The sequence below is a fragment of the Notamacropus eugenii genome, chromosome 2 (genome assembly GCF_028372415.1).
Source record: "Notamacropus eugenii isolate mMacEug1 chromosome 2, mMacEug1.pri_v2, whole genome shotgun sequence".
Classification (NCBI taxonomy): Eukaryota; Metazoa; Chordata; class Mammalia; order Diprotodontia; family Macropodidae; genus Notamacropus; species Notamacropus eugenii.
The window spans coordinates 88,907,224-88,979,312 of record NC_092873.1 but is presented as its reverse complement, the minus strand read 5'-3'; the positions used below and the strand labels follow the sequence as shown (position 1 = coordinate 88,979,312).

The 72,089-nt window shown below is 38.5% G+C and overlaps 2 protein-coding genes across 4 annotated transcripts; both read left to right on the top strand.

Annotated features, from left to right (window-relative positions):
* Nucleotides 1-39,185: 39,185 nt before the first annotated feature.
* Nucleotides 39,186-42,837, top strand: LOC140525923 (HLA class II histocompatibility antigen, DM alpha chain). 2 transcript variants are annotated; one of them, XM_072641711.1, is made up of 5 exons: nucleotides 39,186-39,387; nucleotides 40,039-40,323; nucleotides 41,082-41,360; nucleotides 41,581-41,715; nucleotides 42,600-42,837. In XM_072641711.1, the coding sequence occupies exons 1-5, from the start codon at nucleotides 39,297-39,299 to the stop codon at nucleotides 42,602-42,604; spliced, it is 795 nt and encodes a 264-aa protein (XP_072497812.1). In that variant the 5' UTR covers nucleotides 39,186-39,296; the 3' UTR covers nucleotides 42,605-42,837. The 2 variants fall into 2 exon arrangements, with proteins under 2 accessions (XP_072497812.1, XP_072497811.1); XM_072641710.1 differs by having other exon boundaries at nucleotides 39,205-39,387; nucleotides 40,036-40,323.
* A 16,307-nt stretch (nucleotides 42,838-59,144) lies between these two features.
* LOC140525922 (HLA class II histocompatibility antigen, DM beta chain) lies at nucleotides 59,145-63,719 on the top strand. 2 transcript variants are annotated; one of them, XM_072641709.1, is made up of 6 exons: nucleotides 59,145-59,326; nucleotides 59,651-59,932; nucleotides 61,098-61,379; nucleotides 62,313-62,429; nucleotides 62,553-62,588; nucleotides 63,479-63,719. In XM_072641709.1, exons 1-6 carry the CDS (start codon nucleotides 59,272-59,274, stop codon nucleotides 63,493-63,495), a joined length of 789 nt encoding a protein of 262 aa, XP_072497810.1. In that variant the 5' UTR covers nucleotides 59,145-59,271; the 3' UTR covers nucleotides 63,496-63,719. The 2 variants fall into 2 exon arrangements, with proteins under 2 accessions (XP_072497810.1, XP_072497809.1); XM_072641708.1 differs by having other exon boundaries at nucleotides 59,648-59,932.
* Nucleotides 63,720-72,089: the final 8,370 nt, after the last annotated feature.

The following is a 72,089-nucleotide window of genomic DNA, read 5'->3' as shown; positions in this document are numbered from 1 at the left end:
GGAGTAAGGGAGATGACTAAAATTAACTCTTGCCTAAATAAGTTTGTTTCCTTCTCTCTGGGAGTGATTGATAATCCATCCTAATGAAAAACTGCCTTCTCTTATTTTCAGATTGGCTAGATTTCAGAACTGATACTGATCACTGGAAAGTGACCTTTTCTCATTCCAGAGTGGTGTCAAGGAAGAAATTGAGCTGTTTTGGAATGCTAACCCCAAACTGTATTTTAACATTTTTTAAAAACCTTTTCCTTGTTCAAGATTACTATGAATTTATAAAAATAAGAGTCATTCCCTGATTTTAATAAAAGCTCAAAGAATATGAACAGGCAGTTTTCAGAAGAAGAAATCAAAACTATCAATAGTCACATGAAAAAAATACTCTAAATCACTCCTGGTTAGAGAAATGCAAATTAAAACAACTGTGAGGTATCACCTCACACCAATCACACTGGCTAACGTGACAGAAAAGAAAAATGACAAATGCTGGAGAGGATGTGGAAAAACTGGGATATTAATGCACTATTGGTGGAGTCTTGTGAGCTACTCCAACCACTTTGGAGAACAATTTGGAACTATGCTCAAAGGGCTACTAGATCTGAATCCCAAAAAGATCAAAGAAAAGAGGAAAGGACCTATTTGTACAAAAATATTTATGGCAGCTCTTTTTGTGCTGGCAAAGAATTGGAAATCAAGGGGATTCCCATCAACTGGGGAATGACTGAACAAGTTGAAGTATATGATTGTGATGGAATACTATTGTGTTACTAGAAATGATGAGCAGGATGGTTTTAGAAAAACCTGGTAAGAAATATGCAAAGTGAAGTGAGCAGAATCAGGAGAGCATTTTATGCAGTAACAGCAATATTGTAAGGATGATCAACTGTGAAAGACTACTCTGATCAAGACAATGATTCAAGACAATTCCAAAGGAATTGATGAAAAATGCTGTCTACCTCAAGAGAGAGAATGGATGAATTATAAGTGCAGATTAAAGCATACTTTTAAAAACTTTATTATTATTTTGTTTGTTTTTCTTTGCAGCAAGGTTAATATGGAAAGATATTTTGCATGACCTCACATGTACTAGTCAAAAATCAAATTGCTTGCCTTCTCAAGAAGTGGTAAGACACAGGAGGAAGGGAGAAAATCTGGAATTCAACATTTTAAAAAAATATTAATTAATTTTAAGATTTCAACATCCATTTCCTCAAAATTTTGAGTTCCAAATTTTCTCCCCATCTCTCCCCCCGCAAAATGCCATGCATTCTGATTACCCCTTCCACCAATGTGCCCTCCCTTCCAATACCCCTCCCTTCCCTTATCCCCATCTTCTCTCTTTTCTTGTAGGGCAAGATAAATTTCTGTACCCCATTACCTGTATTTCTTATTTCCCAGTTGTATGCAAAAACGATTGTCAACATTTGTTCCTAAAACTTTGAGTTCCAACTTCTCTTCCTTCCTCCCTCCCCACCCATCCCCACTGAGAAGGCAAGCACTTCAATATAGGCTATATGTGTGCAGTTTTGCAAATGACTTCCATAACAGTCATGTTGTATAAGACTAACTATATTTCCCTCCATCCTATCCTGCCCCCCATTTCTTCTATTCTCTTTTTTGACCTTGTCCCTCCCCAAGAGTATTTACTTCTAATTGTTCCCTCCTTCCATTTGCCCTCCCTTCCAGCATCCCCCCCACCCTGCTTATCCCTTTCTCCCCTACTTTCCTGGAGTGTAGGATAGATTTATGTACCAAATTGAGTGTGCATGTTATTCCCTTCCTTGAGCCAAATGTGATGAGAGTAAACTTCACTTTTTCCTTCTCACCTCTCACCTTTTCCCCTCCATTGGAAAAGCTTTTTCTTGCCTCTTCTATGAGAGAGAATTTGCCCCATTCCACTTCTCCCTTTCACCTCCCAATATATTCCTCTCTTACCCCTTAATTTTAATTTTTTAGATATGATCCCTTCCTATTCAACTTATACTGTGCTCTCTGTTTCCCTCTCTTTCCCTTTGTCTCTCTATAGATATGTGTGTGTGTATGTGTGTGTAACACCTCCAACTACCTAGATAGAAAAGTTTCAAGAGTTACAAATATTATCTTTCCATGTAGGAATGTAAACAGTTCAACTTTAGTAAATCCCTTGTGATTTCTCTTTCCTTTTTACATTTTCATGCTTTTCTTGATTCTTGTGTTTAAAAGTCAAATTTTCTTTTCAGCTCTGGTCTTTTCATCAAGAATGCTCGAAAGTCTTCTATTTCATTGAATAGCCATTTTTTCCCCTGAAGTATTATATTCAGTTTTGCTGGGTAGGTGATTCTTGGTTTTAATCCTAGTTCCTTTGACTTCTGGAATATCATATTCCAAGCCCTTTGATGTAGAATGCTTAGTGTAGAAGCTTCTAGATCTTGTGTTATCCTGATTGTATTTCCACAATATTAGAATTGTTTCTTTCTAGTTGCTTACTCCTTGACTTGGAAATTCTGGAATTTGGCTACAATATTCCTAGGAGTTTCTCTTTTGGGATCTCTTTCAGGAGGTGATTGGTGGATTCTTTCAATATTTATTTTGCCCTCTGGTTCTACAATATCAGGGCAATTTTCCTTGATAATTTCATGAAAGATGATGTCTAGGCTCTTTTTTGATCATGACTTTCAGGTAGTCCCATAATTTTTAAATTGTCTCTTCTGGATCTATTTTCCAGGTCAGTTGTTTTTCCAATGAGATATTTCACATTATCTTCCACTTTTTCATTCTTTTGCTTTTGTTTTGTAATTTCTTGGTTTCTCATAAAGTCATTAACTTCCATCTGTTCCATTCTAACTTTTAAAGAACTATTTTCTTCAGTGTGTTTTTGAACCTCCTTTTTCATTTGGCTAATTCTACTTTTTAAAGCATTCTCCTCATTGGCTTTTTGGACCTCTTTTTCCAATTGAGTTAGCCTACTTTTAAAGGTGTTATTGTCTTTAGCATTTTTTTGGGTCTCCTTTAGGAAGCTGTTGACTTATTTTTCATGCCTTTCTTGCATCGCTCTCTTCCCAATTTTTCCTCTACCTCTCTTACTTGATTTTGAAAATCCTTTTTGAGCTCTTCCGTGGCCAGGGACCATTGCACATTTATTTTATAGCTTTTAGATGCAGAAGCCTTGACTTTTATGTCTTCCCCTGATGGTAAACATTGTTCTTCCTCATCCAAAAGGATGGGAAGAATACCTGTTCACCAAGAAAGTAACCTTCTGTAGGCTTATTTTTTTCCCTTTTTTGAGCATTTTCCCAATCAGTTACTTGACTTTTGGGTCCCTTGTCAAGAGTAGGGTATACTCTGGGGACTTGTAAGATCTCAGTTCCTCCAAGGTGACACAATCAAGGGAGAGGAATTTACTCCCTGGCTGGGCTGGAGGCTGAGATTTAGATTAGTGGTTCAGTTCCCCCAGGGCTTTATACTAAGCACTCCAACAATGGAACAATGGAAGCCGCCTGCTGCCTGCTGTGGCCACTGGCACTCCAGCCACCTTCTGCCCACTGCTGCTGCCACCACTACTGCCTGGGAGTGGGGCTAGGGGAGAGCCCTGCTCCCTTCTCCTCTGGTTGAAAAAGCCGTCTCACTGACCATTGGTGCCTGTGGGTTGAGGGATCTGCGAGGGGACTGGGGATTCTGTTCCAGAAGCCTGCTCCAGTCCTGCTCCTCCTGGTGCCATGTGGCCCAGGCTGGCCTAGCCTTCGCTCTGCATCCAGTGCAACAGACCTTTCTCCTTGGCCTTCCAGGTCACCGTGGGCTGGAAATCTCCTCCACTCCTTCATTCTGTGGCTTCTGCTGCTCTAGAATTTGTTAAGAGTCTTTCTTTACAGGTATTTTATGGGCTATGGGGGAAAAGGTAGAGTATGTGCGTCTTTCTACTCTGCCATTTTGGCTCTGCTCCCAGAATTCAACATTTTAAAAAGTGATTGTTAAATTGATCTTTTGCATGTAATTTGGAAATATTTAATGAAATAAAAACAATTTAAGAAATTTCTATAAATGTTAACACATTGTCTTGGAGACATGTTGGGGCATTGGAGAACTATGTCAGTTTGGACATCTATCTGTAGGATAGAAGAATTAATATTAAAATAAAATTGTTTCTAGGAAATTTGTGCCTAAAACAATATTAACATTTTAAATTAATTAAGCAGTATTGATTTTTCTTTGACAAAAACAAATTTTAAAACTATGTAACAAAAATTTATAGTTCCACATGCAATTTCCTTTACTTGCTATTCTTTTTTTAAAAATTTTTAATTTTATTTTAAACTTAAGTACAAAATAAGAAAAAGCCCATTGCCATGTTTACAACAGAACATGAGAAAATTCAACATAAAGCAATAGATATCCATTTCTTGAAAACCTCTATAAACATTGTTTTAAAAACTGTCCAACTTGTCTTTGCTTCCTTGTAGGTTTTCTTTTGTTCTCTGATGTGCACTTTTAATTTTCTTTTTCCCACCTCCATCCTCTCCTTCCTAAAAGAGGCTACAAGTAAGCTCTGATAAACATGCAAACATGTACACATACATATATACACATGCACATATATCTATAAACATAGACATGTATTCACACATGGACTTATACACATATGTGTAAGACTATATGATTATTTCCAATTGTCATCTATTTCTCTGAAGGTGGATACCATCTTTCATAAGTCCAAGTCTTTTCATGTTTTTCTAAATAAACCAGTTCATCATACTATATCACAGCAACGTTCCAACCCAATCACAGTTTTTTTCTGAGAGATTATCTATGAAAAATTTCCCCCAATTTTCAATATTCTTTCTATTCCTGACTGCATGGGTTTTATTTATACAAGAAAATTTTAATTTGTTTTTTATTTTTTAATATGATAGGTTTATTTTTAGTTTTCAACATTTATTTCCATAAGATTTTGAGTTTTGAATTTTTTCCCCCACCTTCTTCTCCACCATCCCCCAGAAGGTATGCAATCTGATATAGTCTCTACTTATACATTCATATTAAACATATTTTCACATTAGTCATGATGTAAAGAAGAATCAGAACCAATGGGAAGAGCCATGAGAAAGAAGAAACAAAAGAAAAAGAAGGGAAATAGTCTGCTTCCATCTGCATTCAGACTTCATAATTCTTTCTCTGGATGTGGATAGCTTTTTCCATCAAGAGTCTTTTGGAGTTGTCTTAGATCCTTACATTTCTAAGAAGAACTAAGTCTATCAAGATCAGTCCTCATACAATGTGGCTGTTACTGTGTACAGTGTTCTCTTGGTTCTGCTCATTTCACTTAGCATCAATTCATATAAGTCTTTCCAGGTTTTTCTGAATTCTGCCTGCTGATCATTTCTTATATGGCACAACAGTATTTCATTGCATTCATATACCACAACTTGTTCAGTCATTCCCCAATTGATGGACATCCCCTCAATTTCTAATTCTTTGCCACCACAGAAAGAGCTGCTATAGATATTTTTGTACATGTGAGTCCTTTTCCTGTTTTTATGATCTCTTTTGGATACAAATCTAGAAGTGGTATTGCTTGGTCAAAGGGTATGTACAATTTTATCTGTGGTACCTTTTAGCAGGATATAGTTTCCTAAATTATCTCTTTTAATTAGATCTATTTTTGCTTTTGCTTTGTTGGAGATCAGGATTGTTACACTTGCTTTTTAAAATTTCAGCCAAGACATAATATATTCTGTTCTAGCCTTTTACCTTTACTCTGTGTGTATCCCTTTGCTTCAAATGTGTTTCTTGTAAACAATATATTATAGAATTATGGTTCTTAATCCATTCTATTATCTGCTTCTGTTTTATGGGAGAGTTTAACCCATTCACATTCACGGTTATGATTACCATCTGTGTTTTTCTCTTCATCCTATTTTCCCTTATGTTATGATTTTCTCTCTCCTTTCTCCCTTTCCCTCCTCACTAACGTTTTGCTTTTAGCCATCACCTTTCTCAGTCTGCCCTCCCTTCTATCCACCCCCTCCCTTTTCTTTCCCCTTTCCCTTCCTGCTTCCTATAGGGTAAGTCAGATTTCTATCTTACACTACAGGAAAGTAGGGGAGAAGGGGACAAGTAGGGTGAGGAGGATGATAGAAGGGAGGGCAAATGGTACAAGGGAGTAATCAGAAGTAAACACTTTTGGGGAGGGACAAGGTCAAAAGAGAGAATAGAATAAATGGGGGACAGGATAGGATGGAGGGAAATATAGTTAGTCTTACACAATATGACTATTATGAAAGTATTTTGCAAGACTACACATATGTAGCCTATATTGAATTGCTTGCCTTCTCAGTGGGGATGGGTGGGGAGGGAGGAAGGGAGAGAAGTAGGAATCCAAAGTATTAGGAATGAATATTGAGAATTGTTTTTGCATACAACTGGGAAATAAGAAATACAGGTAATGAGGTATAGAAATCTATCTTGCCCTACAAGAAAAGAGAGAAGAAGGGGATAAGGGAAGGGAGGGGTGTGATAGAAGGGAGGGCATATTGATGGAAGGGGTAATCAGAATGCAGAGTATTATAGGATGGGAGAAAGGGAGAGATGGGGAGAAAATTTGGAACTCAAAATTTTGTGGAAATGAATCTTGAATACTAAAAATAAATAAATAAGATTTATAATAACAATACAATTCTCAAGAGTTACAAGTATCATCTTCCCTTGTAAGCATTTAAACAGTTTGCCCTTATTAATAACATGTTGTTTTTTCTTCCCTATCTACCTTTTTATTCCTCTCTTGAGTCTTGTATTTGAAGATCAAACTTTCTCTTGAGGTCTTGTCTTTTCATCAGGGAAATTTGGAAGTCTCCTTTGGATTTGTTAAATATCTATCTCTTCCCCTGAAAGATTATGCTCAGTTTCTCTGGGTAGTGGATCCTTGGTTGTAATCCAAGCTCCATTGTCTTATAGAATATAGTATTCCATGCTCTCAGATCTTTTAAGATAGAAACTGCGAAGTCCTGCATAATACTGACTGTGGTTCCATATTTAAATTATTTCTTTCTGGCTGCTTGCAGTGTTTCTCTTTGACCTAGTAATTTTGGAATTTGTCTATAATATTCCTTGGTGTTTTCAATTTGAGATCTCTATCAGGAGGTGATTGGTGGATTCTTTAGATGACTGTTTTATCTTCTGGTTCTAGGACCTCAGGGCAGTTTTCCTTGATGATCTCCTGAAAGATGCTGTCCAGCTTCTTCTTTTCATCACGGTTTTCAGGTGGACCAATACTTTTAAAATTTTCTTTCCTGGACCTATTTTCCAGATCAGTTGTTTTAGCAATGAGATATTTTTACATTTTCTTCTATTTTTTTCATTCTTTTGCTATATTTGGATGATTCTTGATATCTCATACAGTCATTAGCTTCTACTTGCCCAATTCTAATTTTTAACAAATTATTTCCTTCTATTAGATTTTGTACCTTCTTTTGCATCGGGGCCATTTTACTTTTTAATTCTCTTCAGTGAGTTTTTGTGCCTCTCTTTCCATTTGGCCAATTCTACTTTTTAAGAACGTGTTTTCCATAATCAATTTTTTATCCTTCCTTTTCCAAGCTATTAACACTGTCTTGTATGCCTCTCATTTCTTTTCCCATTTTTTTTTCTGTCTCTCTTGCTCGACTTTTAAAATTCTTCTTGAGCTCTTCCAAGAAAGCTTTTTGGGCTGGAGACCAGTTGATATTTCTTTTTGAGGTTTTGAATGTGGGTATATTGACAATGTTGTTCTCTTCTGAATTTATGCCTTGATCTTCCCTGCCCCATAATAAGAATCTATGGTTATTGTCTGTTTCTGCTTTTTGCTCATGGTGTTTGCCTAATTCCTGGCTTTTAGAGTTGAGCTTTCCTACTGGAGCTCAGAGAGCAATGATGCAAGCTTCTTGTGCTAGGTGTCTAGGACCTGGTCACTGGCTTTATGTGCTGGGGCCTCAGGTACTGGCAGCTGGAGATTGTAAAGGGTCTGGCAGCTTACCTGCTGCTGAGCTGGCATCAGCAACACTGGAACTCTTGGGGTGGGGGTGGGGAGTCTGGCTCCTAGAGGATGCCTGCTTGCTGAGTCTTGTAGTTGAATGTTTGATTCTTGCTCACCTGGGCCTTACACTTGAATGTTTGGCTGCTGGAGGATGTCTGCCAGCCTGAAGCTATGCTTTCTGAAGTTGTGCTTCTTGAAGTTTGACTGAATATCAGGAGATTTGGCTGCTGGCCAATACCAGCTCATGTGGTGGTTTTCTGAGGCAGTATCTACAGTTTCCCCTGCCTGTGCTGAGGCACTGGGAGGTACTGGTGTTGGCACTTGCCAGTCCAGGGCTCAGGATCTCCCCCTGGTTTGCTGAGGTGGGGCTTGCCACTGGCTTGCTGGGATACCTCCCATCCTGTACTGTTTCCCATTAATCCCCAAGCTTCCTGTGCTATAAGATTGCTGCACCCTATTTTTCTGCTGGCTCAGCTATTCTAGGGTCTCTTTCTGGGGTGATAGTTTCTGGGCTTTCATAGGTGAACAAGGGAGGGTGAGAGTGACTTATTTTTTACTCTGTCATCTTGGATCCTGGGAGTAGAACTGAAAATTTTAATTTAAAATAATCAAAATGATCAGTTTTACACTTCAACAATGCTCTCACCTTATAATATGGTTTAAAGTCCACTACTTCTGTTATTGCACCAGGCTGGGAGCAGAGCTCAGTTCAGCATTGGCCATGGCAGCATGGACTCAGCAGGAGCAGGCCTTGGTGGACTGAATCCCTGGAAGCGGCTGTGGATTCTAGACTTCTCAAACCACAAATGCTAAAGACAGCTTCAAAGGTCAATGGAAAGGATCTGTCACCTAGCTGAGAGGGGAGTATGGTCAAGTCCTAGACTCAGCCTCAGGGTTTCTGTAACCACTGCTAAAGCACAGGCCATTTCTAGAGTCCTCCACTTAACAAAGCTCAGAAGTCAAGTAATTGTCTGGGAAAATAAGCAAATGGGAAAAGAAATAGACTGTAGATTCTTACTTTCTTCTTGAAGAGGTATTTTCTTACATCATTGGTGTCCAGGAAGATCAAAATATACAGCCAGAAGAAGACAAAAAAGCCCAAACTCCTGCATCTAAAGTCTCTAAGAAAAATATGAATTGTTCTTAGGCCATGCAAGATTTCAAAAAGGATTTTGAAAATAAAGTAAGAGAAGTCGAGGAAAAATTGGGAAGAGAAATGAGAGTAATGCTAGAAAATCATGAAAAACAAGTCAATGACTTGCTAAAGGAAATTGAAAAAAATGCTGAAGAAAATGTCTACTACTTCTGAATCTGTTTCTTTTATATCTCTCCCCCCAGTTCCTAACATTTTACTGTGCTAAATGAACATTGTTATTATTTTTTCTAACTCAGTGATATTATTTTTTTAAATAATTTAATTGGGAAGGCATTATACAAATCAATTAGTTAAAATTGTCATTTTTGTTATATTGTCTTTACCTATCCATGAACAATAAATATTACTTCAATTATTTAAATCTTACTTTTTTGTATAAAAAGTGTTTTATGTTTATATTAATATAGTTTGTGTGTCTGTTTTGGCAGGTATATTTTCAGGTATTTTATAGAGTCTAGTTATTTTAAGTGGTCTAAAACAATATTGAATAATATGACTGACAAATACTGTGGTTTCCTTATTTTTCTTTTGATTAAATCTATTTTAGTTATAACTATCTGAAATCATGATTACTATCCCAATTTTTTACAAAGTAAATTCTATTCTTGACCTTGATTTTATGTTTGTGTGTATCTCTGATTTTTATGTGTGTGTTTGTCCTGCGTTGCTTAAGAAGACCATGCCATCAGAGAAATAATGACATGACTTGCACTTGACTTTGTTTTTGAGTGAGGCAGGGCTGTGCAGGTCAACAGCCTCACTTCTCCTCCAGAGTCATCTGAATCCCATGACCAGATATTCATCAGGATGACTGAAGATGACCAAGGATGAGGCAACTGTAGTTAAGTGACTTGTCCAAGGTCACACAGCTAGTGAGTGTCAAGTGTCTGAGGTGAGGTTTAAACTCAGGTCCTCCTGACTCCTGCACTGGTGCTCTATCCACTGCACCACCTCGCTGCCCCTGATTTTTATAGCATTTCTTTGAAAGCATCATATTCTTGAATTCAAATTTTTAATCTATCAGTTTCAATTTTATGGGTGAGTTCATCCCATTTACATTCTAAGCTAAGTATATAATAAAATATACTTATTGTATATTTTCCTCCTTCCAATTTTTCCTCACCATGTGTCTCACCCTGTTCCTATCTCCCCTCATTTCTTTACTTTACTTCTACCTGGTACCTTGCCCTCCTATTCCTTAACCTACCTACCCCTCCAAGAATCCCTCCCTTATTTTCTCCCTTCACCTTATCCCTTTGCTCTCTTATTTCTTTCTGAATTTAGAAGACTTTTCTTTTGTTATTCTTTGCTTATTGAAATGTTCACGTGTTAATGTTTATTTAGTTCATAACTACATTTTTAAAAAAGAAACAATGATACTATGCCTTAAAGAGGGAGGTCTTGTAGGCCAGGTCTGATTAAGGCCGATTTAGGGGTTTAGATTTGGGAGTGAAACAAATTGAGATGCCAGAAACCATCCCAATCCTTGGGCTCTTAACCTTTTCTTTTGTGTGCATGGACCTTTGGACAGTCTGGTGAAGCCTGTGGACCCCTTCTCAGATTAATATCTTTAAATGCATAAAATACATTACATATGATTACAAAGAAAACTAATTATAGACAAATCATTGTAAAAATAATTTTTCAAAGATCAGGTTCATGGACCCCAGGTTAAGAACCTCTGATCTAACAGTGAACAAAAGGAAGTTTACTGAGCTGTAATATAGGGAGGATACACACAGCTATAACATTCCACGAGGATACAACACAAGATTAAGTAGATTTATCCTCTCCTTATCTCCGTTTGCCGATATATCTGCTAAGGAGGATGTATTGGGTCAGATCTATGTGGTGACTTCCATGGCAGTTGTTTGTCCTTCATTTTCCAAAGAGGACCAGTGACATCACAGGATGATGTCTTGACTTCAGCAACCACTATTCATGGCAGTGAGATATCCATCAAGTCTGAATGACAAAAAAGCCCAGAAAACAAAAACAACTTTATGGGCTGGTTGGTTTACTGCCTTTTGTAAACCACTTTAGTGGCTTATGTCTCGGTCCCTGGACCAGTCAAACCCTTGTCTTTTAGGTTCTAAACTAGCCTAGTCAACACTTTGAAAACCCTAGTAGATATTGTTCTGATTAGACCCCTTTCTTTGGTGGCAAGGACCTAAAAGCCTTCTAAAGGGCCTTCTACTGCTTAAATGGCCTTAGGGCTGTTGTACAATCTCTGGCCTCTGCGATACAACAAGTACTTACTTGCCTAGACTAGAAAAACACTAGAAGAAGAGATTAGTGCAGATAAAAGAAAAGCAAAAACAAAAAAACCAGGAAACAAATAAATAAAACAAGAAATGTGTTGGTCTCCTGAAGGAATACAGTAACCAAACATGGACAAGACATTCCCCATCTTGAAAGGACTGAGTCCTGGATCTGTCATGAAATGGATGATTTTGGGGACTAGTTCACAGTTCCAGTGTAACAGTTCACATATAAAAGGATGATAATGAGTAGGTTGTTTGGTCCAACCACTCTTGGGTACTTGCCAAATGCTTCACTCAACTTAACCCTTATGGATGGTGACTTCCAAAAATAATGACTCCATGGGATCATAAAGGACCAGAGAGAATTTATGGCTGGACCATTTTAGGTTTTCCAAGGCTATAGCTTGAACTAGGCCCTATTTAGAAGAGGCAGATTTGTATATGGCTGGATAAATGGGGGCAGGGGTGGGGATGGGAGATAGCTAGGTGGTGCAGTGAATAGAGTGCCAGGCCTGGAGTCAGGAAGATTCATCTTCCTTCGTTCAAATTTGGTCTCAGATTCTTACTAGCTGTGTGACCCTGGGCAAGTCACTTAACCCTATTTGCCTCAGTTTCCTCATTTGTAAGATGAGTTGGAAAAGCAAATGGCAAATCACTTTGATATCTTTGCCAAAAAACCCCAAATTAGGTCATGAAGAGCTGGACACAACTAAAAAATGACTGAATAACAAGGGCAAATGGGAGCCATCAGCATATACAGATTGTAAATGGATTTTCTAAAATTCAGAGTCCAATAAGTCTTTAGACTTCCTTTTCAGACTGTGGGGACGAAAGTGCCGGTAGTTTGTTTTGAACGGTGTCCAGAATCCTCTGGGTTTTTTCCCATCCAATGTATTTCCCAAAACTTGGTTGGGCTGTCTGCACTCTGGATTTCCTAGGGGTTGGTCCCTCACTCCTTGTTTCTTATCTGGGCCACCATTTGATCTAGAGCATCTACTGTCATGTCCTCATCTGTCCCATCAGTATACTAGTGGACATCAGTGCCCTTAGGAAGTGTAGCCTCTTTCAACTATGTGCCCACCAGACTGTGCCAGTACCAGAGAAAGTTGTTTCTGGGCAACTTCTAGCGTCAAGAAGTGTGGGGGGCTTATAGCTGCTTGATAGATGTTATACCTGCTATGTAAGTGTCACAGCAGATAGAGCATTAGACTCGAGTGTCTGGGGGAACTGAATTTGAATCCTACTATGTAATATTTCAAATGAGTCACTTAATGACTTTTGCAAGTCACGTAATTGCTCTGTGCCTCAGATTTCTCATCTGCAAATTCAGGTAATAATAGTACCTCATAGAGTTGTTGTGAAGATCAAATATGACAATGTATGTAAAGCAATTTGCAAACCTTAAAGTGCTATATAGGGGCTAGCTAATTGTTATGTGTTGCTTATTTGCTCAGCAATCCTACACTGAGTAAAAACAATTATCTGGGGTTTTCTGAGACCCTATTTTGTTATGACAAAGTCACATGACTTGGGCTTGCCGAAATATAAGCAAGATCAAGAAGGAGGCAGGGTTTGGCCAACAGATGGGGCTTAAGAGCTAATTTCTGATTCAGTCCACATAACCCCTGGACAACCAGGCTACAATGGGCCAAGTGTGTGTATATTCATCCTTCATTGCCAAAGAAGACCATGCCATCAGAGAAATGATGACGTGACTTTCATTTGACTTTGTTTTGAGTGAGGGAGGGCTGTGCAGGTCACCAGACTCGCTTCTCCTCCAGAGCCATCTGAATCCAGTGACCAGATATTCATCAGGATGACTGGAGATGACCCAGGATGAGGCAATTGGGGTTAAGTGACTTGCCCAAGGTCACACAGCTAGTCAAATGTCTGAGGTGAGATTTGAACTCAGGTCCTCCTGACTCCTGCACTGGTGCTCTATTCACTGCACCATCTAGCTCCCCAGTGGACCAAGTACCCCACAAAGAGAGGCAGAAGTGAGCACTTAGTACTCAGTACTTGTACCCAACACTATAGTCACTAACCACCAGGGTGATGGTGGGATTCCTCAAGACCCAGATGCTGGAACTGATATGGGTAAGAAAGATTACTGTGGTAGCTAGCTGGGTGAAGGATGGAGTAGAAATGGGAAGCTTTGTTAGCAGGTACCATGGATAGAGGGCAGGACTTGGAGGTAGGAAGATCTGAGTTCAGATCCAGCCTCAGATACTTCCTAGATGTGTGTTATTCATTTTTTCAGTTGTATCTGATTCTTCATTACCCCATTTGGGATTTTCTTGGCAAAGATACTGGAGTGGTCTTGCCATTTCCTTCTCCAACTCATTTTACAGATGAGGAAACTGAGACAAACAGGGTTAAGTGACTTGCCCAGGATCACATAGCTAGTAAGTGTCTGAGGTCAGATTTGAACTCTAGAAGACGTTAGTCTGACACTGGTCCTGGCAGTCGATCCACTGCACCATTTAGCTGTGTAGCCTTATGCATATGATTTAACCTCCCTGAGTCCAGTGTTCTCATTTGTAAAATGTGGATGATAATAGCACCTGCCTTCCAGGGCTATTATGAGGATCACACGAGAAAATATTCATCAAGCATTATGTAAACTCTGAAGTTCTCTATATTAAGGTTTTGTTGTTCTTTTTGTTATATCATTGCAATGGTCTAGTGTTTGGTAAGAGGGCTTAAATTAGAATGGTGGGAGTGGAAATATATTTTGAATGACTTCATAGGTATAATAGATATCATATTTCTTGCTTTCTTAATGGGTCAGGGAGGGAGTAGAGGGAGAGAGATTTGAAACTGAAAATAAAAATAAAATTTAAAAAATAAATATGCCATGTATTTCCTCATTCTTTTTGTTGATTATAAATTGTAATTTTTGCTTTAATATGCAGATGGTTTGATAACTCCTATATCAATAATAAATCTTTTCTTGTCTGCTAAAAAAAAAGAAAGGCTAATTGCAGTGGAAACCAAGAGGAGAGGAAAGATATGAATGATGTTGCTAAGGTTGGATTTGGCAGTTTTTTGAATATGAGGAAAGAGAAGAATCCAAACTGTGGTATATGAAAGACTGAACAAATTGTTCTGCCACTGGTAGAAATGCTGAAATTAGAAAGAGGAGCGCATTTTGGGAGAAAGAGAATAAATGATATGTTGAGTTTGAAGCTCTGAAAAGCCACCTCACTGGAGATATCCTAAGAGATAACTAAAATATGAATCTGGAGCTTGAGAGAAAAACCAGGGGTAGAGATAAAGATCTAGGAATCATCTGGGTAGAAGTGATAATCAGAGCCAGAGGAGTTAATGTAGAGAGAAACATGGGGTTAATAAAAGATTGATAGGAATCATCAAGATAAGTTGTTACTAAGTTTGGAGTAAATTTTAAAATAAAAGTTTTAAAATTGACTGTAGAGAAATATGGAATGAGAAGTGGATGGTATAGGGAAGGTTGTGAAGAAATAATTTTTCCACAGAACCAGGAAAAAAATTTATATAATGCCTTAACAACTTTGAAGGACTTAAGAATGCTTTTGGATGCAATCTACTAGTCCAAAAGATGAAGGAAGGAAGTATGTCTTCCACCTTTGGTAGAGGAGTGGTCAAGGGTTCTTAATCTTTTCAGAACCTTTTGGAAGTCTAATGACACACATGGACCTCTCCTCACAATATTTTAAAGTCATTAAAAATTTTTTTAAGTGTATATCATTAAATGCATAGGATTGCAAAGGAAACCAGTTATATAGAAATAGTTATCTGTAGATGTGGAATATATATATATATGTTTATGTATATGTGTGTATATATACATACACACATGTTTGTGGACCTCAGATTAAGAACCCCTGGATTAGGGATGAAGAATGAGGCATACATTGCCTGTATTTATTGGTTGCGCGGGAGGGCTTCAGTTTGAGGGAAGGAGTCTGGGAAGAAGAGTTATTGGGTACTGTTAGTAATGCAAAAAATATATTTTTAAAGAGCATCAATGAAATATTTTTAAAATACAAGAAGTAGGAGCTGGGGGTACGTACAGATTTGTAATCCTTGCTATCAGGGAGGGTGAGGCTGATGGATTACTTAGACTCTGGAGTTCTTAGCAGCAGTAAACTAACTCAGTCTCGTGTCTGAAACAAATCTGGCACCAATATGATGAACTCCCAGGGGTGGAGGGGGCTACCAAGATGCCTACCTGGGGAAAAACTGACAGGCTCAAACAAAGAAACTTAAAGCTCCCATGTAGGTTTTTTTCCATTTGTTTTATTTCTTTGTTCACAACATGATTAATGTGGAAATATGTTTAACATGATTGCACACGTATAACCTATATCAGATTGCTTGCCGTCTTGGGGAGGGGGGAGGAAAAAGGAGAGAAGAACTTCAAAATCTTACAAAAAATGAATGTTGAAAACTATCTTTACATGTAATTGGAAAAAAAATACAATTTACAAAAAAAAAGAGAGGAAAAAAAGTTCCCACATAGATCAGTATTGCGATATGACCCTTTAGTGGCCTCTGTACTTCCAACTTGTTCAAGACAGGGAGACTTGGAGTCCAAAAAAAAAATGCGAGAAGAGAGAAGAAAGATGTTCAGAAGGAGACACAGCCAAGCAGGATAGTTTTGTTATTGTTGTGCTAAACGTAAGATGCCTTAAGAAGACCAAATGGTACAAAATAGAATCTCACAGTTTCATATACAACTCTTTTTCTTTAATTGAAATTCTATTTGTTGATGTTTATCAAATTCATGATAAGAAATGTAAATAAAAATGGCTCTTCCCTTTTGATTGGTTTGGTAGGAGTCAATTGGATTTAGAACTAGTGGAATTGACAAGCCGATTAATCATTTAATATCAACTGGGAAAGAAGCCTAAAATGGGAGATTTATAAATCCAGGGATTTATATCCGGCCCTGTTGCTTTTTATCATTTTTAAAATCATTTTTGTCAGTGATTTGGATAAAGGGAGTGAGAGGGCCTTTCATATTTGCAGATTACACAAAACTGAAGGGGATGGCTAATACATGAACACAGCATTCATGATGAATTTTTTATTTTCAATCTGGAATTTTAATTTTATTACTATTGAGATCTCCCCACATCTGAAAATTGTCAACACTTTTGTGGATTGGGTAATGATTTGTAATTTAGAGCCTTAGAGAGTTGCCTGGGTCAACTGAAAGGTGTCCCAGGTGATCTATCCACATTACACAGCTAGTATTTGCCAGAGGCAAATAGGTCTTCCTAACTTGAAGACTGACCCTCTATCCAGCATGCTACACCATCTTTCAAGAGGAAATTTATCAGGATACATGAGAAATCTTACATTTGAATTTTAAAACATCAATCTTTAAGGACAAAACGGGAAATAGTGTGGCCAAAAGCAGTTTGGCTGAAAGAGACCTTGTGGGGTTTAGAGGATTAAAAGGTCTTGGTGCTAATAATAATAATGGTAATAACAACAGTTAGTATTTATGTAGCCTCTGTTACAGGTCAGTGCTTTAAAAATGTTATCTCGTTTGATCCTTCCAACCCTGGGTAGTGGGTGCTATTATCCCCATTTTACAGTTGAGGAAATTGAGCTTCAATGACTTCCCAGGGTCACATAGCTAATCCTACGTCCATTGTGCCACCAAGTTGCCTCCAGCAGAAGAAAAGATTTAGGGGCCATGATGTTCAATTATTTAGTTGTGTTTGACTCTTGTGACCTCATGGATTATAGCCCTTCTATCCTCCACTATCTCCTGAAATATGTCCCATATTCATTGCTTCCATGACACTCTCTTTCCATCTTATCCTCTGCCATCCTCTCTTGCTTTTGCCTTCAATTTTCCCAACAACGAATTTCATCTTCTCATTCTGTGGCCAGGGTATTTAAGATCAAGCTTAAATTTCATTTGACTTTCCAGTGAATAATCTGAATTAATTTCTGTAAGTATTGAGTAATTTGACTTCTTTGCTGTCCAAGGGACTTTCAAAAGTCTTCTCCAGCACCAAAATTTGAAAGCATCAATTTTGCGATACTCAACTTTCCTTATAGTCCAACCCTCACAGTCATACATTGTTGCTGGAGAAACCATACTTTGACCATACAGACCTTTGTCAGCAAGGTGATGTCTCTGCTTTTCACTATCCAATCCCGATTTGCCATAACTTTCTTTTCGAGGAGAAAGTGTCTTTTGATTTCATGGCTGCAGTTGCCTTCTGTGGCGATCTTTGAACCCAAGAATATAAAATCTGACACTGTTTCCATTTCTTCTCCCTCTGCTTACCAGGAAGTGATAGGACCTGTTGCTAAGATCTTAGTTTCCTTGGTGTTAAGCTTCAAGTCATCTTTTACACTCTCCTCTTCCGCTTTTATCAAGAGGCTTCTAAATTCTTCATTTTTTTCCCCATTAGAGTGGTATTGTTTACATAGCTGAAGCTATTGATACTTTTCCTGGTAAGCTTAATTACAGCTTTTGATTCATCCAGCCTGACCTTTCATATGATGTATTCTGCATATAAGTTAAATAAATTGTTGTTAATGTGAAAATATGTTTAATATGAATGCATAAATAGAATCTATATCAGATTGTATGCCATTTTGGGGAAGGGGGACAGGACAGAAGAGGAGAAAATCTGAAACTCAAAATCTTAAATGTTGAAAACTAAAAACTAATTAATTAAAAAAGTTAATTGTTGTTCAGTTATTTTCAGTCTTAACTGACTCTTCACGATCCCATTTGGAGTTTTTTTCCAAGATGCTGTAGTGTTTTGCCATTTCCTTCTTCAGCACACTTTACAGATGAGGAAACTGAGGCAAAGAGGGTTAAGTGACTTGCCCAGAGTCACACAGCTAGTAAATGTCTTAGGCCAGATTTGAACTCAGGAAGATGAGTCTTCCTGACTCCAGGTCTGGCACTCTCTCTACGATACCTAATTACCCTTAAAGTTAAATAAATAAGGTGACATTATACAGTCTTGTCACTTTTCTGAGCTTAAACCAATCAGTTGTCCCATGTTCTGTTCTGTTAATTCTTGGCCCACATACAGATTCCTCAGGAGACAAGTAAGATGATCTGGTATTCCCATCTTTTTGAGGACTTGCCACAATTTGTTGTGATCTATACAGTAAAAGGCTTTAGTGTAGTCAATGAAACAGAAATAGATTTTTTTTTCTGGCATTCCCATGCTTTCTCTTTAGCATTCGAATCTTCTATGAGAAATATAATATCCTTTTTTTTGGGGGGGTGTTGTTTCTAGAAGATTTTGTAGGTCTTAATAGAACTGATCAACTTTGGCTTTTTCAACATCAGTGACTAGAACGTAGACTTGTATTACTATGATATTGAATGGTTTTCTTTGGATTTGAACATTTTGTCATTTTTGAAATTATATCCCAGTATAGCTTTTCTCACCCTTTTATTGACTATGAGGGCTGCTCTATTTCTTTTCAGGGATTACTCACCTGAATTAATTTACCCATTCCCATCCATTTAAGTTCACTGATACCCATGATTTGGTGTTTAGTCTTTCCATCTCCTTTTGGGTCATATCCAGTTTACCTTGGTTCATAGAACTTACATTCTAAGTTCCTATGTGATACTGACCTTTACAGCCTTATACCTTCCTTTTGTCAGCAGATACATCACAACTGAGCTTCCTTTCAGCTTTGGCCCAGCCTACTGAGTTACTTGTATGTTCTCAGCTGTTCTTAGCTGTTCCTTAGTAGTGTATTAGACGCCTGACCTGAGGGACTCATCTTCCACTGTCATCTCTTTTACCATTTTAGTATTGTCCGTGGGATTTCCTTGGCAAAGACACTGGAGTGGTTTGCCATTTCACTCTCCAGGGGATCGATCACCTTTTGTCAGAATTCTTCACTATAGCTTGTATGTCTTGGGTAACTCTGCACTTCATAGTGTGTAGTTCCTTTGACTTGATAGCTTTATTCTTGTATCTGACGGGTTATCATGCTGAAATGAATTTAAATTTGTTCTGTTTGACTCTGGTGAGCAGAACAAGGAGCAAATAGGAACAGGAACTGTAGAGATGCCCTAACAATTAGAGTTGCCCAAAATGGGCTGACTTGAAAGGCACAGGGCCAGGACAGATCCTTGTGGCACTCCACTACAGACCTCTTTGACAATGTCTGTGGTTTGAGTTCAACCATTCAATTAATTCTATCTCCAGCTGAATTGTTGGCATACAATAGAGAGCAGAAAAACTTTCACAAGGGAATAGACGCAAGCAGGACAGTTTCATTAATATTGTGCTAAATTTAACATAAACTTGAAAAAACCAAAACTATATGTAATAGAAATTCACAGCCTCATACACAATCCTCTTTTCTTTTCTTTGTTTATTGCAATGTCCATGTTTATTGATGTACATCAAGATAGTTGGTTGAAATATGGCAGGGTTCCTACCCAGAAAAATTAATGCCTCCAAACAGAGTGCCAGGCCTGAGTCAGAAAGACTCCTCTTCCTGAGTTCAAATCCAGCCTCAGACCTTTAGTAGATGCAGCTCCTCATCTGTAAAATGAGCTGGAGAAGGAACTCAAAGTTTTAAAAACATGTAACTGGGGAAAAATAAAATACTTAAAATAAACTTTAAAGATGAAAAAAGAAAGAGGGTAAGATTACAAAACAAACTTCAAGAGAATTATGAAATCTTAGAGTCACTGGACACAGAATTCTTATAAGGCTGAATAACATAGCACTTGACACATAATACTTAAAAAGAGTTTTTTCATTCATGCATTTATTTACTCATCTACTCATTCTAAGGAACCCTTAGGCTGGATTTAGTGGTAAACATGGAACTAAAGGAAAATTATATTTCTTGAATAAAATTGTTCCCTGAACCCATGTCTGGCTTTAACTCCATGTTATTGAGTCATTTTTCAGTCATGTCCGATTCTTTGTGACTTCATTTGTGGTTTTCTTGGCAAAGATACTAGAATTGTTTACCATTTTCTTCTCCTTCTGTAGCCTCAGTTCCCAGTTTTCACAGAGCCCTGTGCTTTTAGCCCATTCTCTCACCAGGGAGGAATAAGGCAAATCCTCCCATTCCGGGATATCTATTTCTTTAAAGCCTTTCTGCCTCCAAATAGAGGTCTGATATTTCATGATCCCATCCTCATTGCCATTTGTAGAGCCAATGCAATATTCACAGTGCCTATGGCAGCCATAGACAGAACTAAACACTTATTCAGACACCAGAAAGCTGAATCCCAACACCAGAAAGCCGAATCCCAACACCAGAAAGCCAAATCCATCATAATAACAAAGAAATCTATACACAATAACAACGCAGAGGGCAATATTATTTCCAAGCCTTCCCCCTGTTAGGGCCTTCTCATAAACTAGCTCCCTTAAACAAAATCACAAACAAGCTCTTCCACTCATGCTAGTTGCTGCCTTTCCCAGTTCTGATTGTTCTCTAACTTCTCTCAGCTCTCTTCTAGTCCCACCTCTTCCTATTCCACCCTTCCTGCTCTTCCCCTTCCTGTTCCATGTGACTTGACTTATGTGACTCAGGCTTCCATGTGACTTAAGCAGGTCACATGGACCTATTAATTGAAAGGCAAGATCTTCCCATTAAGAAGCAAAATTACATTAATAATAAGTAAAAATGCATTATCAATACATCTGTTTAATCCTCTGGACTGCACTGATCAGAATTCTAAATTCTTTCAAAGTTGTTTTTCTCTGTGATATAGTTGTCATTGTACAAACTATTTTTCAAGTTCTGTTCACTTCTCTCTGCATCAGTTCATAAAGGTCTTTCTTTGAAGTTTTCTCTGGATTTTCCTCTAAAACTGTTTGTGTCATCGTTTCCTATGGAATAATACTATTCTATTACATTCATATACCATAATTTCTTTAGCCATTTCTCAATACTAGGCCACCTTCTTAGTTTACAGTTTGAAATTATTACAAAAAAAGCTGCTTATAAATATTTTTGTATACATAGATCCTTTTCCTGTTTCTCTGATCTCTTTGAAATATAGACCTGGTAGAGGTAAAGCTGGATCAAAGGACATGCACAGTAAGTTTTGGGGCACCATTCCAAATGCTTTCCAGAATGATTGGACCACTACACAGCTCCTCCAACAGTGCACTTATTTTCCTTTAGTTCCTCTAATGTAATTTTCCCTTTATGTCATCTTTGCCAATCTGACGGGATGTGGTGGAACCTCAGGGTTGCTTTAATTTTCATTTCTCTAATTATTTGGTTATTTAGCGTATTTTTCCATGTAGTTGTTGATTGCTTAGATTGCTTCCTTTAAAAACTGCCTGTTCATATCCTTTGGTAATTTACATATTTGGGGGTGGCTCTTGTTCTTACAAATTTGAATCAGTTCCTTGTATATCCTAAATTTGCTGCAAATATTTTCCTCATTTATCTGTTTCCTTTCTTATGTTAACTTCATTAAATTTGTTTAGGCAAAAACTTAACTTTGTACAATAAAAATTGTTCATTTTTCTATGTTTACCTCTTTTGCTTGTTTAATCATGAATTGTTCCCCTATTCATAGGGGAAAGATGTTCTTCTAATTTACTTTTAATATCAACTTTTATATCTAAATCATCTATTTAGAGTTTATCTTGATATAGTGTGAGATATTGGTTTATACTTAATTTTGGCTAAATTGCTTTCTACTCTTTCTAGTAGTTTTTCTCAAATAGTGAGCCCTTACCCCAGTAATGGGGCTCTTTGAGTTTATTGAACAGAATGCTGCTGAGTTTGTTAGCCTCTGTGTGTTATATTTTTTATCTGATTCACTAGGCAACTGCTCTATTTTCAAACCAGTGCCAAATATTTTTAATTGTGATTACTTTGTAATAGAGTTTGATTTCTAGTGCTGATAAATCCCTGTTCCCGTTCCTTCCTTTCCACTTTTTGTCATTATTACCTTTGAGATTCTCAACTTTTTTCATCTTCCATATAAATTTCATTGTCATTTTTTCTAGCTCTATGAAATAATCCTTTGGTAGTTTGATTAGTATGGCACTGAACAAGTAAACTAATTTGGGTAGTATTGTAATTTTTATTATATCGACATGACCTACCTATGAGCTGTTAATATATCTGCAACTATTTAGGTCTAGATTTATTTCTGCAAAGAGTATTTCATAGTTGGATTCATATGGTTCCTGAGTGCATTTTAGCAGATACCCTCCAAAATAATTTACATATGTTATATTTATTTGAAATGAAATTCTTTCTGGCTCTTTTTGTTAGATTTTGTTGGTAACATATAAGAATGTTGATGATTTATTAGCATTTGTTTTATATCTTGCAATTTTGCTGAATTTATTATGTTTCAGTTAAGTTTTGACTTGTATTTTTAGACTTTCCCTAAGGAAATCATAATATTATCTGCAAAAACCTGATAATTTTGTCCTCTTTGCATCTGCTAATTACCTTGATTTCTCTTTCTTATCATACTGCTTTGGCTAGCATTTTTAAGACTATGCTAAATGGTAGTGCTAATAATGTGCATTCTTGCTTTACCCTTGATCTTATTGGTATGGCTTCTAACTTTTGTCCAATACGTATAGTGTTTGCTCTTTTTCTTTTAGGTAGATTTTATTTACTATAGTAAGGAAAAGTCCATTTATTAATTTTCTTTCTTGAGTTTTTTTTTGTGGGGCAGGGTTGGGGAGAAGGTGAACAAGGTTAAGTGGTTAAGCCCAGATTACTTGGGCTAGTATATATCTGAAGCTAAATTTGGACTCAGGTCCTTCTGACTCCAGGGCCAGTGCTTTACACTGCATCATCTACCCACTCCTCTTTCTAGAGTATTTAATGGAAATGTTAGGTTTTATTCAAAAGCTTTTTAAACATGATATAATCATGGTTTTTATTACTTGTATTATTAACATGATTTATTACATTCACAGTCTTTCTTATGTTGAATCAACCCAGCATTCTGGTATATATATATATATATATATATATATATACATAAAATAAAGCAGCCTAGTCATAGTGTACAAGCCTTCTAATATATTGTGCTCTTTTTGCTAATTTCTTATATAAAATTTTTGCAACAGTGTTTATTAGTGATATTCGCCTACACAGTTTCACTTCTCTGCTTTATCTCTTCTTGGTTTAGACATCAAGATTGTGTTGCCTATTATTGCCAACAGTATATATATGTGTGTATATATATATATATATATATATATATATATATATATGTATATTACTAGAGTTAATTAATTTTTTTTTATAGAATTCACTTGTAAATCCATCTGGTCCTGGCGTTTTTTCTTTGGGAGTTCATTTATGTTTTATTTTATTTCTTTTCTTTTTTTTGATATTGGGTTACTTAAAGAATTTGTTCCTTCTTTAGCTAATCTGGGTATTTATATTTTTGTAATTAATCTACATTCTTTAAGTTATCAGTTTTGTTAGGATGTAGTTGGACAAACTAGTTTGTGATAATTTCCTTCATTTCCTCTTAAGTTGTGAATTCTCTTTCACTTTTGTTATGAACAAGGTATTCCTTTCTCTTTTTAAAAATTAGCTAACTCTTTATCCATTTTATTAGGTTTTCCAAAACCCAGCTTCTTTATCATTTCAATGACCTTTTTTTTGCTTCCAATTTTATTAATCTCTTCTTTAAATTTCAGTTGCTTAATTTGAATTTTTAAATTATTTTAAATTTTTTTAGTTACATGATGATAATTTTTCATTTCCTTTTATTAATTTTTATTATGCCATTCCTTCTGATATATTTTGGTCAATTGAAGTCCATTTTTGTTGATATTAACCTCACCTGCCTAAAATTTGGCTCATGGAATAATAATATTAAGGAAAGACTTTTTGACATTCCTCAGAAAAGAACCCAAAGGGGAGTCTGCACTTCCACATATGATTTAAGTATTTGTGGAAGGATTCCCCTGATGCCGACTCTGTAGGGAAATCTCCTTTCCATCAATTTACAACGAACCCTCTAAGTATAGTTTGAACTATAAGCTGACTTAGTTTACCTATAGAGTTTGTTTAAGTCTGTTTTCTTAGGGGATATATGAGATTATGGTTCTATTTAAATTTGTTCAACTTTTATGACCCGAAAGAATGTACAAATTTGCTGTATGTCAAAAATTATTTCTCTGTCTCTGACATAATTTTTGCCTATAAAAAGATTTATTAGAATCCTAACCTTTATTCAGGCTTATTTTTCTACCTCCTGAAACTGGGTTTAGCATAAGAAAACCTAAATTTTTACCTCTATGATTTCTGTGCTATGAAAAGTTTATTTGGAAACAGTAACTTATCACGTGAACTCAAAAAGGAGATATTTTTCCCATAGCAAATATAATCATTACAAAAGAACAAACAATAAGGTTGGAAAGATTAAATCTTCCACTTCAAAAACTGTCCTTTACTCACAAGATCATTTTTACCTTTGAGGCTTTGAAGGGGAAAACCCAGTTGAGCCATAAATACTACTGTACTGGCATAAAATTTGCAGATGAGATAAGTCTGTCTCCTGTGTGGGTTCTGGGTTGTTCTTTTTTGGTCTTTTTTTTTTTTTTTGGTCTCTTTTATTTGAATAATCAGTCTATTGAAACTTTGGGGGAACTTAGTTTTGTAGCTTCCCAGACATTCTGATGAACATAACCCTGGGATTCAGGTGTCTAAAGTAAGAGATAGACTGAGAAACTCAGAGTTTTAACTGGCAGGACAGGCATCTTTTTTTTCAAACTTTGTGTCCTGTTTGCATCAATATCTTACGCTCTCATTTTTCTGTAGACACACGGACAAAAGACTTGTCTGTTATAATTGTAACCATTATCTCTGAGTCCTGGGTATTGGACCCTGGGAGGGTCTTGGTCTAGTTTGGCACCCCTAGTTTCTGACTGTTGGTTCATTGGTCCTGTTTCAGTGGTTGTGTTCTGGTATAAACACTGTAGTGGTTTAATCAGAGATCCTCATTTTGTTCTGGTTCTGGTTCTTATTTTGATTGCTTGTTAGGTGATCCTGAAAAGAATACACATCTGTCATATACCTGAGTGTCATATTGACCATAGGTCAGAAATCACTGGGGAATTTCATTCTTCTTAGCTACTTTCTCAATAATCTATTTTATAGTGTTGTTGCCACCACTACCAATAAAACTTTTATGAGAACTGACATAATTTATTTTGAGGGGCTCAGTGATTTGTTTTCTGTGATTCTGATTTGGTAGAAAAGTTTGGTTCCACACTCATCCTTTTCAGTACCTCAGATTCTGGTTCAAATGTTCCTAGTAAAAAGTTTTTACTAGGTAAAGTATGAGATATAGTCAGTTTGTTTATTCTAAAGAGACCATTATGGGTCATCTGCTGGCTAGTTTGGAAAACATTCCCTCCAAGGAATCCAAATTATCTAAGGTTCAGTTTAAAAAATCTTTGTGAAAATGTTTGGACAGGATTAACTTCAGGGGACAAATATCCTTGGCTCAGAGAAAAATCCTTTAACACATTGTGTAGAATTAGATTGGTTATAGACAATCCATACTTTTACCAAATTGTTTATTGGCACATTTGAGCAGACCTTTGGAATAAAAAATTCTGTCCTAAAATTTAAAAACTGGCCACCCATTAATCAGCTTCAATCTCTATCTCTAGAGATATGTTTATGGACTTGGATAATCAGAAAGCCGCTCTAAAAAGTCTTGAGACTATATACAGGGATTAAGGATCGAATAGAATCTGTGGTGATCAAAAACTATGTCTGCATTGTAAGCAGAGAGGACATTGGAAACATGACTGTCCCCTAACATCTACTGACATTGTTTCAAATCCTTAGAGGGAACTGATACCTGAAATGACTTTACTCTAGGACAAATATGAAAATGAGATAATTCAATACTATTTCTTAAGTTAATTAATGAAATTTCATACCTGAAACAGCTCTCCTTGCTAACTGATATACTATAATTCTGATGCTAAAGTCTCTTTCCCAGTAAGCAGGGAATTACTTCCACTGACCCCTTGATCAGACTTTCAGTGGGATAGAAAGTTTTAGAATAGTCAGGAAAAACTGCCTAGCATTCCTAAGTTTTCAAAAAGATAGTCTCCTCTCTGGCCAGGTTGAGGTTGCAGAGATAAAGATAGACAAGAAATCTTTTTCCTTGTTTGAAGAAAGTTTTTGGCATTGTAAACTAATTAGAAATTAAATTTGTAACTGACATGCATTGTTGTAAATTTCTATATTATGGTCTCAATGTCTTTGTAAATGCTGAATTATCTTAGTGGATTTTTGGGGGGAGATTGCAGCCCCCTATGATCAAGATTACATGCAAGTAGCACCTTTTAAAAAAAAAAAATCACTCTTTCCCCTGGAGGGTGAAAGATCCTTTGTTTTAGAAGAGGGTAAATTAACTGTCTACAGAATATTAATAAATCTTTAAAGAAAGGAGAAAAAATGTTTGTGGTCTGCAGCCTTTGAGCCTTATTAGGTGAAAATTTTATCTTACCTTACTACTGTAAATAAATTAGAAACAAAGTCAACTAAAAGAAATGAAATAGACTATGCAATTCAAAATGTAAAAGTTTTGCAGTTAATAGGTACAATAAAAGAAAAATTTTATGGAAGAGATTCAGTGGTGTATTAGATTAAGATATGATTAGGAACTAGAAATGAGATGAGCAAAGGTAAGTTAAGGTTCGGGGTCAGATGGTAAAAAGAGAGATGGAGTTTTGAGTTTGTAGAGCTTTAATCAAAGTTTACAGGAAGAGAAAAGAGAGGTTTTTAAAAATTATTTTATTTGTTTTCAGTGTTCTACAGTCACTTCCATATAACTTAGATTTTTTTCCCCTCCCTCTCCTTCTTACCCCCTCTCCCTCTCCTCTCCCTCCCTGAGATGGCATGCAATTTTATATAGGTTCTACACATACATTCTTATTAAATACATTTTCACCTTAGTCATGTTACATAGAAGAATTAAAATGAATGGGAGAAATCATAAAACAAACCAAAACATAATACAAAAGAAAATGATCTACTACATTCTGCAATGGAATTGCATTATTTTTTCTCTGGATATGGAAGGCATTTTGCTGTAAGAGACCACTGGGAATTTTTTAAGTCCTTGTATTGCAATGAAGTTCTAAGTCTACCAGAAAAAATCCTCACACACTGTGGTTGCTGCTGTGTACAAAGTTCTCCTGGTTCTGCTCCTTTCGCTAAGCATCAGTTCATATAAGTCTTTCCAGGCCTCTCTGAAACCTTCCTGTTCATCATTTCTTATAGCACAATAGTATTCCATGACATTCGTATACCACAATTGATTCAGCCATTCCCCAATTGATGGGCATCCCCTTGATTTCCAGTTTTTGGCCATCACAAAGAGAGCTGCTATAAATAATTTTGTACATGTGGGACCCTTTCCCATTTTTATGATCTCTTGGGGATACAGTCCTAGAAGTGATATTGGTGGGTCAAAGGGTATGCACATTTTAGTAGCCCTTTGGGCATAGTTCCAAATTACTCTCCAGGATGATTGGAGCAGCTCACAGCTCCACCAACAATGAACTAGTATTCCAACTCTTCCACATCCTCTCCAACATCTATCATCCTCCTGTCCTGTCATGCCAGCCAACCTGATAAGTGCGATGTGGTGTCTCAGAGTTGTTTTGATTTGCATCTAAGAGAGAAGGTTTAAGCAAGTAGAAATGAGGAAAATGGGTGAAAAGTTAGAGAAAGTTGGACAATTTGACTATGGCATGCTAAAATTCTGTCCTTGAATGATCTTTAGAAGGGTATACTGAGGCAGCTAGGTGGTGCAGTAAATAGAGGACAGGCCCTGGAGTCAGGAGGACCTGAGTTCAAATTTGACCTCAGGCACTTGACACTTACTAGTTGTGTAACCTTGGGCAAGTCACTTAACCCCAATTGCCCTGACTTCCCCCCTTCAAAAAAAAAAAAGAAGGATATTTTACAGTCTTTATGGTCTCAATGTCTTTGTAAATTGAATTATGTTAGTGGATTTTTTTTGCAAACCAGGATACATATTCATAACATTATTATGTTTGCAATTACCATATTTCTATAGATTGTCATAGTCCCCCAAAGAGGAAGGTGAGAATACAAGACTGCCATTGTAAATTTTTGGAGGTAAGCTAACTGAAAATAGTGGACCCTGTAATTTGAGGTGTTGGCAGTTAGTGGCCCATGGGGAAAATTAAGATTTTGTATGCCATTAATAATTCTAAATCTGGATTTGAATTGATTGAGTTTGTACTAAACTAATTTGTAATATGGCTTCATTTAAAATGAAATATGTTCTCTTGTTATGATGAATGTAATGTTTGAACTTCTAAAAGTAAATCAGACCTTAATATGAAATACACTTAATATTTGGCAATAAGTTTGGAAACTGCATGAATAATAATTAGAAGTGTAATTGCTTCAAAATTACTCTATATTGGTATCTAAATGCAATTAGTATAAAATGTCAAATTGATAGATGACTTAAGTAATTTTCTAATTCAGAACAATATATTTTCTGATAATTCAGAAATGCATTCAACTATTTGTCTGACAATAAATTTTATTTATGTTTTAAAATTCATAATATTTTATGTTGTTGTTAGGCTTCTAATTTTTCTTGTATTGTGATTTTTGAGAAATCATTCTATAAGAAATGCTATTAATTTGAAAAATCATACCTAGAGGATGATGTAATTAATTTTTCTTTTAATCTAAATGCAGTTAGATTATCAATTGAACTGTTAGAGAATGTGGTCACAATGTTTAAAAATTGTTAAGTGTTTTAACTAGTTTAAGTGTTTAACTGTTTTGTTTTAAAAGGAATAATAATAATAAATTACAGTTTGGGAGAAATATAATAGACCTTGTAAATTCTCCTTACCTGTGAAATTCTTGGGGGACTTATCAGGTTCTTTGTTGTTCAGTCATTTCAGTCATGTCTGACTCTTCATGACCCCATTTGGGGTTTTCTTGGCAAAAGATACTGGATGTTTGCCATTTCCTTTTTCCACTCATTTTTACAGATGAGGAAACTAAGGCAAACAGATTAAGTGATTTGCCCAGAGTCACGCAACTAGTAAGTATCTCAGGCTAGATTTGAACTAAGGAAGATGAGTCTTCCTAACCTATTAGGTGCTCTATCCATTTTGCCACCTAGCTGCCCATCAGATTCTTTGGGACCTTCTATTATTTGTGCAAGTTCACAAAATCTTAGTCTCGCTGACAAGCACATTGTGAAATTCTAAGGTAATGAAGTGGTTTAATAAGAAACTAGGACCTCTCCAAACTGAGGGGTGGGGACTTGCAAGAAATAGTTTTTGTCTGATAGATTGTTTAGCCACTGGTTATAGAAATTGTAGAACTGCTCCTGGAATAGTATGTTTGGATATACTGTTAAGCCAACTTAGCCTCTGCAAACCCCAATTTTAAAGATTTTATTTAAAAAAAAAAGATTTTTTTTTTAGGAGTTAATATACAATACCTTAAGATATGGATATCTGTCAACCTGGAGGCTTAAAAATTGTCTAGAGTTTTTCTGGATTTTGAGTGAACAATCATATATTCATTGAATATATATAATTATAGCAGAACTGCTGGAAGTCTGCACTTGGGAAGGTTGAGAAAAGTTCTTACAAAAGTAGTGGCAGGATACTTTTGACCCTTTCCCTATTTTGCTGTTTCCATTCTGAACAGGAAATTTTCTCATCTGGCTAATCTTAAACCTACCTATGATATCCTGTGTATAATGTAGACCTTTGCTCCTGAATTAGCTATTTTAAAAAGTTAACTATGACTCTTTCCTGGAATCAAATACAGCCTAGGAAGCTTTATCCTGTTACACTTATGTCAGTTTGTGCTTTCAAGGGGACAGTCTTGGAATTTTTATAACCATGCCCCTTCTTTTTTCATAGGAAATTCATATAACTAAGGCAGGTAAACTATAAGGGTATATGTACACACACACACACACACACACACACACACACACACACACGTGCGCGCGCGCGTGTGCACACAATCTTATTGTTTCAATACCCAAACATCTCTGGGTACAGGGGGATACGAATAAAAAGGAATTTTGGTGGACTTCCTAACCTAAGCAACTAGATATATGAATTCTTAGGCTTGCCATACAGCCCCTTGTTAATGATTAAAAAAACCCAATGATATTTAGTGTCCAAGTGCTGATGTATAATATCAGATCTTCATAGTGCCATCTCTTTTCTAGATGATGTAATGATATATACATACATATATGTGTGCATGTGTATTTTATATATACATACACATATATACATGTGCATACACATGTGTATATAAATTATGTGTATATATACATATATTGTCCTTAAAAGGAGGAATAAAACAAAAGGATGAGACAGATATATAAGTTTTAAGTTTTATGCAAAAGTTTTACATTTTAATGGAGTAGTAAACTGCTTAAAAAAAAGCAATTTCATTTTGAGAAAAGCAACAAAATTAGAATGTTTTCGCTGAGAATTAGGCTTATACATATATGTGTGTGTATGATTAGCTTCCAAATATTTCTTTTAAGAACAATGACAAAAGGACAAATAAACATGATATTCCTGGATGATAACTGTAAACACATTTTTCTTTTGATCCTGAAGGTAATTAAGAACAAGACTGGAAAAATAGAGTGAAGTACCGAACATCCTTCAGGTTCAATTGAATATACACAGACAATTTTTTTTATCAAATTTTTTTCTCCTCTTTTTGCCTTGGATATTCAGACTGTGATTATGATTTAGTAATTGTCTATAAGTTCTCAAAATTGAATTAAGGATTTTACATGTAAAATGACATGAACAATTATAAAGAAATTAATTTTTTTCTTGCTTTAAAGTATGTATCTGATAATATTAAGAGAAAAAAGGGCACATTTTAATAGTTAGACCCTCATGAATTCATTTTAGATTCTTCCTTCAGCCTGTAGATCACATCAGCTGTATTAGGTACAAAATTTGAGTTAAGATAGAAAGAACAAGTAAGGGATATGTAGAAACTGAAATTCTTTGAACTTTCAGGTGAATTAAGCATTCCTTATTTAATATATTTTAGCTCTGTTGTTTTATAGGTTACTCCATCAGCATCTGAACTGTTTTTCACCACAAGAACTAGTTACTGAAGACCAAATTTAAGAGTTTGTTTTAGGCCTTACTAAATTGTACTGACTTATTACCGACAAGTTTTAGCAGCATTACTCAGGGAACTTTTGCAAATGACTTGGTACCAGAAAGGTGGATTTACTGGGAGGAACACCTTTCCAGAACTGCCCTGGGAATGAGATCTATTCCAGAATTTCTAAGAGAAAATGTTTCCCAGAATTAGATAACTAAATGGGGCAACTAAGAGTCATGATGAAATATATTGATTAAATGGACATCTGGAGTGGATTACCAGGAACAAGTCGTGTTAGTTAATGTTGATGATCACTATTATATTAATCTTGCTTTAATGTTTTCTGGTGGGTAGCTAGGTGGCGCAGTGGATAGAGCACCAGTACAGGAGTCAGGAGGACCTGAGTTCAAATCTCACCTCAGATACTTGACACTCACTAGCTGTGTGACCTTGGGCAAGTCACTTAACCCCAATCGCCCCATTCTGGGTCATCTCCAGTCATCCTGATGAATATCTGGTCACTGGATTCAGATGGCTCTGGAGGAGAAGTGAGGCTGGTGACCTGCACAGCCCTCCCTCACTCAAAAAACAAAGTCAAGTGCAAATCATGTCATCATTTCTCTGATGGCATGGTCTTCTTCAGCAACGAAGGACGAACACAATGTTTTCTGGTGCTTGCAGAGGTGTATGCTCAAATTCTAACATGGACACACCAGTTTAAAAGTATGTAACCAAAGACAGGCATTACAAAGCTCTCTAAGACAAAATGGGGGATTTTGATGATAATTTTTCATTTTTTATTTTCTTTCGTTATTTTTTCATTATACCATTCTTCCTGAAACATTTGTGCTAACCAAAATCTGTTTTCTGTTAATGTTAGCTTCTCCTGACTTAAACCTGAATCATGCAATAGTGGTGTTGAGGAAAGACTTTTTAATATTCTTCAGATAAGACGCTAAAGGGGAATTTGAGCTTCCTGAAGTAATTTAGCTATTTGTGGAAGGATTCTCTGGACACCGACTTTATAGGCATGCAAATTTTCCCTCTCAATTTCCCTCTCACTGTGAATTTTCTAAATATATTTTAATCTGTAATCTGACTTAGTTTACCTATAGAATCTATTTAACTAGTTCTACTTCCTTAGGGGATGTATGAGACTATAATTTTGTTTAATTATGTTTGTTCAACATTGATGGCCTAAGAAGATGTACAAAATTGCTGTATGTTAAAAATTATTTCTTTATCTGTCTGACATAATTTTTGTGTATAAAAACTTCATTAGAATCCTAATATTTGTTCAGGGTTATTTTTCTACTTCCTGACATTGTGCTTAAACATAATAAAACCAAGGTTTTTGCATTGTGATAGGTTTATTAGGTAACAGTAACTTACCACATGAACTCAAAAAGGAGATATTTCTCCCACAACAGTTGCTTCCCTCATTTGATGATTTGTTCCTTGATGGAGGAAACATTATGCAAGTTTGAGGGAAACATTCAACAGGGACTAGTAGAAGGCAAATCTAATAAATACACCCCTTGTTAAATCTGCATGGGTACCCACTTTCAAACCTACCATCTGTGTAAGTTATTTTGGCTAAAAAAAAAAAATTATCACCTGGTGTCCAGTCTTCTAGTATTAAGCCTCTTTGCATTTATCTTGGTGGATCTTGGATGACAGACACCCAGTCCAGTCCATACTCAAAGTCTTTGCAGCTTGCTAAGACGAAGCAGAATGTGTGCTCTACTGGGATAACTTTTGAGATCCTGGGTCACACAAGGGTGTGTTAACCCTGATTCCATAAGGAGATATTAGAGGGAAATTTTAGTAGCGATGACTCCGCACCCACTTCAAAGTCAAATGGGACCCCTAAGTGGGTATGTGTCTTCTACCATTGCTTTCATTTTGAAATTTTTCTAAATTTCCTTGGTGAAGTCCTTAGACTAAAATCAGGCATCTCTATAAATCATATCAATGAATATTTATTAGTTATCTGCTAGATACAAAGTTATTATAAAATCTCAGAATTTAAGAGAAATAAAGGCAGCAATAATATCTAAGGCATGATTTCTATAGCTAAGACTCTATGCACATGTGTGTGTGTGTGTGTCTGTGTGTGTGTGTGTTGGTGGGGCAGGGAGAGAATCTTTGAGACAAAATGTGGCTTAACTCTGCCCTGGGGGAATAGGGTTCACCAAACTGGATTAGGACAGGGAAATATGAAATACTTCCCTGGAACCTGGAACATGAAATACCCTGAAAACCATAGTACTCTACCATGTGGGACAGCTTAAGTTTTAGATTCAGAAAAGATAAATTCAGGGAGTAGAAATGAGAGTTCTATTTGTGTCTCCATGTTGAGTTCATGTCTGTTGGAGTGTATGATGTGTATGTATGTGTAGTCCTGAACTACAAGGATGAATTTCTCTTTCATATTCCTGTGCTTTCTTCATGGACCTGAGTATACTTAAAGAACAAAAGCTGGGGACAAAGGGAAAGTATCCTGAACTGAAAAGCCTCCCAAACACTAAGCTAGCTCTGGCAAGGTGTGCATCAATGCTTATCATCTATGTGTACTGGTATGGAAAATATACTGCCACAGTAAGCAAACTATCCACAGCATTCAAAATTTCTCCATTTGCTGTAACCAAGTGGTTCCACATATGGATGGTCTGACACTGCCTGGTAGAGAAACCTGTGTTTTCTTGGTGCTAATTGTTAAGCCAAAATTAACACAAGCAGCAGAAAATCGAACCATACTCTGTTGCATCTCAGCTTTCGAGGCTACATTGAGTGTATAATCATTTGTGAACAAAAGGTCATCTACCAACTCTCTTTCTACTTTAGTTTTGGCTTATAGCCTTTTCAAGTTAAGTAACTTGCTGTCAATGTGGTAACTGACTTAGATGCTACTTTTTGTCGTCATTGAAGGCGTCCAACAACATTGCAAAAGCATCATGGTACAAAGCATGGGAGCAAGCATATAGTCTTGCTTCACTCCAGTGGTGAGTAGGGAAGCACTATCATTCATTATCTAGAAATTGTGCAAACATGCCATCATGACAGCTGATGTACAATACTAACAAACTTCTCTGGGCAACCAAATTTCGTCATGACCTTTCACAAGCTCTCATGACTGACAGTGTCAAAGGTCTTGGTGAGACCAACAAACTCTGTTCTCTTGGAATTTCTCTTGGAGTTGCTGAGCAGCAAACACCTTATCAACCATTCTTTGGCTCTATCTGAAAGCCATACTGGCTCTCAGGTAGGTGACCATCTTCCAGTTGAAGGATCAGCCTAATGAGGAGAACTTTGGAAAGAATCTTGAGAGCAATCATTAAGAGAGACACCCCCTGTGATTATCACAGGACAATATATTTCCTTTACCTTCATGGAAAGGGACAATGCAAGCATCCTTGAATTTGTAGGGGATAACCTCCTCTTGCCATATAATCAGGAAAATTTCAGTCAGCTTATGTATGAACAGTGAATCCCTCTGCCTTGTGAATTTCAGCTGGAATAGAATCTGCTTCAGGTGTTTTGCCACACAAGAAGAGCCTAATGGCACTCAAAACCTCTTCTTTAGCTGGAAATTTGGCCAGAGAGGGATTGACTTCTGTCTGAAGTATGAGGTCAGTGGCTTCAACATTGAGTAATGATGATCTGTTGAGAACACTATGGAACTGTTCAGCCCATCTCTGCAGGATCCTGTCCTTGTCACTAATTAATGTGGCTCCATCAACACTGAGTAGTTGAGATGCACTATAGGTCTTTGGCCATAAACAGGACATCATAACAGCACTTTGGATTGTTAGTATAAGCATAAAACTGAATTTCATCTGTATTTTTATTGAGCCAAGAATCTTGCATCTCTTTAAGCTTTATCTGCACTTCACTTTGGATGGAGTTAAACACTGCCTTCTTAGAGATGGATGAACTATCTTGTTGGTAAACTCTGTGGTGCTCATTTGTAATTTAGCAGCTTCTGAGTTTCCCCATCATTTTCATTAAGCCAGTCTTGATGTTTGTAAGTGTTCTGGCCCAGATGAGTAAATGAGCAAAATGGCCCAAATGAATAAACTCCAAATCTCTGAAAGCTATTCATTCCTCTTCTGCTCCACTGTTGCCAGTCATGTTGGCTCAGCTTTCCCTCCAAGTTATACAACAAACTGTTCTCCCATGGATAATCCAAAATCACTCTGATCTGTTGATCTTAAGTCTTCTGGTAGTTGTTTTACCTTGGGGCTACTGCTTTTGTTGAATGTGAATGCTTAGCTTGAAAAGGATAAGTCAATGATCAAGTCAGCTCTCTGAACCACACATTGCCTTCATTACTCTCACGTTCTGTCTGTCTCTTCTCCTTACAATGACATAGTCTATTAAATGCCAGTATTTGCTGGAGTTTTATTGCATTTAGATTAATGGCAGACAGTGTTAGTGATGAGAAGGTCATGAGATGCACAAGTCTTCAGTAGCAAGTGACCATTGCTGCTGTTACTTCTGACTGTTCCTCTCAAGAACTCTCTACCATGTCTGATAGTCTATGCCTACTCTGGTCGTAAAGTCACCCAGAATTATAAGCTTGTCCTCTTTTGGCACATTGATAATGAGGGTCTCCAGGTCTTCATAAAATTTTTCTTCAACCTCATAAGGGTTTGTCATGGTGGGACCATAGGCACCAATGATGGTAGTGTGGTACTTTCCTGCAAAGAGCAATTGCATTGTCATGAGTCTGTCATTCACTCCTTTTGGAAGGTATACACGCTTATTTACTAGATAAGTTTTGACTGCAAGACCTATGCCAGCTTCACAGTACTCCCCATCACTGTGGTCACTTAAAAAAAACTTCTATCCAGCACCTACTTTGGTAAGCTGGTCTTCATTTGCCAGCCTTGTTTCTCTCAGGGCTGCTATTTGTATGTAGTACCTCCTCTCATAACATGAGCCGTTCATCTTTCAGATCTACTGGATTTCATGTTGTCCATAAGCATGGGAACATTCCGTATGATGGTGAGTGGAATCATCTTCACAAAAGTTTTTGTATCCTTTTTTGTGTTTCAACCACCAGGTAGGATCCCAGCCTGCTGTAATAAGAAGGCCAGAGTTGGGTGAAGCAGACAATTTTTAGGGCACCATTTCTAGTCCTTTCTTTATGCCAGGAGGTGAGCAGTGCAGTCTTTAAAAAAGGCTGCTTAGACACCTAGGAGGCTGCTTTCAGTTCAATGAGAAGTTGACCCTATGGCCTGGGCTGACTGTGTGAAGCATTGTTACTATAGATCCCAGTGTATCTCCACCTACTATTTCATCACTTGACTATTACCACAGGACTCTGAGTCAGGTAAAAATGGCAAAATGGTATTGTAGATGTCTTTCAATTCACACTTAAATTGAATTTAAGTGAGGCAGAGTTGTGCAGTCACCAGCCTCATTGTCTCTTCCATAGTCATCAAAATCCAGTGCTGAGGCTAAAATCAAGATGACTGATGATGGCTTGGGATGCAATGGATGACCTTGGTGTCTTGGATGTCTAACCAAACTCTGAGTGTTCCATAGAACCTGCTTCAGTCACCCTCATGGCCGTTGGAACCAATTATTCTCATTCACCCATTCTACCAGGGAAAGTCTTCACATGCTTGAAGTAGACACCCTCCTAACTCATCAACGGATTTGAGACCCCTCAGTTACTCTCAACTTGTTTTAGCCTGTCTGCCTAAAAGGTTTAGTGGGTGTGGCAGGTGCATATGCTACAGCTTCTTGGAGCCAGACACAGGTGAATCAGGTGGACACCAAAGGTGGAAAGCAGCCCTGAAAAAGGCTAAGCAGCCCCCACACCAGAGGTACAAGTCTTCTCTGAGACCCCTATACTCCTTTTGAAGGGGAGACATGGAAGGGGAAGAACTCATTATGTGCCAGGCACTGAGCTCAGTGCTTTACAGATACTCAGATGATCCTCACAACAACCCTGTAAAGTAGGCATTATTATTATCCCTATTTTACAGTTGAGGAAACTGAGACAGGCAGAATTTAAGCAACTTATCCAGGGTCATCTGACTAGTAAGTATTGAAAAGCCTGATTTGAACTCAAAACTTCCTGTCTGTAGACTCAGCCCTCTATCCACTCTTCCACCTGGAAACACATAAAAGTGTTTGTAGGCAATAGGAAAGGAGCCAGTGGAGAGGGAGAGACTGAAAATTAGAGAGTAGGGTTGATACTGGGGGCAGTCTGTTGGACAAGACAGGAAGGACTGGGATCAAGGGTGCAGGTCGATGAGTATTTGATTCTTTACCTGTGAGGGATATTTGATCTTTCTACTGCCACATAGGTTGGAAAGATGCTCTACTTACTTTTACACAAAGGGATCAAAATCCTCATTGCATTTACATGTTGGGTGCTCCTTAATATGATACACATATGTTTGTGTTAGGGAGAAGACAGACAAGACTTTGCTAATTTCAGGATAAATTAAGGCAAAAGGAAGATCCTGCCAGGGGCCTTAAAGAAATACATCCCTGTCCAGCACAGGCCCCTGACATCTACCATCTCAATTACCTTTGCTGAGCACACAGACATGGGCTGCAATCAAGTTCCCTGGAAAATAATATTATACTGAAGTTACTGGAAGGAGTGTGAGTGAGTGAGTGAGTGTGTGTGTGTGTGTGTGTGTGTGTGTGTGTGCTAAGGAGCGACAGAAATTTGGACCTTACAGTAGAGGTATCCCTGATCCCTCTCCTTCCAGGGACTTCACCAAACTTTGAATAATATTTAAGTCAAAGCAAATAATTCAGCTCCTTTTTGGTGCATTTTCCTTAGGGATGAAAACTTTTCCTGTTCTCTCTTGTCCTGGAGGTATAGATATCATATGTCCAAGTATGTCTGTTCCAAAAGTTCATTTATAAGCTAACTATTTGGCATTTGTATGGAAAAATAACACATACGTGCATGTCTTTTAACTTCAGGGGCTGAGTTCTCCAGCCAGTCCATTAATATCCATTTAAAATCCATTTTGGGTGGAATAATACTAGCTCCTATTGATGTTCTATTAGAAAAACTGAACGGTGCTTTATTGACATGAATGATCTCATTTGGTTGATTTCATTGCTCCTTGAGGGCTGGGTCTTTTGTCTCTTTTTGTATCATCAGTGCTTAAAACACCACAAGGAAGGCATTTGCTAAATTTATTGATTGATTAATTTGATCCTCACAACAACAACTCTATGAAGTAGGCTCTACTGTTGTCTTTACCTTAGAGATGAGGAAGCTGAGGCAGACATAGGTTAAGTGACTTGCCCAGATCACACAGCTTGTGAGGCTCTCAGTCAGGATTCAAACTCAGGTCTTCCTAACTACCAAGTCTAGTACTCTGTCTGCTCTCTCACTTAGCATGATTACCTGAAAACAATTGTTCACCCGAGTAAGAGGAGAACAGTCTACCTAGAATGAGGCTGCTGTCCTAATACTAGATAGAGCTTCCTACTAAATGTCACGAGTTATTCCTCATTTCTCTAATCTCTCAAAAGAGACAAGACTTGTGTCCTCTGGGCTAAGGGACTTGCCTGAGCAACTGGTGATGTAATCATATAGTATTGCAACGATTGGTTCATTCTCAGTGGCAAGGACAGTGATTAGAGGACAGTGTGTGGGCTGGTCTGGACTTCAGGTTCCCCTCTGTAGGGGAAGTTTAGCGGTGTGGAAGGAAATTAGCTCTGCTGGGGTAGGAGATTGGAGCTTAGTGTGTGAAATAAAGAGCCAGACATGGGACCTGTGCAAAGCCTGGGAGCTACACTGTTACTCCTGCAGCTGCAGTCATCACTGTTCTTGTCTCTGTCCTGGGGAGCCACTCCAGGTACGAAGTGGGCATTGCACTAAGGTGCATAGAAAGTGGGAACCAAACATCAAGAAAGCCATTCTAATATATAGGGAAAGGGGAGGAATGGACCTTCCTATTTGGAGAGATCTAGTACTCCTTCTTCTACATCTCCTGGCCCTCTCCTTAACTCTTAAGGTCACTTCCCCTGTATTGTCAAGATGAGAGGAGAGTAGTCCTTGCGGGGGGCGTAGGGAGGTGGAATTTAGAGATCAAGGAATTCGACTAGATGATCCCAAGGTCACATCTAGGTCTAAACATGTAGGGAAGAACTCACCTATGCCATGGGGATTGCATAGTAATTTAGGGGGATCATCAAAGCTTCGTCCTTCACCTCTAATCTGTCCTGAAAGGCTCAGTGATTTTGCTTTTCATAAAATACAACAGATAGGAAGGAGGGAGTTAGAACTCATTTATGGGCAGATGGGAGTAGAACTGCCATGAATTCCTCTTCTTGTGGAGAGGGAGGAGGCCCTAAATCACAAGGGCTGGGACAAGTTTGCACCCATGCCATCTCTTGGAGCAGGTAACTATGGACACTAAGTCAAAGGCTGGGTGTGACAAGGGACAGGGAGGGAGAGAGGGTCTGTTCTTTTCCTGACTGATGTCTTTGGTCCATCTTCCCAGCAGTGTTGGCATCATTACTGGGGAATAGCCTACAGAACTATACATTCTCTCACACAATGTTCTGCCAGGATGAGCAACCCTTAGTGGGTCTGTCTGAGGTCTTCGATGGGGACCTGCTCTTCTCCTTCGACTTCTCCAGGAACACTCGGGTACCCCGGCTGCCTGAGTTTGGTGCTTGGGCCAGTGATGAGGGAGATGTCAAGATCATAGAAGATGACAAGGCACTCTGCCAGGATTTGCAGAAAGGTTTGAGTGAAACTTTTGAAGGCCGAATCCCAGAGGCTAGAGGTAAGGAGTCAACATGGGTGTGTGTGTGTGTGTGTGTGTGTGTGTGTGTGTGTGTGTGTGTGTATGAAGATTATAGTCCCTGTTTCTTCTTTCCCCTCTCTAAATCTCCACCATCCTACCTAACTCTCCAACCCTGATTCTGATTTTGTTTCTAGCCCTACCCTATGAACAGAGCCCAGTCTAGAGGTGGGAGGAGGGTAAGAGGCCAGACAGACATTTCAATTCATTCACCTGACTTGTGCGGAGTGGCTGACACTGCACTTAGCATTGGGGACAACATACAGCAAATATATGGCATTGTTTACCTCTCACCCTCGTTCCCATGGCTGGGATCACTATAATTCAAATACTTACTAGCTGTGTGACCCTGGGCAAGTCACTTCATTTCTGCCTGCCTCAGTTTCCTCATCTGTAGAAGGAGCATAATAATAGCATCTATCTCTAAGGGTTGTTGTGAAGATCAAATGAGATAATATTTGTAAAGTACTTTGCAAACCTTAAAGTGCTAGATAAATGCGAGCTATTATTATTATTGCTATTATAAATAACAATAATCCAAATCTAGTTCTGAAATTGTCAGAATTGCTCCTTTGATGAAAGCTGTACTTTTTGCCCCAGCCTCTCACCCCACCTTCAGCTTTCCTCTGGTGACTTTCTCCTTCCTCTTACATTCCTTAGCCCCCAAACCCAACCCCCTCTAGACCAATTCTCCCTCCCTTATCATCCTTATGTCTGTTCCCTTTATCACCTTCCTCTAGGAAACCCTGTGGCTGAAGTTTTCACTCTGGAACCCCTGGAGTTTGGGAAGCCCAACACTCTCATTTGCTTTGTTAGTAACATCTTCCCACCTCAGATAACAGTGACTTGGCAGTACAAAGAAGTTCCTGTGGAAAGCAGCAGCCCCACTTTTCTCTCTGCTATAGATGGACTTGGCTTCCAGGCCTTCTCCTATCTGAATTTCACACCCACTGCCTCTGATATCTTCTCTTGCACTGTGGCACGGGAAGGCGAACTCTTCAGCACTATAGCCTTCTGGGGTAAGGGTCTCCCTCTTTGTGCTTGGCTATCCTGGGGGAAGGGGAGGAAGGCCTATGGATGCCTGTGGGAGAAGCCTCCTGTCTTGTTCCTTCCCACCTTTAACTACAATGTAGTCCTCAAGACTTCCTAAAGTCCCCTTTAGCCTTTCCTTCCTAGATCTATCCCCTAGGCCATCACTTTTATGCCCTGGTCCTGACTCTGTCCTTTCCTTGTGTCCAGTGCCTCAGAATCCGATACCCTCTGAATTGCTGGAAAATATACTGTGCGGTATTGCCTTTGGCCTGGGAATTCTAGGCATCATAGTGGGTGCTGCCCTCATCATCTACTTCCAAAAACCATGTGGAAGTGGTGCAGGTAAGAGGGCAAGGGATGACTGGAGGGAGGGTGGAGTGAACCTAAGATGGTAAGAAGTGAGACCCAGAGGCATAGGAGGAACAACTTTGCCCTTTCGGGAGAGGGCAACTCATGATATTAGTGAAAGACCATGCAAAGGATATTGGGTCTTTTGCTAGGTACTAAGTGGGGAAGAAACAAACACTATCCCTGCCTTTAGGGAACTTATATTCTAGTTGGGAAGCCAGATCCCCATCTCTTAAATGTACAAAATGAACATAAATATAAGTATATAACATAAATGTGTATGTATATGGGGTAGCTAGGTGGTACAGTGGATAGAGTGCAGAGCCTGAAGTCAGGAAGACCTCAGTTTAAATATAGTTTTAGACACTTACTAACTGTGTGACCCTGGGCAAGTCACGTAACCTTGTTTGCCTCAGTTTTTTCATCTGTAAAAATGAGCTGGAGAAGGAACTGACAAACCAATCTTTACCAAGAAAACCTCAAATAGGGTCATGAAGAGTCAGACATGACTGAAACGACTGAACAACAATAAATATATATGTATGTGTATATATATATAGACATATATGCGTATACCCATGTATGCACATGTATATGAGTACAAACATACATATAATCACACATACATATATATGAATCAACATACATGGGAGTGAATTAGAAGATTCGTGATATGGGAAAGAAAAAGGCACATAGTACAGATAACATGGTGGGGGGAGGTTGTAGGGAAAGCTTTATTGAGAATATGCTTCTTAGGCAGAAGAAATGCTATTTGACCCCAAATTGAGCTGTGATACAAGCAGATAACAGGAGTTTTAGGTATAGGGGTTTTAGGTAAGAGAAGAATTTCTCCAACTAATAACTCATTCCCTTCTCAGACTGAATTGTTGGTGCCTGAGCCAGGCTTTCTTCACTTCTGTTGCAACCACTAGTACAGGAGGCATCTTTCCAGGGGATTTCATTCTGAAGGGAGAAGAGGCCCCCCTGAGTTGGGAGTTCAGAGGGCAGAGGCCCTTCCATTGAGAATCTCAGAGGGGCCTATACCAGAGGAGCTGGAAAGGAAGTTCCTGTATGATACCTTCTCCCCTATTTGTGACAATAAAGATTATTTCTTAATGTCTGATGTAGTTCCTTTCAAAATAGAAATAATGTTTAATATAGGACTTCTCCACCTGGATGTCCCCTAGTCATTTCAGATCAAGTGTATATACGTCAGTTTTCAGAAAATGTTTCCTTATAACTAGAGCTATCCCAAATTACAATGGGCTGCCTTAGCAAGTAGTGACTCCCTCAATACTGGAGACTCTCAGTGGAGGGGAATTCCTATTCAGGTTTATTTATCATTTCTACAAGAAAACTTGAGGTCTCTTCCCTGGAATTCAGCTTCTCCCAAAAAAGAATTCTCTTTCTCTCAAATTTCCATCTCATTTCTATTTTATGATGCTATTGTTTTCCTGGTCTTCCATATGGGAAACTTTAGAGTCATCTTTGACTCATCCCTTTCCTTCGATACTTATAACCAGAGGTGTGATGGTAAAGGCTTACAACAGGCTGTCTAGACTTTCTTAAGTCTAGACAGTCAATAAAACAATAAAATCAGCCTCAATTGGTAGCATTTGACAAGGTAAATGCTCAAGTTGAAAATTTAACAACAGGCTCTCACAAGCCTGTACCAGTTGTCTCCAGTACACCCCTATTTATGGGTCAACCACTTACCAAACCTGTTTCTTTTTTTTAAATTGAATTATTTTATTTGTTTTTAGTGTTTGACAATCACTTCCATCTATCTTAGATTTTTTTCCACTACCTCCCCCTTATTCCTCCCTCCCTCCCCACTTCCTCCCTGAGACTGAGTACAATTTTATATAGGTTTGACATGTACATTCCTACTAAATGCATGTTGCATAGAAGAATTAAAACAAATGGAGGAAACCATAAAACAAAACAAAACAAAACATAACATAATATAAAAGAAAATGGTCTGTTTCTGTCTGCAGTCCAATTCCATAGTTCTTTCTCTGGATGTGGAAGGTGTTTTGCCTTGAGTCCAGTGGAAATTTTTTAAGTCCATGCATTTCAATGAAGTACTAAATCTACCAGAAAAATTTCTCACACACTGTGGTTGTTGCTGGGTACAAAGTTCTCCTGGTTCTGCTCCTTTCACTAAGCATCAGTTCATATAAGTCTTTCCAGGTTTCTCTGAAGTTTTCCTGTTCATCATTTCTTACAGCACAATAGTATTCCATTACATTCATATACAACAACTTGTTCAGTCATTCTCCAATTAATGGGCATCCCCTTGATTTCTAGTTTTTGGCCACCACGAAGAGAGCTGCTATAAATATTTTTGTACATGTGGGACCCTTTCCCATTTCTATGATCTCTTTGGGATAGAGTCCTAGAAGTGATATTGCTGGGTCAAAAGGTATGCACATTTTTGTGGGGATATTCCAAATTGCTTTCCAGAATGACTGGATCAGCTCACAGCTCCACCAACAATAAATTAGTGTTCCAACTCTCCCACATCTTCTCCAACATTTATCATCTTCTTGTTTTGTCATGTTAGCCAGTCTGATAGGTATGATGTGGTACCTCAGAGTTGTTTTGATTTGCATCTCTCTAATCAATAGTGATTAAGAGCATTTTTTCATATGATTATAGATAGCTTTAATTTCTTCCTCTGAAAATTTCCTTTTCACTCTTTTGACCATTTATCAATTGGGGAATGACTTGTATTCTTGTACATTTGACTCAGTTCTCTATATATTTTAGAAATGAGACCTTTATAACAGACGTTAGTTGCAAAAATTCTTTCCCAATTTTCTGCTTCCCTCCTAATCTTGGTTGCATTGGATTTGTTTGTGCAAAACCTTTTCAATTTAATGTAATCAGAATTATCCATTTTGCACTTCATAATGTTCTTTATCTCTTTTAGGGTCATAGATTTCTCCATTCTCCATAAATCTGACAAATACACTGTTCCTTGCTCCCCTAATTTGTTTATAGTATCAATATTTATACCTAGATCACGTATCCACTTGGATTTTATTCTTGTTTACGGTGTCAGGCATTGGTTTATGTCCAGTTTCCACCACACTGCTACCCTATTTTCCTAGCAATTTTTGTCAGACAGTGAGTTCTTATCCCAGAAGCTGGGGTCCTTGGGTTTATCAAACAGTATATTCATTAACTACTGTATCTTGAATACCTACATATTCCACTGGTCTACCCCTCTGTTTCTTAGCCAGTACCAAGTAGTTTTGATGATTGCTGCTTTATAATACAATTTGAGATCTGGTAAGGCTAGGCCGCCTTCCCTAGCATTTCTTTTCAATAGCTGCCTAGATATTTTGGATCTTTTGTTCTTCCAGATGAATTTTGCTATTATTTTTTCTAGCTCTAGAAAATAATTATTTGATAGTTTAATTGGTATGGCACTGAATAAGTAAATTAATTTAGGTAGAATTGTCATTTTTATTATATTAGCTTGGCCTACCCCTGAGCAGCTGATGTTTTTCTACTTACTTAGATCTGACTTTATTTGTGCAAATAGTACTTTGTAATTGTCAAACCTGTTTCTTTCTTCCTTTGAAATCTCTTTCCTTTAGTCACACTGCCACCACATAGTCTAGAGGATGATAGAATTATCAGGACATAACAGAATTGTGGTTATAGCCTCCTAGCTGTCCTGTTTGTCTTCATCCTCTCTGTTCTCAAATTCTTCTAGCATCCTTTTTCCAGACAAATCTTAAAACTCTGATATCAAATGTTATTGCCCTACTTAAGAATTTTCAGTAACTCCCTATTTCTTAAGTCAAATCTAAACTCTGTTTCCATTAGTAACCTGTTGCTCAGATTCTTAGCTCTGAACTCAGGTTGAATCTCTATAGTCACTCATGATGGCTAAATCCCTACCCTTGGTTTAGCTCCTAGGCACCATCTGAATTTTGGTCTTGCATCTCTAAGGGCCCTTTTACCAGCTCTCCCAGTTACAAAACTTTTGAATACAGGATTTGCTCACTATTCTCAGGATTTTGAAGGATTTCTTTAGTCCTTGTCTGCTCAAAGACTACAGTGAGGCAGTGATGTCTTCTTGCCTCACCAGCCTACTCTTCCTGGGGCCTGCTCCTTCCTCTCACCACCTGCTCTGTTTCTGCTACCACTATGGCTGATGTGATGAATACCGCCACAGTTCAACATAAGCTCTAGGCTCAATCTTGGCTTCACCATCTCTCTCAGAATCCTGGCTGCCACAAGATGAAAATGAATGCTCCTGGTATTTAGGGATGAGGTCCAAATAAAAATCAACCTCAGGACTTCCAGTAGCAACAAGTGTCATACTTCTAATTCCCAGTGAACATCCACTGGTCACCCCGAGATACACATCTGTCTTATGAACTGTCTTGCAGTTCATAAGATTATAGCTAGAAGGGATGATGGAGGCCCACCTACCCTGGCCCAAGGTCATAAAGGTATAAAGTAGTAGATTTGGACTCTAAGTCCTCTGCTTCAAAACTTATCTTACTCCCATGTACTTCTATACTGTCAAAGGTCTGCTGTGTGCATCAAATATTGATTACTTCTCCTATACTTCAATAATTTGATTCCAACTTACTAACTGGCTCACATGAACTCTCACTGTTAATCAGGCTAGTGTGCTCATTATTCTATGTATGTTCTTGGCTTTGTTCACGGTATTTGCTTCATGTGAAATATTTTCCCTCCTCCTCTCTGCTTAACTAGATTCTAGCCATCCTCCAAAGCCCCACTGGAGATCCACCTCCTTAATGGTAGCTTTCCTGATCTTTCTAGTATTCAAGGATCTTTGGCTCCTCAGAACTTTGGTTACAGCTGGAGGAGACTGTAGGAATCCTCTAACCCAACTGCTTCACTGAGGAAATGGAGATCCTTTTTTTCTTCTTTTTCTCAGTTTCTATTTATTTTTAATTTATAGAATAAAGCAAGCATTTCTATAACATAGTGCAATAAGAAAGATGACTGCATATGAAACTGCAAATGTACTATGTACAACCTGCTATTCCTTTCAAATGTAAAACAAGATTATCATGTAAATTTCTTTTTTTCCCCTTTTTCTTTCTTCCTTCCACCCTAGAGATGGCTACCATTAGATGCAAATAGACATATATATATATAAGTAAAATTATTCTATACATACTTCTATTTTTCAGTTCTTTCTCTGGATGCAGATAGCATCTTTCTTCATATGTTCTTTCTCCTTTAACATTAAGAGCTGAAATTTGGAGAGTGCTTTGCAGCTTACAAAGTTTTTATATAGAGTATCTCCTCTGATCCTCATTAATGGTTTAATTGCAATTAATACATTTGTGTGGGTTTGATCCTACTCCTGATCCTCATTAACTATGTAATTTTTATGTCCCAGAGGCTCAATTTCCTTATCTGTAAAATGGTGATGAAATTTATACTGTCTACATCACAGAGTTGTTATGAAGAAAACACTTTACAAACATTAATGTGGTATATAAAATTAAATGACTACGGTTATTGTTGCATGTCTTTTCTCCCTAACTAGAATGTAAATTTGTTAAGGTCAGAGTCCATTTCTTATGAATCAATGAGGCAACTAAGTGGCCAAGTGAATACAGTGACAGGTCTAGAGTTAGGAAGACATGAGTTCAAATTAGACCTCACTTACTAGCTCTGTAACCCTAGGCAAGTCACTTAAACTCTGTCTCAGTTTCCTATTCTGTTAAATGGGGATAATGGCATGTACCTTCCAGGGTTGTTGTAAGTATTAAATGAGATAATAATTATAAATCACTAAGCCCAGGCACAATGCCTGGCACATAGTAATGCTATATAAATGTTAGCTATTCTTATTAAATGAATTTAGAATTCATCTAGTTTAGGAGTTCTTAACTTGTTTTGTGTCATGGGACTCTTTGATAGCCTGATGAAATCTATGGAGCAGTTCTCAGAATAATGAAAAAAAATTTAAGTGCCTACTAGGTGCTCTATGAATAGAAAGCTAAGACAGTCCCTGCTTTCAACAAGTTCACATTCTTATAGGGAAAACAACACAACCTGGAAGTTTCATCAGCACGGCAGCTGGAAGAGTGACAAAGTAGATAGTACTGCCCCATCTTTAATGCCATTTCTGCTGATAACACTCATACTAGTTTCTGATGTTGAACCTTTGGAGAGTAGAACCTTTGATGACAAGAACTTTCCTTTCTGGGCCTTCATTAGCTATGGCTGCAGCCCCTTGCCAAGCTCCAGCTCCATAGAATTTCCTTTCCAGGATGGTGCTTAAGGGCACTGAGCTGTTTTCCCAAGGATCTTGGGTTCAAGGTCCTGGGCTGTCTCCACTTGATTCAGAGTGATATTTTTTTTGACACAATTACTGTTTAACTACATCTCCCCTATTCTTCAACTGTGAAGTTGATTTTCTTTCTCTTAATCTAAGTATATTGTTTGTACATTTATCCTTACATAGTTTCATCTTCCTGGATTCAGCCTAACCTTATAAGATCTTTTGGGAACTCACTTCTGGCTATCTCTCATGTCAAGTTTCTCTCCCAGCCTCATGTCATCTGCAGATTTAATAAGCTTGCCATCTATTTCTTCAGGCAAGTCACTGACCTCAAAAAAAGTCAGCCAAGTCACTGATGTGCAAATACATATTATAAATATCTAATAGAGCTATTGTATAGGGGAGTCCTGTAGTGAGAGGTGGAGTTGTAAAGAACTATCTGATTGATTCAAGAAAGGTATGAACAGATAGAAGGAGGGAACCAAATGACAAAAAAGAGGAAAATGATAACTTAGTGTGGCTGTCCAGAACCTAAGGATACAAGGAGAGCCTATGTCTAGGCTGGAAGGAGGAAATGGAGAGAAGACAGCATTGTGAGGGTTAGAGCCAGGTGGAATTGGTGAGGGAGTTATTTACACTGGTACTTTCAGAGTTTATATACCAAAAGGAGGTGTACTCCTAGAACTCCCAAAAGAAAGATATGAGACCTTCAGAGGGCGAGATTAGGGCTAGAAGTAACAGTCTGACAGAAGTTTGACAGGAGGTTAGAAGTTCAGTATATTGGCTCAAACTGTAACCCTTGCGGGGGGTGTCAAGGACTTACAAGAAAATGGACACATTAAAGAGGTATGACCATAGGCAGTGCCTGGAAGGGGCTGATAAATCCTTTAAGCTGATGAGCTGAGCTTACTAAATAATTATATTATAATAAGTATAATTTATAATTACATATTTTATAATTATACTTTTGATTATTTATAATTAACTTATGATTTTTATATTTATATTTTTATAATTTATATATAATTTATGTTTATAATTGTACTTATGTTTAAATTTTATAATTAACTTCAACTGTAAATAGTCTATGCCATGAAGTTTCCTCAATCCAGTCTTTCATACTCAAAGGATATGTGATTTCCTTAGGGTGCTCTCTCCACTGACACGTGGCCCCCTCCAGGCCTTAGCAGACTGTCCTCATGAGCTGTGTAGCTATGGACAAAATGCATCACTTGGTAGCCTTGTCCTCAGGGAAAACACATACAGCACCTTCCAAGCCCATACTTAAAACCTTTCAGGCTTGATAGGACCTGCCAGAGGCCACGCTCTGTTGGCACAGCTCTTCAGAACTCAGAGTCTCCTTCAGGCCTGTATGAAACAGTGAAAGGGTTCAATGGAGGGAAATTCCTTCACACTGTAGTCAAATTAAATAGGGCTCTTGAACTACCCCCAGCAAAAGGCTCTGCTTCAGGCAGGCCTGTCCTTTTAGCCATCCCCCAGCACACACCAGTGCTCATTGCCAAATTAGTACCTGCTGTTCTCCAGGCTTGAAATGCCATCTCCCATCTCATCTCCAGGAACCTATCTGAATCCTACCTATCTTTCAAAGTCTACTTCTTCCTCCATGAAACTTTCCCTGAGTCCAGCCCGTAGAGATCTCTCTCTTCGGGACACAATAGAAACTTATTATCTGTACCCAGTAGTTTGATAATGAACCTACACATTCTCCATAATGTCCCTTATCTCCCCAATAAAAAAAAAAAGACTAAGAGTCTGTGGTGGATGGCCAGTGTCCCCACATGGCTCAGTAATTTGGTGATAAAGAAAGACACAGGTAGGCAAGAGAAGATACGCAACTCCATTTATTGATATGAAGGTCCGGGTTTTTAAAGACAAAATCTGCCAGTCTACGTAACAATTTACTCATCTCCCATCCTATTAGTTTGGCCAGTCTTATTGTCTTGAATAATGTTATCCTGAGGGCATCTATCTATTTTATACATCCCTTGTATTCTGTAGTTCTCTTGTTTATCTCATGGAGACAACAACATGGTGGGGGGGGGGGGGGGGCGGTATGGACAGCAATACCGGATGATAACGAGCACAGTCTCAGAGAACAGGCTTTCCCGAAGTTCTGGCCTCAACTTGCCACTGTACTCCATCCTAGCCCTCAATGAGAGTCTTGGTTTATGTTTCTCCCATTGTACCTGCATATAAATTCCTTTCAGTTCACTGCTGGACTGCAACAGAGGGTTTCAGAGAAAGTGTACTACAAGAAAAGAGTCAGTGGAAAAAGACCATCTACTCTCTTTTTACCTTTAGGTGGTGATATTGGAAAAAAAGGAAAAAAGAAGGACAATTTGACCTGGAACTACCATTTCCCCCTCACAGCTGAATTAATAATTGTGCATTCGTAGTGGAGCTGGGCAATTGATGAAGAGATAGGACTTTGTGGGGGACAAGAGGGAAAAAAAGAAGGAAATCAAGCTAAAGAAAGAATAGGGTTGGGAGGTGGAAGGAAGGGAAGAAGTGGCTATTTAGAAATGGGACTCTCCTTCTTTTCCTCATTTACTCAGAAGGCACATCTGCACCTAAACCAAATAGGAAATGAAAGTGCTTCCAGCCATGTCACTTCTTGCTACCATCTCACAGAAAGTTTCAGTTCTCCACTTTCCCCCATCCCAGCTGACAGGATTGGACAGGAGGCTAGAGTCACTCTGACACTTTCTCAATCACTGATCTATCCCCAAACTGCTTCAAAGTTCACAGAATGCTGTTTCATAGAACTTTGAAAGTCATTCAGTCTAATTTTCCACCCATGTAAGAATTTCTTCTACAATCTCCCTGACATGGAAGCCATCCAGCTTCTTCTGGAACATTTCCAGAACCTGGGAACACATACTGGGAGGAGCAGCCAGTTCCATTCCTTAGCAAGTTTAATTGTTAGAAAGTTATTTTTACTATTCAATGCAAACATGCCTCCCTAGAACTCTTACACATTTGTCCAGTTCTGTCCCCTGAAGTAAGACTGACCACTGCATTTACTCTTTTCCAGGTGGTAATTTTTCAAGTGTCTGAAGAGGGCTTTTCTTAGAAACTTCTCATCTCAAAGTTAAACATGTCCACTTTGTTCCGGTGTTCTGTACATGACAGTTCCCAGAATCTTCTTATTTTACTCACCATCCTCCAAGTTCTCCTTAGTTTGTGAACATTCCTCCTAAAATATGAAACTTTAGATATAATGCTACAGATGACTCATCAACTCAGAATACTTCCCTTGATCTAAATCCCATGTTTCTATTACTGCAGCCTATACCTACTGGCTTCCTTCAAGTTCCAACTAAAATCACATTTTCTGCCGGAAACCTTTTCCAACCCCTCTTAATCCTACTGCCTTCCCTCTCTTAATTATTTCCTATTTATCCTGTATAGAACTTGCTTTGAATGTATTTGTATGTTGTCTCCTCCATTAGATTTTAAGCTCCTTGAGGTCAGAGATGGTCTTTTGTCACTTTTTGTACACCCAGAACTTAGTACAGTGCCTATTACAGGGCAAGCGCTTAATAAATGTTTATTGACTTATCTTTTTAAACATCCTTATGATAATGCCAATTTTTGATAAACCTGTGATTGGGTCATCTCTCTCCATTATAGTTTTTAAGTGAATGGAGTGTTCAAGGAGGAAGAGCACCTCTGGTTTGAAGGCTTGCCAAGTCCTTTTCAGAGCTGCCTATCCACCTTTGGTGTCCACCTGGCACTCAGCTCACCTGTGGCTCCAAGAAGCAGGAGTAGCAATCATGCTCCAGGAAAACCATTTCAGCAGATGTGCTAAACCAAGGTGAGGGTAACTGACAGGCCTCAAACCTGTTGATGAGTAAGGGCAGGAGTGGGGAACCTGTGGCCTGAAGACCACATGTGGCCTTCTAGATGCTTAAGTGCAAATTAGTTTGTTCTGTAAAATTTGGATTCAGTCAAAAGGCTGTACTTAAGGATCTAGAAGGCTGCATGTGACCTTCAGGCCACAGGTTGCCCATTCCTGAGTTAGGGGATGTCTACCCCAAGCATGTGAAGACTTCCCCAGAGGAATGGGCAGATGGGAATAATTTGTTCTAACAACCATGAAGGTGACTGAAGCAGGTGCTGTGGAGTGCTTAGAGCCTGGTTAGACATCTAAGATGCCTTAGGCAACTTAGGTTAGGAGACATCCTGGGCCATTGCCAATTGTCTTAACTTTTGTCCTGCCACTGGACTCTGATGACTCTTGAAGAGAAAGTGAGGCTGATGACTTGGTGCAACTCTGCTTTACATAGGTCCAATTCATCCAGGAATCAAGATATTACCCTAGGCATCATGGGTCCTCTTTGAAAACAAAGGACAAACAACAAATGAATGATTAAATCCTTCTCCCCCTTCCCCAATTCAGTTAATTTCATAAGGCTGAATAAAAAAAACCCAACAAAATTAAATGCAAGACTTGCTGTTATTGTTATTATTTTCATTAGTACAGGCCCATGACTTCATTGGTAGAGATCTCTTGGTGTGGAAACTCCCTCCCTTGGAGCATATTGGCAACTCTTCTGCAAGTTATATTTAGACAGTTGCCAGAGACCCTAATAGGTCGAATAATTACCCCACAGCCATGTAACTTGTATGTGTCCGATTTAGGACTTGAACTTAGGTCTGCTTGAGTCCAAGGCCAGCCCTCTATGGACCACACCTTTACATTTATACCAGTTTTTCAGGGTCTGTTGCTGGAACTAAAAAGGCTTCACAGAAAAATTAAAGGAATCAGTCAGTTTTGGAGAAGTTAGCATTCCAAATAAGCCACTGACACGCCAAGGATTTTATAACTGGGGCTGTTAGAATATTAAAAAAGGAGCTAGTGACTCTTCTCCTTCGTCTTCCTTCTCTATCAACTATTGTGCCCTTGTTCCTGAGGCAGAAAATACTATACATATAGTAATATCAAAGTCCATTGGTGAGATTCAAAGGGTTTCACAGAAGAATCAGATGAACCAAATAGCATTGCAAGCTGTAGTTGCTACTATTTGTCATGTTTAAAGGAAGACTCCGAAGGGAAGGCTACATGGCTTAATTAGAAGCATCCAAAGGAATGGGATATAATGACAAGGGAAAGGTACCAGGGCATCCCAATGAGTCCCCAACCCAGGGACCACAAGTACCACCTCCAAACCAAGAATAGCCCCTGCCTTCATAGCCTCATCATAGCTGGGCAGAACTAATACCTCCAAAGTTGAATTGTTAAGGGGCAGGGAAGGGATAAGATCAAAGCATCCTAGCCATGTATGTTAGACTAGCCCAGCAACCATGTTGCCCCCAAGGGGAGCTGTGAAAGGACTTTATGAAAAAAGAAAGGACTTCCAGGCCCATCAATGCTAGGAGCTGTGAACTGTCTTTTCCACAACTGTATCTGACACAGGTGCCATTATACTCTAAATCTGAGTCTATTCTTTGCACAAATGCTGTATTTGTGGGAAAGTGTGTCCCAAGTTAATGGGAGGAATGTTTTTTTAACTACTATGTTTTAGCTATTTTTCCTTTTTTTAAATTACTATTATTATTACACTGTCTTAATAACTCTTTACGAAGTGTCAATTTTGTCTTTTGTTCATAGTAAGCATGTCAGTAGGGGCATAAGAGCTATAGTATTAGCAGACCCACAGGATTACCTAGTAAGAAAGCCTTAGGTTTATCATATTACTAACTCTGTAGGAGAATTACTATCTCTACAGGGAATGGGGGTAGGGAAGATTGTGGGTTCATGGACTTTAACCATCAAGGAACTTGGGAGGTTGTAAGAGAAATTTAAATAACAACCTGATTATTCACTGGAATAACAGTTATTAAGTGCATGATTCAAAAGAACCAGTTCATAGATATCATCTGTAGCAGAGTTCCATGGGGAATTCAAATGACACTTGAATTTACAAAGTCAGTATGGAAGTGTATTTTTACAAATCTCAAATTTTTGATTTCTCTAAAAATATTAAAAAATACTATTCTCTAGCCTCAAACCCTTTTCAGACTTTTCCCTTTAGGAAAGTGAGAAGAACAAAGGCTAGGATCTTCCTTTGAATGGGAATAATGGTGATAACCAAACTTAACTCTTATCTAGATGGCAACTGTCTTCCTATCCATCTGGAGTGATTGGTACTATTACCCACTTGGGGACAGTGTCTTCTCTTTTGAAAACCAAGGTTAAGATAATGATCATAGAAAGGAAATCTTAAGGGAAAATGGTCCAAAAAGGAACTGAGTGGTGACTATTCTGAATGTCAACCACAAATTGCATTTTAACATATTATGATTTTTATCTTATTCAAGATTCTTATAAGTCTTACCTGAAATCTTCTTGGAGAAGAGAGCCATGGTGGAAGGCATGGGAGACCATGCCAGTTTCTCTCTCTCCAAGCTAGAAATGACTTGGCTATAATGTTAAATTCATTAAAATTGTTTCTGGCAGACTTGAAGCTAAATGACAAAGTATAGTATTAGAAATTTTTTTTTCCTTCAATACCAATCAAATCTGTTAGAGTCCCTGGATGGGGTCTGTCCTTTTCTAGCAGCTGTGCATACTTGGATACAGGCTGTTCTTCAGTGAGGAAGGTCATCAAGAGATGGGGTGAAGTTTCCAAAAAAGATGGATTTGATAGACTGGATCTATGCTGCTCCCTTCCCTCCTCAACTTTAGCCTTCCATACCCTATGACTGATCTGAATTTGGGTAGAAGCTTCCCAAGTTTTGTCAAGCCATGACCTCTCCCACAATACCACAGTGGCAAATTTTCCTCTATTTTTAATTCTTTTGATTTTGTTTTATTGTTTCTTGATGTCTCATAAAGTCATTAGCTTCCACTTTTCCAATTCTAATTTTTAAGGAATTATTTTCTACAGTGAGCTTTTGGACCTTCTTTCCCATTTTAGCCAATTCTACTTTTTAAGAAGTTCTTTTCTTCAGTGAATTTTGGTACCTCTTTTTTCCATTTGGTCAATGGCTTTTCAAGGCATTCTTCTCTTCACTGGATTTTTGTGCCTCTTTTGCCATTTGGCCTATTCTGTTTTTAAAGGTGATTTTTTTTTTTTTTTTTAGTATTTTTGTGCCTCTTTTACCAAGCTGTTGACTCTTTTTTGCATCACTCTTATTTCTTGTCCCATTTTTTCCTCTATCTTTCTTATTTGATTTTTAAGATCCTTTTTGAGCTCCTCCATAGCCTGAGACCAACTCATATTTTTCTTTCAGGCAGTAGCAGTTTTGATTTTGTTGTCTTCTTCTGAGTTTGCATTTTGAACTTCCCTGTCACCATGGCAACTTTCTACAGTTAGGATCTTTTTCTGCTGCTAGTTCATTTTTGCAGCCTATTTCTTGACTTTTAACTCTATGTAAAGTGGGACTCTGCTTCCAGAGTAGAGGGGACACTGTCCCAAGCTTCAGGTTTTTTGTGCTGCCGCTTTCAGAGATAATTCTGGGGACCTGTAAATATTTGGTTCTTCCAAGGTGATATAATCTAGGGAGAAGAGTGTTACTATGGCCAGTGCTCTAGTCTGTAAATGACCACAAACACTCTTTTCCACCCTGGAATTATGATCAAGGTAGGGTCTTAGCTCCTGTGTGGCCATAAACTCTGGTGTTCTAGTGCTCTTCCTTGCATTGGAAGATCCAAGATACAGATCCAAGTATGGGCAATGCAACAGAGTTCTGATCCAGGTGCCAAAGGGACCCCTGGAATCTCCTTCTGACCAATTGTCTTACCGCCTTATTGTCTGTGGGCTGAGAGGTCCAGAAACTACCACTGATTCAGTTGCCCCCAAGGCCTTTTACTGGTTTTCTAGGGTACAGCCTGTGCTGGTGCAACCTGCACTGGACTGTGCTTTACTCTCATCCTGGTGCAACAGACTTTTTCTGCCAAACTTCTAAATTATCTTGGGCTGGAAAATTGTTTCACCCTGTCTTTTTATGGGTTCTGCCACTCCAGAATTTGTTTTAAGGCATTCTTTTAAATTGTTTGGAAGGTTTTTTTAGGGAGACATCAGGTAGGTCCCTGTCTTTTCTCTGCCCTTGGCTCTACCTCCTCTCTAAGTTGGTTTTTTTGAGAGTTTAAAGTCCCACTTGAGAGATGATTTTTTTCTATTATATTTATAACCAATGATTAAATTAGGATCCAGGCTTTTCTACTTTATTTAGGGCCCAACCCTGTAGAAGGTCAGTCTTTGAAAGACATGAATAATTGGTGAGATTGCCCTAACCCTTGGGGAATATGCTCCTCAAAATTGGGGCAGACCCTACCCAACAAAGAAATCTTACTTTTATTTAAAGCAGGCCTGCTTGAGAGTCTGGTTTAGAGTATAAACAGAATCTAATCCAGACAAGTTCTCATCTCAAGGAGAACAGCTTCTGTGTTTGTACCCTTCTTTTAGAATTTAGGGTGACCCATTTCATGAAAGAGAAAACCAAACAAAGTTGTCTGGATGAAGATAGGTTCCCTTGTCCAGATTGCTGGAGGCAGCTTAGTCATGATCATGCCACATTCTCTGCAGGAGGAGCTGAGGACTTAAAGCCCACCTCCTCAATGAATGTCTACCAATCAGGGTTGATTTTCACTTGTTAGGGGCATTCTCTTTCAAAAAATATTTAAGGCTTTTAGGCTCTCCATGTTTTTATTTTTGGTTTTACAAGAGAAAGCACTGACTATCAATTTATTGATTAATAGCTAGCCTAATTAATAAATTGATTATTTATTACCCAGAAACTGTCTCTCAGGGTTTTTTTTTATTTGTAATACATCATTTTGGTATTATTTTTTCAATATTAAATAAATTCTGATGCTTATGAAAATTAAAATAATTCAAGAACCTTTACAGGTAATGGTCTGAAATATTCAACAATTAAATTTAAATTATTTGTATAGATTGCTTTATGGCAAGTGGGTATCAACATTTTTTTTAAATAAGGGGAGTAGTCACTACGTTAAGTTTGGAAATTACTGTTCAGTCATCTTGCTACTCCTGCAGCTTAGGATGAGACAATCTAAGGCATCTATTTTCTCTGAGAACCATTGAAAGTTTGGCATTTCCCCAGTGTTCCCTCCAGAAGAGAACTGAGTGCACAGCTACCAGAATGAGTACGGGATTCTCAGGGCTGGGTCCTTTTTGGTGAAAGTAAATTAGGTTAGTGGCTTCTTGAAACTCCACCTGGTGGTTAAAAGAGCACTGAAATAATATGGAGAAAAGGTGTAAGAAATGGAGCAGCTTTTCCCAGCAAACCCCTTCCTGAAGGTTTCCTTGCCTACAGTGAGGATGAAATGGCATCTATCCAAAGGGTAGACCAACTCCCTCCATCTTTTTTTCCATATCACCTTCTGCAGGGACCTCAGACAAGGTAGAATATATTCATATATCTTGATTATTTGTCCTAATAGAGCAGGTAACGGTACAGATAATGCTAAGTAGCATATGATTGAAGAGAATTCTTTTTGTTCTTGCATGCATTATGAATATACAGATTTTTTCTTCAGCATCAGATTTACCTTTCTAATTTTGTTTTGCTTATTGTTAAAATAAAATTTCATTTTCTGACAGTTAAGAAGTGCCCAGGGGACCCTATGGGAAGTCAGTCTGGAATTTTATATTTAGCACAGATGACTTACAAACTATATATTCCACAAATAGGCAACTAAGTATTCATTTTAACTACCATTTTCATCCTGGAGGTGATGATGGTGGTGAAGAAGTTTTTACCTTATTTGACTGAAATGACAGATTGAAGGGGGAACTTCTCAAAGACCAAATCACCAAGTCAGTATCAATTTATTTAAGGCCAGGGTTTTCAGAGTATGCAGACTCCCTAGGTCTTGCCCCTTGGAAGCTCACAATTGGGATGTGGATGGGATCTAATGACCACAGGAAGAAGCTTAGAAGGAAATGAACATTTTAGAGGAGAGAAAAGAGGAAGTAGCAGAAACCTGGGAAGGGAATTTCCAGTCTCTGGGGACAGGAGGCCCTAAGACTCATAACTTCCCCTATTCTGTGATCTGATTGTTTTCTAGTCAGCTGGGTTTTGACTTCAGCCTTCCCTGACTGCAGAGGTTAGAACCTTTCCTAAACAATAAGAGAGATAGACTCCAGATAATTCTTAGTTTCCTAATTTTAAGGGATGAGATTGGGTGCCCATTCTGGGAACCTCTGGGAGGAACACTAGGGAGCAAAGGGGTAAAGTTATGTGCAGCCTTAGGTACTAGGAATAGTAGGGTTGTTTTCCTCACTGAATTGACAATTTGTTTCCTTGATCTTTGGGATGGTGTTTATGTGACTTCCATGTTCCCTTTTGCAATCTTATTTCCAGCTATTGCCCCTTTACAGTGGTTACTTTTAAACTTACTAGAAAGTGGGGGTGGTCAGGGGGAATCAGAACAAGATGCAATTTTAACATACTGACCATGGGGTCCCTATATGCAAATTTGCTACCTTCTAGGTTTGTAGTAGTATTGATGGATACTTTTTTTTTTTTAATTACCAAAGCTAACTGAAATAAACATTTTTGAAGTCATAGAAATTGGCCAGTTCAGTTCAACAACAACAAAAAAATCGTGGTTAATTCAGAATTATGGAGGGGCATGACAGCTATCCACAAGCATTTGAATGGTTATTATATATGGAAGAACTATTAGACTTACTCTACTTGGCCCCAGAGGTCAGAAATATGAACAATGAGAGGGATATTTCAGCTCTATGTAAAGAAAAACTTCCTACTGATTAGAATACAATTAGTATTCAAAGAGTTGAATGGGTTCACTTGAGATCTTTTGAAATACTGTAGAAGGTATTTCTTTACTTTGCAAACTGTACTAGATGACCAATGAAATTCTTTCCAAATCTGAGATTTTGTAAAGATATAGTTGGAGCAGTTCTTCCTACAGAGACCTGTGCTAGGGAACATTCACCCAGTAACTGATGATGCTAGGTAGAGGACTCTGGCTATTGGTTTTCACATCTGTTCCCACCCATCTAGCATCTGAACTACTGGTTTGGAACTTTGACATGTGAGTAGGGTAAAAAGGTTCAGGATTGAAGAGAACCAGCCTAGAATCTCAAAATATTATTTAACCTGGTTCGAGAAGTCACTTGCTTGCTTTACGCAGTTCAAAGACACTCAAACTCAGGATCATCTGCACAGTACAGGGTGGAAGTATTACTCCGAACCCTAGAAAATCAAATCCATTGCAACACTGCCTCAAGTAAAGAATGACATTACTCTACCTGCTACTAGTGGGCTTCAGCCTGGGTTTTTCAGGAACAGGTAAGGGGCATTTCTTCTCTATTACATATTCCCTCAATACTCCTTCCCCATTACCTTACTTTTTTGGGGACTTTTGGGAGATTTAGAGAATTTCCTTCAAAGAAATGGGGAGCTCTGTATAGCTTGCTTCTCCTGGGGGAAAAAATCTGCATTGAAATGGGTGGTAGCATGTGGGGGAATTTCATTAAGGTTAATCTATATATGAGGTCTTTCTCTGGGAAACTCTATTGTGTTCCTCAGTTGAATGCTCAGTGAGATAGAGAGGTTTTGGGACTTCTGGTGAAGTAGCAAGCTTGACTTGTTCCTCTATCCTGGCCCCAGCAGGGGGCTTTGTGACTCATGTGGAGAGTGGCTGTATACTGGATGAAGAAGGATCCGTAAAGGACTTCGAATATTGCATCTCCTTCAACAAGGATGTGTTGACCTGCTGGGACTCAGATACTAGCAAGATGGTCACTGTTGAATTTGGAATACTGCGTCCATTAGCTGACTGGCTTTCTGACACCTTCAATAATGATACTGCTTTGATAAACCGCCTGAGTGAAGGATTCCAAAACTGTGCCAGTCACACAAAGCCCTTCTGGGGATCACTGACCCACAGGACACGTAAGAAGGAAGGGGCTGCAGAAAGAAATCCAAGGGAATGGAAATGGAAGAGGGAAAAGATGAAGAGGATCATTTGGATAGGATTATCATAGTTCAGACTTGGGCAGAAGGAAAGCAAATGGGGAAATGTATGGAGATAGGAAGTCTTTCCCCAGAGGAAAATGATTTGGATTGGGGTTGGTGGCAGCAGTAGAGAATAGGGGACAGTAAGGCTGTCAGGTGAATTTTGACCAGGAAAGGTTGGAAGACTGAGTATTGGGGTATGACTAGTAATTGGAGTAGGATGGTAGGGGAGAGAACTAGACTTGGGCAGAGGGCACAAAGAATTGCTAGGATGAGCAGGAGAAGTTACAAACAGTATCAAACCTCATTAATGCGTCCTCTTCTATTTGCATTTACTACTATTTGTAGAAAGTTGAGAGGGGCTACTCTTGTCTCATAGCATCAAGATTGTTAAAAATATAAGGGAAATTAGAGATCATCTAGTCCAATCCTTTCCTTTTCCAGATGGGGAAACTAAACTCAAGAGGGGAAAGGACTTGTCCAAATTATAATCATCCTAGAATGAAGACTTTATATAGCAAATGCATTATAAAAATAAAATTGGGAGGGAAATTTAATTTTTAACTTATATTTTAAAATAAACTATTAAAACAAACTCTTTAGAAATTCCTATTTACAAATGATTACATATGAATTACAACCTTTATTTATTAATTAAAACACTAAAGTCCTGCTTCAATGAGTCTATGAATTTTCACTAGGTTACAATTTTTTAAGCTTAGTGGTTAATATACGTACTTGGAAGTGATGTGTCATTTTGTTACCAAGTTCTAACAATTCAGATTTTTTTTCCTCATTGTGTAAGGGTGACTATCACCATGTAATTTTTTTCAAGATGTAATTTTGGATGAGACAAGGAAGGAGGGAAAGATGAAGGAGGCATGGGAAAAAGGAATTAGTGAGGCAGGAGGAAGATCTTATTTCTGAAATGCAGAGGAGAAAGTACCAATGAAGAAAGGAAAGCTATAGGGAAGGAGTCAGACATCAGGGGTAAGCATAGGAAAGGAACTGAATTATGGGAAACTATTGGTATGTTCCCTCACTTCTGCTCTCCTCCTCTCTTCCCTAGTCTTTAACAATGCCATGCCTTCCTCTCTCCCAGGGCCACCATCAGTGCAAGTAGCTCAGGTCACACCATTCAACACAAGGGAGCCAGTGATGCTGGCCTGTTATGTATGGGGCTTCTATCCTGCTGATGTGGCCATTTCGTGGTTGAAGAATGGGCAGCCTGTCCCACACAGTGGCATCCAGAAGGCTGTACAATCCAATGGGGACTGGACTTATCAGACACGATCCTACTTGGCCCTTACCCCCTCTAGTGGGGATATTTACACTTGCTTTGTAGAGCACGGTGGGACTTCCCAGACCATCTTACAGACCTGGAGTGAGTATATTTTGAGTGTGAGCATTTGTTGAATACATTTGAGAAAAGGAGTGTGTGCCAGAGGTGAGAGAGGCCTCTAAGATTATAGAAAGATGGAGTTAAGGTAAGGTAGTAATATGAATAGCTGATATTTTTACGTACATCTGACCTTCTAAAAAACTTGGGGTAACACAGGGAGTTAAGGAAGTCTTGAAGAAGAGTTCTATTTCAGGGACAGACCCAAGGAATAGCGTCCACTTTGTTGAAAGCTGTGGAAATGCTGTCTTAGAGATTTTACAGGGCTGGGCCTTCTCAGATGGGAATGCATTGTTATGAACTTGAAGGGTATCTATGGTGGGGAATTCCATATCTAGAACGTGTCCCTTTACAGAAGAGTTACAAAGAGAAGGCTTCCTCAATAGTTGATGATCATTCAAGTAGGATAATTACAAGGTAGGTCAGATTTTAGGGAGATTGATTGTCTAGCTAAGGAAATGAAGATCGTTTTTGAGATCATTGTAAGATAAGAAAGTATGAGAAGATAGATGTGATAAGCATGGAAGAGATATACAAGGATCAGGAACAAGAGATCAGGAACATTGGAAATGATGCCTTTTTTGAAAGGACCCAAGAAGAGGGAGTTGCTTAGGTTGGTTAAGTAAAAGAATTGAATAAAAAAGGTCATCACAGCAAGAATGTGTTTCCTAGCTGGAGATATAAGGGAGGGGCACACAGAAGTTGGAAGTTTTCAAATGCAGGATAGATGGAAGGTGATTAAGGGATATAGGATTCCTGGGTTTGGATGAGATAATTTAGTTTTCTGCTTTTGTGTATGTACTTATGTGTGCAGACATGTGTGTATGAGTGAGGCACATTAGAATTTGGGCTCTATTGGATGGAGATCCCACTAAGGGGGGTACTAAGACTGGCCCCTGTAATACTGTGTCCCTACAGCACCTGGCCTCTCCCTGAAGCAAATAGTGAAGATCTCTGTATCTGTACTGACTCTGAGCTTTGGTCTTATCTTCTTCTTCCTTGGCCTGGTTGCACGTAGAAAAGCTGCCTCCTCTGGTGAGTGATCCTTTTGAAGTGCCATCTCCAATGTCCATTCCAAAATGGGATTCTACCTCATTCTCATTTACTAAGACATTATCACTACAGACCCTTTTCAACCTCATCTTTTTTCTTTTCTAGACTACTCTCCTCTCTCGGGGTCCAATTATCCTGAAGGTAACTTCCATCTCTATGTCTGTCTATTGATTTATCTCCTATTCTCTTGAATGGTGATGACACCTGAGACTAAAGAAATCTCCCTATCATTGTGGAGTTGTAGAGAGTAAGAGTCTGAGTCAATTGCCCAGGAACAGGGTTTGTAGCAGAGGTCACCCTCTGGACGCCATCATCAAAGCAAATCTTACAAAAATTAGGAACCCCCAGGGCATTTGACAAGGGTGGTTTTTTGAGGGGAGGAGGGAGAAGGTGCAGGGTGGCCTTCAGTCTACATGTGATCTTTTAGATCCTTAAGTACGGCTTTTTGACTGAATCCAAATTTTACAGACCAAATCTAGAAGGTCACATGTGGCCTGAAGGCCACAGGTTCCCCACCCATGGTACAGAGTTTACTTTTTAGCTTTTTGAGAAGGCCTAGAATATTAAATTATATCATCACTTTGGGAGCTTTGGCCTAGAGGGATAAGGGATAAGGATATATCTAAGATGAACTTTTTCTTTTTTTTAAGCATCTAAATGCTTTTTTTGTTATCATTTTAAAAATTAATTTATTTTTAGTTTTCAGTATTCACTTCCATAAGATTTTGAGTTCTAAATTTTCTCCCCATTCCTCCCCTCTCCCCTCCCCTAGATGACGTGCATTCTGATACAGGCTTTATATTCATATTAAACATATTTTCACATTAGTCATGATGTAAAGAAGAATTAGAGTCAATGGGAGGAACCCTGAGAAAGAAGACATGAAAAGGAGAGCAAATAAAATGCTTCCATCTGCATTCAGATTCCCAAGTTCTTTCTCTGGATGTGGAGAGCATTTTCCATCATGTAAGATGTAAGACCAGCTTCTCAATGGTGGACCTCTCATTGTCTTCCTTCTCTTTCTTCTGCAGGTAGAAACTTCTCATAAAGGCTGATACTCTGCAGCCTCAACTCAATGGACTGACTGCTGGACCTGGTATTGAGGAGGCCTGATTTGAAATCTGGCTTCAGACATGTGCTGTGTGAGCCTGGGCAGATCACTTAACATCTGTCTGCCTCAATTTTCTTGTCTCTAAAATGGGGCTTATAATAAGACCTTCTTCCCAGGATTGTTGTGAGGATCCAATAAGAACAATTGTAAAGTGCTTGGTACATAGTAGACATTATTCAATTATTAGGTATTATTGTTGTCGATTCCAGTTGGGAATAGGAACTCAGCTCTAGTTAGTTACCAACTAATTCCCATATCCACTTCCTATACTCTCCTCCTTATTCCCCAAAATGCTTCCTCCCTAATTAATATCACCCTTTTCTTAGGTTCAGTTCACTTCTCCCTTGGACATCTTCCTAAACTATCCCTCCTTACTTCAGGTTACTCAGGTCCGAAAACAGGAGGTAGGGTAGAAAGTACTTATACATAAGGTTGAAAGGAAGAAAAAAGGATACCACTCTGACTCCCATTTTACTACTGGGTATGCTGAGTCAGTAAGTAATCTCTGTGGAATAGATCTTAGAGCTCTTTGTATCTAATCACTTCTCATTCCTGGGACATAGAGGAGGGGAGAAAAGTGGCTCTGAGATCTAGTATCCTAATTCAAAACATCAAATACCTACTATATGCAAAGCACTGTGCTACAGTTTGAGGATGCAAAGGTAAATTCAACAAATTTATTTAGCATCTATTATAATAAACACTATATTAGGTGCTGGGGATACAAAGATAAAAATGAAACATTCCCTGGTCTCAAAGAACTTATATTCTACTGGAAATACACATAAATAACAAATTAATTTCATGAAGAAGAGGGCATTCACAACAATGGGCAACAGGAAAGGTCTCATTTGGAAGGTAGCATCAGAGCAGATTGAGTTTTGAACTAAGCTGGGGATTGTTAAGAGATGGAGGTGAGAAGGAAGTGCATGTCAGGATTAGAATAGCCTGTGTAAAGAGACAGAGGTGAGACATGGAATGTTATGTATAGGAAATAGGCTGGTTGATTGAAACAGAGTTTGTGAAGAGGAAGAGTAAACAAAGAATTTAAAAAAAGGTAAGGAAGGGCAATATTTTGGGAGACTTGAGGTGTTAGGCTGAGTGTGTTATTTTATCCTAAAGGTAATTGGGAGCCCCTGAAGATTTCTGAATAGGGGAGTATCTAAGGAATAACAATTTGGCGACTCTGTGGAGGATGAGGAGAGGAGAATGGAAGTAGGGAGACTGACTGGGAAGCTATAACACTAGCATAGGTAAGAGGTAGTAAGGTAGTAAACTAGGAGAGTAGCTGTGTGAGTAAACAGAAAGCAACAGAAATCAGAAAGGTTGTGGGAATCAGCAAAATTTAGCAACTGATTGGATAAGAGTGGTAATAGAGAGGGAAAAATAAAGAATGAATTCAACCTGGGTCACTAGGCTAGCAGTGCCAGTAATAGAAATAGAAAAGTTTCTAGGAAGGGATGTGTTTGGGGATAAATATGAATTTTGTTTTGGACATTAATTTGAGATATCTGTTGGACATTTAAGTGGAAATGTTGATAAGGCAGTACAGGAATTCAACAGAGATATTGGGGCTGGATTAACAGATTTGGGAGTCATCTGAATAGAGATGATAATTGAATCACTGGAAACTGCTGAGCTCCCCAAGGGACTGAGCATAGAGGATATGGGGGCTCAGGAAAGAGGAAGATCATGCTTGGTGGGCAGGAGACAATTTGGCAAGGAGACAAAGCCCTTACCCTGAACTTACCAATTAATGGTGGGGAGATAAGATGTATACAAATGAGTATAATACTAAATAAAGTTAGAGTATAAAGTCCTAGAGGAGGCCTATTCTTACCTTACCAGATGTTTAGTCTCCTCTCCCTTGTAAACTTTGTATATACTTTATGTAGTTTTCATTTACTTTTCTGTAAATATACTGTTTCCTCCATTAGAATGTAAGTTCCTTGAGGCAAGTATTGTGTGTGTGCATGTGTGCGTGTGTGTGTGTTTGTGTGTGTGCTTGACTCTAGTACAGTTCCTGGTTTATGAAAATTATGTGGTTATGTGGAAGTTATTCCTTCCACACAACAATTTTCCCGATCATGGGTCTGATATATCTTGGATTGGCATAAGAAATTAAATAGGAACTTTTGGGGAATTTTCAGAAGCTGCAGATGATACACAAAGTCCAACAGACGACACGGAGATGATGACCAAATACTTAATCTAAATTTTTCAATAAGGTGCTGTAAACATCCTGTAAAAGAAAAAGAAAAAAAAAGTCAGACTTCTCTGGTACAAAGGGAGGGCCAAAAAATTTTACTCGGATTTTCCAGATCGAGCGGGTGCCACGCTCCTTAATGTTAGCTCAAGATGTGGAAGGGAGAATTGTAGAAATGCTTGTTGAATGAAGGGATGAATAGGAGTGACCACAGAGAGTGCCTGAGATTCTACAAGGCAGGGATCACTTCTAACTGGGGGAAATAAGGGAAAACTTCCTGGAGGTGGCAGCACTTGAGCTAAGTCTTGAAGATGTCAAGAGGAAAGTAAACTGTTTAGGTGTGGGGGGCTGTAAGTACAAATGTACGGATGAGGGAGAGGGTGGGATGAAATTTTGGAATACTGTCCATAAGCACTTATATCTGCTATGTACCAGGCACTGTGGTAAATATTGGGGATACAAAGAAAGGCAGAAGACAGTCCCTGCTGCAGAAGAGCTCACAATCTAATAGGAAAAAACAAGCAAGTAAATCTGTACAAACAAACTCTAGGTAGAATAAATAGGAAATGATTAACAGGGAAAGCACTAGAATGAAAGAGGATAGGGAAAGACTTCCTGTAAAGGTGAGAATGTAGAGTGGTCAGAGGGGAATGCCTGAAATAAGGCTGTAAAAATAGGTAGGAACCAAATTGCAGTGGACCTTAGATACTAAATTGAGGAATTTACATTCATTTTATTATATAGACAAGTTTTTTGTTTTTGGCAGAGGAAAGGATGGAAGATTGAGGTAGGTAGTGATTTTGAATCAAGAGGATCAGGAAGATTACTTCGTGGTTTTAAAGGATGGGTTTGAACTGGGAGATGAGTTCAGGAGATTGTTATAAAGGTAATGAGGTTGTAGAAGTAGGGTAATGACATTAGAAGTGGGAGGTCTGTAATGGATGAAAAGAAATTTCAGAGGTAAAATCAGAGCTTGGCAATGAACTAGATATAAGGAATGGGGAAGAATCAAGTGAAGACCTCAGGTTTCAAGATGAGTTCTATTTTGGACATGTTGAACTTGTGGTGTTGGTGTTGGACAGGTAGATAGTTAAGAAATGATGTTTTGCCACAATAATGCAAAGAAAACCAACTTTGAACAACTTTAGAACCATGGTTAACACAGTGACCAACCATGACTTCAAAAGACCAATGACAAAACACACTTCCTTTTTCAGAAAGGAAACAAGAATAGCAGTATAAAATGAGATGACAGTTTCAGATTTGATTTGTTTTGCTTAACTATACTTTGGTATAAGGGAGGGTTCTATTTGGGGGAAGGGTGAATTTAGTGGAAAGTGATGAGTTGCAAAAGAACTCAATAGAACACAAATTATAACAAAAGGAAACAAAAATTTCAAATAGGAGACAGAAACAAGGCAATCTTAATACTACTAAATGTGATATACATTTTTAAAAACCATGTAAAAGTTCTTCATTCATATGCAATGTTTTTTTTGTCCTTTTTTTGTATATTAGAATTTTTGTGTTAAATGAACAATAAACAGCATTTAAAAAAATGTTCTCCCTCACCCCTTTACCACATTCACACAAATAGGATACTATAGAATGTCTGGGGAAGTTTTTTTGTTGTTGTCTGTTGGGTATTTTTTTGGGGGGGCATTTGAAGCAAATGTAGCCACAGCAAAGGAAATGAAAATGCAAAATGCTAGCAGTTTTACAGAAGAGGAACTTAAAATAAGCTGGAGCCTTTAAGCAGGAACTAGCTTATTTGGTTTTGTAATTTTAGCTTGTAGTGAGGGAAACTACTTTGATTTTTGGAGTTCTATGTCTATAACCTCTCTTGAGCTCCCATGCCAGTAACATGGGGTAAGAATGCATCCTTCCCCTAACCCCAACAATATAAGAGGTGCAAGTTTGTAGTGATAGTCTCACATGTTGAGCACAGAATACTCAGTAAAGGTAATTACAGACTGGGAGATTGAACATGTCCTGGAAGAGGGAGTGAGAAAGGATGCTGAAAGAATAGGAACTCTCTTGCAGGCATGATCTAGCCTAAAGCCAGCACCCTCTTCGTTCAGGTTTGATGCTGGGACAAAAGGAGGCACTCAGGAGTAATTGAGCAAAGGAGGTTTACTTTGTCCAAACACAGCAAGGATAGACAGCAAGGATACAGGGGTGCTTAGTTTCTCTGTATTCTGCGCCCCCCCCCCCCCCCCCGCCCTTTGTCTCCACCTGGAAACGATTACATCATTGTGATATGGCAACTCTCATTTAACGTGAGAAGCACTGAGTATATGTAGCTAAGATCTTTTCTGCTCCCAAGCCAGGAAGCTTTGTCAGGGAAGCTGGGTCTAATCAGGTGGTGTGGGAGAGAGAATTCAAGGAAGTGGTGTCAAGAAAATGCAGGTCTTATCATATGCTTCAAAGGACAGAGTGGGAGAGGGTATTCTGTGTTTTTTGTTCAAGAGAAATTCAAGAGGTAGACAGAGATAGTGGGAAAGATTGGTGTGTGCCCCTACAACTCTTAGGTAATGGGATGTAAGATCTGATGGGGCAGAACCTGTAAGAGGAAGAAAATCCTGAGACCCAGCCTATATAAGAGAATGAATCACTTAAGAGGGAGATGAGTGACGAAAGAATTCTTGGGTTATTTGAAGAGGGTGAGATTTTAGACAATGCTGAAGGGTTAGTAACAATAAGGCAGGAGAACTGAGTTATGACTTTTCAGGTAGTGCCCTCTCTCTCCAGGACTCTGGGCTTTATTTCCCCTTTTTGTAATATAAAGCTCTTACCAAATAAGGGGAGGTCTCAGTACCTGGTGTGAAAGGAAGGACACTACTGGTACTGACCTAGAGAGGTCAATGAAAAGGAGCTACATCAGATGGGTGGTACCCACATTATGTGGCAATGCCCACAGTCAGAGAAGTCAGTGCTAAGTGGCTGCAGACATCTTTCTGTCATTCCTAAGGTTCCTAATTCACCAACCTCTGGTTTGTCTTTTGAGAAGATTTAGGAATTAACTCAATTTCTTCCCCTTTCTCCCTGCTCCCAAGAATGGATCTGTGCATTTATTGGTCAGCAGAAGTTAGTGGTTGAATATAAACTATAAAGAAGACTGGAGATATGTTCTATGAGTGATAGAGAGGGAGACAGAGTAAATCAATCAAGTACACTCCAGAGCAGAAACAGTCTGTCCCAGCTATGAAGACAGAAATGCATCCCTAGAGAGGCCTAATCAGCAAGGTTTGGTGTTGGATAGCATCTCCTTCCCCTGAATATCATGTTCCTGAAGGAGTCCACTCTACAAAAACCCATATTATATTCAGAGTGAGTCTGACAATGTAGAATAGTCTCTCCAAGTAGTCTCTCTACTTTCTGCCATGAGGAAGGAAGTATGGTTCTTTCTCTCTTTTCCAGGACATTTATTAGTTTTTCCATTATTCTAGTTCAATTTAGATCTTTCTATTTATATCAGTAGTCAAAAAAATATTTGCTTCTTAAATATGGGGTCTCCTAGATGACTAACCTCAGATAACTTTAAGAGCCAGGTTACTTATGAGTCATCCAGAACAGGGCTGATAAAGGAGCAGATGTTAGGAAGGGAGTGATCATGGTTCTCCACTGTAAACTTTTTGCATTCCCTTTCCCTCCCAGTGGGGTATGGCTGAGATCTTCCTCATTAAGACTGGCCAATGTTTTGTCTACCAGGACCCCTTGTCCCTCCAACCATTTCCTCCCCTTAAGATTCTTTTCTTCCATGACACTGTGCCTTAGTTCTGGGCCTAAATTTCCCCAACTGTAAAATGAGGGGGTTGGGCTAGATTGCTTCTTAGTCCCTTTCAGTCCTAAATAAATGAATCAATGCTTCTCCTATATGTCTAGATATTCCACCTCAGTCTCCTGTGTTGGATCATCATCCCTGTTCCATCCCCTCTCCCCTCCTTATTTGTGGCTTTCCTTGACTGACTTCTTTCTCTACCCTCTCTCCAGATCTTATCAGTTCTCATGAACTTAACCATCATCTCTATACATTCAGTTCTCAGATCTATATGTTCTTTCCTATATTTCTCCTGAACTCCAATACTACATCACTTTCACTACCTTCCAGTTAATTTTAACTGGATGTTGAGTAGGTACCTACAATTCAATATATCCAAAATAGAACTCATTATCTTTCCTGACAAAGCCAGCTCTCTTCCTAACTTCCTTATTTCTGTCTAGGGTACCACCACCCTTCCAGGTACCCAGGTTCACAACCTCAGAATCATCTTCTACTCATTCTCTCTCCCTCTTCATATCCAATCAATGGCCAAGTCTTGTTGATTTTGCCTGCATGGCTCTTCTTTGATCCACTCCCTTCTCCTAGAGTCACCATACTAGTTCATACTCTTACCCCTTAATCAGACAATAGACTCTTAGTCCATCTCTTTGCTTCAAGTCTGTTCTCTTACCAATTTATTCTCTACACAGTTGTGAAAGTGTGGACCTCAATCAGAGGTCCACCATGGCACTCTTCTGCTCAAAAAGTTCCAGTGATTCCCTTTTGTTTCTAGGATAAAATACAAACTCCTTTTGCTGGGCATTTCACAATATGGGTCCAGCTTATACTTTTCTAGACTTACAATACATTATTTCCTTCATGTACTTTCCCGACCACCCAAATTGGTTTATTTGCTGTCCCCTAAAAGTGATGTTCCATCTCCTGTCTCTTGTGCCTTTTCATAAGTTGTTCACTTCATCTCTGCCTTTAGAATCCCTAGCTTCTGTCAAAGCTCAGCTCGAGTGGAACCTGCTACTTGAAAGTTTTCCAAATTACCCAGCTTCCAGTGTCTTTCCACTCCTTCTCACCAAACTGTATTATACTCAGTTTGCACGCATTTCATATTTACTTACAGATGTTTATATTTCGGTATTATAGTACATAAGATCCTTGAGGAGAGAGATTTTTATTTTCACCTCTACATAGACAGTACCTAACTGTGCCTAGCACCAAGTATTTAATAAATGCTTGTTAACTTGTCTTCCTGCTTCTCATTTTCCAAGCCATTATTCACATTGCGTGAATTCTTAAAGAACTATGTTCATATCATTGTCCCCTCCACTCCAAACCCTTCAGTGGCTCCCACTGCCTATTGAATAAAATTCCTTACTCTGGCATTCAAAGATTTCCATGACCTAGAACCAAACTCCTTGTCCTGCCCTATCTTAAAGTACTCCCCTTCAGGTATTCTACATTCTAATGAAACTGGACGACATCTCTAAATAGAAATTGTTTCTCTTTTATCCGGAACCCTGAGGGTCTTGCCCCCCTAGTTTAATTTTTTTTTTTTTAATTAAAGGGTCCATCCCTTGAGTAACTACTTAAGGAAACCTATTCATTGAATGGTGTATTTCATTCAAAGTGAGAATGCTATAAGACCTTAGCCTGAAAGGGCCAGGTATGCACATTGCATCCTGGGCCATCTCCAGCCATCCTGATAAATACCAGGCCACTGGACCCAGATGACTCAGGAGAAGAAAGTGAGACTGGTGACCTTACAGAGCCCTTCTTCACTCAAATCAAAGTCAACTGCAAGTCATGTCATCATCTTGATGTCATGGTCCTCTTTGAGAATGAAAGACAAATACAACAACATCTGTTGTCCTGTCCGTTCAGTGCCTTTGCTCACACTACTGTCCCCATACCTAGAATAGGGTCATTTCTCTGAGCCTCCAAAGCTCTATTAAGGTTACACCTCCTTCCCTTTCTTCTAGGGTCCTTTCCTGACCACTCCCAACCCACTCAACAGGTCAATCAGAAGTTCCCACAGCACTTGGCACTTTTCAAGTCCTCTATGGAGTCTTAATCATGGACAACCTCTAGTTAAATATCCCTTGCCCTCTAGATTGTAAACCCCTTTTAAGCTGGGATTGCTTCCTTGGTTGTATTTACGTCCCAAGGCCTTCAACACAGTGCCTAGCACACCAATACATACTTAATAAACGTTTGTTGATTGATAAGGGAGAAGGTTCGTCTTATCTCGTTTCACCATGGTTTATCAGGTACTTCATACACAGATGGCACTTAACCAATGTTTATCGAATTAATGCAAACCTGGAAAACAGGATTAGAAAAACTCAATTCCTAGGGGTTCGATCAGCTCTGGCCTGAGGAGGGAAAAGGAAGCTTCCCTGCGTGTACATCCCCGTCTCTCCCAAACGTGTGTGGGGAATCCATGGCTGTTGGGTCGTTTCAGTCGTGTCTGACTCTGTGACCCCGTTTTGGGAGTTTCTTGGCAAATACACCATTTCCTTCTCCAGCTCACTTTTACAGAAGACGGAC

Bases quoted from the DNA above. Each gene is read 5' to 3' on its own strand.
- LOC140525922 (XM_072641708.1), top strand. From the start codon at position 59,272: ATGACATTACTCTACCTGCTACTAGTGGGCTTCAGCCTGGGTTTTTCA. The intron at 59,933-61,097 runs GTAAGAAGGAAG...CCTCTCTCCCAG, and splicing joins ATCACTGACCCACAGGACAC to GGCCACCATCAGTGCAAGTA. The intron at 62,430-62,552 runs GTGAGTGATCCT...TTTCTTTTCTAG, and splicing joins TAGAAAAGCTGCCTCCTCTG to ACTACTCTCCTCTCTCGGGG.
- LOC140525923 (XM_072641710.1), top strand. From the start codon at position 39,297: ATGGGACCTGTGCAAAGCCTGGGAGCTACACTGTTACTCCTGCAGCTG. The intron at 39,388-40,035 runs GTACGAAGTGGG...CCATCTTCCCAG, and splicing joins GTCCTGGGGAGCCACTCCAG to CAGTGTTGGCATCATTACTG. The intron at 40,324-41,081 runs GTAAGGAGTCAA...ACCTTCCTCTAG, and splicing joins CCGAATCCCAGAGGCTAGAG to GAAACCCTGTGGCTGAAGTT.